Here is a 70,805-nt window from a genome sequence, read left to right as displayed (position 1 = left end):
ACGAACACGATTGAGCCACCAAGAATATCAAGGTCCTCCCAAAGTTTCCATCTCATGATCCGTACATTTCTAGACCGAAGAAACTTCTGGAAATCACCTCGATCGTAATCAAACCACCACATCATGAGTCTCAGCGGACTGAAAAGATTGGATCGGCTGGCTAAAACACGAAAACCACCAGTTCATGCTCCAATCAATTTAACCGGCCAACGACAACACGGATATCCCTCGAGCTACTGAGCTCCCGAAATCCTAATGATGTGGATACGATCCGTATAAGACACAGATCTGACAACATTAAGAAAAGATAGATCTTGCATCCAAATTAAAAGACAAACGAACTCGACCTCTAACGAGCTCGTGAAACACGAAGGGTCAAGAAGTCGCCCTCCTCCGGTAAGCGGGTCAAGTTTAATCTCCAGAAAGCTCATATAACTTGAGGAGCGGGTAGAGAATATCTCTCCCAGAAAATAACAAGCCGGATCTCCAAATAACGTGATTTCGAAGGGCAGCTCAAGGAGCCGAAAATGCATCTCACTCCATGAAAACAATGAGCCGTATATCCAAGGAACCTTCGCAGCTCGACGACCGACGAAGTTTGACGCTTCCGGAAGACCAGCAAACATCATTCCCAAAGAGTTAAAGTCAAGGAGCCAATGAAACATTACTCTCAGATCGATAATGCATTTTCGAACAAGCTCTTATCATGCCACCAGAAAGATAGCGAGCCCGATAACAAGCAGATCGAGAGAAAAATATCGGAGAGACGCAAAGAAGGCTCGAGCCTTGTTCTCCACACTCCTCAAGCAATAATCCATCCCCTTCATTATGAAAAGAGCCATCCACCATAGAAGTAGCCCGACCTCAAACGATCGAAACATGGAAAATCACGAACAACATAAGACTGAGAACATCACTTAGAGGCTCCGACCACGAAATCATTTCCTGTGAATGAAAACGATAAATCCAGAAAAACCATACTAAAGTATTCCAAGATCGCATGAGGCAGTGAGTGCGATATGATTCGCAATCGCGTACTACGAGTTCTGCACAAATAAGTCAATAATTCACAGTTTGAATACCTCGACCTCTCAGCAGCTACGCAAGGAAAACGTGATCAAACATCCAACACCATTTATTCTCCTCTAGCTCGCAGTCACCAAGACCGGAACACGCCCATGTCGGTAAACAATTATCCCCTTATCCCCAATCTACTTACACATAAATATATTGCATCATAAAATATATTGTTGCATCACTTTTACAACTTTTAAGTTCATACTGATTTACTATTTAGCGTCACAGCTTTACAAATAAACCTATACAACTGCAAAAAAATTAATCACTTTTCAGCCTTAAAGCGGATCAAACTCTCATATAACTTCATTTTCATCTTTAAACAAGCTCGAACTCCTAGCAAGTTTTACCACGAGGTCTCAAACGACCAAAGCTCTCATCAACCGTATAAAAAATAAACACCGATAAACCGTGTTCTTAGGCCACCACTGGCCCGCGAATTAAATTTCTGATCAGCTTCTATCTCGCAAAACACTCCAAGGACGAGCGATATAAATCGCTCCTTTAACTGAACCAAAGTAAAAGTTCGACTATCGACGTGTAACCAATCATTTCGCACTGACTTGATGATTCGTTGGGAATATATATTTCCAACACCTCTACACAAACGCAAAATATTTACATACTTGAGTCTACGTGAAATAAACAACGAGACTCACATCAAAAGCTCATAAATAAAAACAAATTCGATGAATGTATTCATCATACAAGTCCAATCTACCACAAGAGATCAAGGGAACTCTCCATACTTCTCAGAATCAGAAACCTTGTTGACAAGCTCGGCCGAAGTTTTCAGCTCCATCCAACTCTCATCTCTCTCGCAACGTTTTCAAACCCTTATAACCGACCCACGTGCGAAAACGAAAACGATCTCAATAATCAAACGAACTTCAAAAGACTTGACGTAGCTCATCTACTGGCTTAGATCAATTTCACATCTTGATCACGAAGGAACCAAGACGAAAAGCTCAATGTAATATTTCTTGCGCGATCTCGCTATCAAACGGAAAACGACTTTGGAAACTCTGAAAGGAAATTGACTTCGTTTTGGTTATTAGAAAGATTTTCCGTTCTCCAACCTCGTCACCTCACTTGAAGAACTGGGGGCAAATGTTGGACTATGATTTGTACCAAATCATTCCCATTATAATTATATGTTATTTATTATAGAGAAGACGTCAAAAAAGTTTGTTTCAGTCTCCTAATATCTAGGCTTCGTGAGATCACAATAATGGTTCAAAGCGAGACTTGTAGAGCACGTGTAACAGACCACCATTCATCTCCAAATCCAATAAAAGAGAAAGAGATGACTTTGGTAAGTATCCTCTTGTTTTCCGATCGAACACTTGACAAGAAACAAGGGCACTAACCTCGAGACCAAAGGAGACACGCTTCCATTCTTCCCTATTCCTATAAAAAAGAAGCTCGTATTCATGAGCTCAAGATCATGATTAACTCCACCGACGTTCCGCTAATCGATTACATTCATGTATTCCGAGACACTGAGAAGCAAGGCTTTTCACACGAAACCTGATCTTACGAGATCGTGATCAGCCAATCCGAGATCCCGAGCTCATTACTCTCACCCATAAATGATGTCCCACACGAGACCGACGAAGCCGACATCTTACTCAAGACCAATGAAACCGACATCTCTTTCGAGATGATGATAATCGAACTACGTTTAGACTTGATCCCATGACGGGTTCGTAGGGAGTTCGTTCTCGAGTTCAGTCACGATTTTCCTTCTCCCGATATCTCTACGATATTCGATCATTTCCTTTCCTAGATTTAACATTCAATCACTACAAAATACTTAGTGTAGATTTTAGGATCTACAACCACCACACGCTCCGGTGAAGCTCTATAAAGTATTTGTGTTATACATTTATTTTGATAAAAGTACTATTTTAATACAGCGTGTGTGGTACTAATAATAAAAAATCATTAAACTCTTATTTATTTCTCTTAATTTTATATTATTAAAATAAATTAAACTATCACTATACAATAGAAAAAATATTTTTTCGTATATGTTAGAATTTTTTTAAATGACTATAAGTTAATAAACTGTTAAAAATCTCACATAGAAAATTTTATTGTCAATAATTTATCTTTTATTATAAAAAAAATACAAATAGTCATATATTGTATAATAGGAAATCTTATTTAATAGATATTCAGATAACAAATATATATATATATATATATATATATATATATATATATAATGAAAATACGTGCCATATAAAATAGGTATATTTTCAATTTTTAAAAATTATGTATCAAATTTGAATCGATAAAAATAAATATTTTCCATTTTTAATTGATCAAATATTTAAAATATATTCTACATATATTTCGCTATTATTTAAAAAATATAATTATTTATTTAAAAAATATTTGATAAACTATCTCACTTCAAATAATTACGTAATCTTATTGTCTCAATAATCCCATATATATTATTTGTGAAACATTACAACTTCTTTTTGTAGCCACGTGTCATCACTAGGATGATTCTTAGAATTATTAGAGAAATATATTGGTCCATCTAATTATATAATAAGCTTTTTATTAAACTAACCATAAATTTATTATTAATCTCATTTATTATTTCCTTAAATAAAATTACGGAATTGTCTAATGTGGCTAAAGTATATATGACAATTAATGATTTTAAATAATAAAGATCTGATTAAAAAAATGTATCTTCTATCAAATTTGTTTAATTTTAAACTATTAAAATAATTTAAAAAAATCACAATAACCATATTAGAAAAATTTAGATTTTTCTGTATATGTTATATTTTGAATTTTAAAAAACAACTATAAATTACTAAAACTGTAAAAAGTCTCACATTCAAATTTTGTGATCCATGGTTTAAAATTTTTGTTATGACAAAATACAAATGATTACAAAATCATATAAATAAAAGTCTAATTTAATTAATCATTAAGATTTAAAATATATATGTATATATATCATTCTAAATTAAACTATAAACCATATTGAATAAATAAATATTTTAATTTCAAAATTTACTTTGAATAATTTTTTTTGATAAAATTTTTGAACTAACATTGATAAAAAATTTTAAATAATAAATTACTAAAATTATTAATCCTACAATGAAAATTTTGTTATCAATAATTTAAAGTTTTTTCTATTAAAGATACACATGATCAAAAAAACATATGAGTAGAAAGCATCATTTAATAGACATTAATATTAAAAATATACTATGTATGTTAATATCATTTAAATTTAATTACATATCCTATCAATTTTTTTTTTAAAATTGATTTATACGTTCGCACCAATTTAATTATATATGTAATGATTACTGAATTTTAATTATTCAATATATATTTATTATTTCATAATATGTAAGAACATATAATACATAAAATAATTTTTATATATAATGTTTATCCCGCGCAAGACGCAGATCTTAATCTAGTATAACTATTATTTATCCTACTTTAATCAAAGTACCTCTGCGAGCAAATTATTATTAGATGATGATAACATGTCTATATATCGTAAAGATAATAGATAGAGAGAGTGGTGTACGTCCAAATCCATCCACCCGTCTCTTTGCTGTCTGAAAAAGAATCCGAACCCTGACCCGGATCCGGGTCCCCTCAATATGCCTACCACTTTCTTCCTTTCCCTAGACAACAACTTTGTTTCACTTTTTCCCGGGGGAGACACAGGCGAGGCAAACTGGAAAATTGATGCAGCAGCATCTTAAAAGCTTAACGGCATCTTTCCTTTTCGAATGTTTCCTTTTTACTTGGGTTTTAAGTTATCGAGCTTTTACTATTAGGAATAGGGTTTTTAAGACGGTTTAAGAATTCTATATAATGAACTCTCTTATGGCTTTTGTAAGACACCTTTTTTGATAATTAATAAACTAGCTTTGTGTTTTATACTTCGATAGAGATTTGATTCAATTTATCTTGTTCGAGAAGCCTTGAAAGAGATTCGATTAAATTCATCATTTTCAAGTTGAAGGTCTCTAGTGATTTCCAATCGAAATCCATAGATTGAGCTGATATCTGTTCTTATCCGCCATCAAAAATGTACTCGCTTCCTCTGGACGGTGGTGAGTACCATGGTCCTCTTGATGGAACTGACCTTCCAGGCGACGCCTGTTTGGTCTTAACCACTGACCCCAAACCCCGTCTCCGGTAGACTGCTGAGCTCCACGAGAGGTTCGTTGACGCCGTCTCGCAGCTCGGCGGTCCCGATAGTGAGTACTACCTTTTCTACTGTCTTTTTTGGATCTTGTCTTGATGAAAGGTGTTCTCTTTTCTCATTTCGTGGCTTCTTCTTCTCTTGATGAAATGTTCTCTTTTTCTTGCTTTCTGTAATTAAGATCCTACTCAGCTCAAGTAGTCAAGTTTTGTCTTTTTTTTTTCTAGATACTTGTTAAATGGAAACCGTCTCTCTGTCTGTTCAATGTGTTCATAATTTACAGAAGCGACGCCCAGAACTATCATGAGAACAATGGGAGTGAAAGGTCTGACTCTCTACCACCTCAAATCACATCTTCAGGTTTGCCTTCGAACAAACTGATTCCACAGTTGTGTGGTTTCTAACTGGAATGAGATTTTGTTAGACTGGAGTTTTTTTTTTTTGTTCAACGTTGACTGGAGTTTTAGTTTAAGCTTCCCAAGTGTTATAGCAAAATTTTGGGTGCTAAGCTTCTCTCCTTTGTGTATGTAATTTGCGCAACAGAAATTTCGGCTAGGGAGGCAAGCTTGCAAAGAATCAACTACTGACAACTCCAAGGATGGTAATGTATTCACTTGAGCCTTTTTTGTTCCTCTTTTTTATTCAGTTTTGGCTATTTGGATCCTCACTTGTTAGACAATTTGTAGACATGCCTCCTGTGTGAGGCCCAAGGTACTCTTTATCGTTTCCTCACTGGTGTTGCCACAAGTACTGCTCATGGATTTAGATCCGATTGTTAAAAGAAACGCTCGAATTTAGAAATGAGAAAACGAAGAGTAACATCTAGTGTGGAGCCCTGTTTTGATGAATCTTAGCTGTGTCTCCTGACGCGCACTAATTCTGTTAACTTGATGATGATGCAGCTTCTTGTGTTGGCGAGAGTTAGCAGGACACAGGTTCATCTTCTTCATCATCATTGAGAATGGCAGCGCAAGAGCAGAACGAGTAGGTTACATTTGACTCTCTTTTTTTGTTCTTACTGATTTGGTTTTAGCGAATTACAGTTTTACAAAACCTCTTTACTTGTATGCAAACCAGGGGTTACCAAGTCACTGAAGCTCTACGCGCTCAGATGGAAGTCCAAAGAAGACTACACAAGCAATTGGAGGTTAGCTTTAGAACTTGAAGATCCAAACAAACCACCCTTGAGAATGAACCCAATGGTCATAACCTTTGTAGTATGGGCAGGTGCAACGAAGACTCCAGCTTAGGATAGAGGCACAAGGAAAGTACCTGCATTCGATTCTTGAGAAAGCTTGCAAGGCCTTTGACGAGCAAGCTGCTACTTTTGCTGGCCTTGAGGCAGCTAGGGAAGAGCTATCAGAGCTAGCCATCAGAGTCTCCAATAGCACAAGAGTCCCTTTCTTCGACGCAACAAAGATGATGATGATGCCATCTTTGTCCGAGCTTTCAGTAGCAATAGACCACAAAACCAACATTACAACCAACTGTTCAGTAGAAAGCCCTTTGACTTCCAACACCAATGGTAGCTCGATTTCTGCTGCATCGATGAAGAAGCGACACCGTGATATGGGCCTTGGGTATGAAGCAGGGTGGCCTAATAGTAGTACCATTGGTTAAAGCTTTAGATTAAGGTAGAGAGAGACTTCTTTACTTGCTTTGGAGGGGATTGTATTATTCTGATACAAAACTTGTCATGTATATATTTGATGTTGAAGCTTTAGTGATTCCTTAAACCTTTGCCTTATTTTTATTAAAAGGGGTTGAGAGCAGAAACTATAAAGAAACAAAAGAGATAGAAGTAATCATTTTAAAACATTGAAATGATGCAAGTGCCACCAAGGTTTGAGCCTTTAACTTTGCTACTATTCGTAATGCTTTTCGTCATGATTGTTTATGCTTTACTTAATCTGCTACGCCTTGTCCCTCTCATCCATAAGTAACATGACTGAGATCTTTTTTATTGTAATCTCTATCAACTTTTATTTGGTTTAACGCATACTTTTGAAATACAAAACCTGCCTAGGAAGTATGCTCTGCTGCTGTGTAAACTCGGAGAGCAACAAGAAGTATGCTGAGCTGGACGCGAAGCTTGAACGGAAAATGGTGGAGAGACGGAGGTATTATCCGGGACACCGGAGTTTAAAGTCAATGGATTCAATCATCATGATGTTTCCAAAGCTAAGAGAGGGATTAAGAAACATCAGAAACGTTTTTGAGTCCTATGGTAACGTTTTCTTTAATCTTTCAAGATTCATAAAGATTTTAACATTAGGTTTCTAAAAATTTGCAGATCAAGATAGAAACGGTACGATTGATATGGAGGAGCTGAAGAAGTGCTTAGAGGAACTAAAGCTGATGAGTTTGTCGGAGGAAGAAGTGAAAGGTCTATATGGATGGTGTGATGTTGATGGAAGCAAAGGGATACAGTTTAATGAGTTTATTGTTCTTCTTTGTCTCATTTATCTTCTAGCAAAACCTTCCGCTGAATCTAACGTGGTAGTAATTAACCAGATGGGATGATAGATAGATTGAATGTTTGAGAGTAACTAAATCTTGTTGTTGTGTTTCTTAGGAGGAATCGATAGAGTTGGGTCCGAAGTTGGTTGAATCTATATTTGATCCGATACTGGAAGTGTTCTTGTTTCTGGACAAAGATGGTAAAGGGAAGTTGAACAAGGCTGATGTTATAAAGACATTGAATAATGAAGACTATCCGCTAGAGAGATCTCCTAAACATGTCACCAACATGAGATTTGGTATGTACTAATCTCTTTTATATTGGTTAATTCAGATGAAACGGATTGATTACTAACTGGACTCTGTCTATCATCCTTTTGTTTGTGTGGTGCAGAAGAAATGGATTGGGGAAGAAAAGGGAAAGTGGGCTTTAGAGAGTTTCTATTTGCTTTCATGAGTTGGGTGGGTATTGATGACGCAGATGGTTATATGAGCAGCTAATTAAGAAACAACACTTAAACCTAAAGAGTTTCAAATCTTGTACTAATCTACGATTAAGATGATTCTACAAGCTTGTTTAAATCATCATGTACTAATCTACGATTAAGATGATTCTACAAGCTTGTTTAACTCATTATTTATGTTTAATTGTTGTGAGACATTTGCCAAAACTATAGCTGTACACATACGACAGCTTGATTATGTTATGTTAGTTCTATCATGAAGGTTGGATTTGTTCATCACACATCTGATAGAAACCAGTTCGGACTATGATTGTTGCAACTAATCTTGAGCACAAATCTTACCGGATTGGGCATGTGTGTTTGGATATTCTGTTTGGATTGGTTCTTTTAATTTTATATATTTTGGATAAAGAGAATATAGTATTTTTCGGATATGTATAAAATTTTGATCAGTTCAGTTTGTGTTTCCTTCTAAGCGTATAGATGATTAGCCTCGGAAGAGTTCTTCAGACTCAGGTACATGTAGCGATCTCCAACGTGTTTGATCAGCTTATAGCATAAAAACATTTCATCATGGTTTGGATTGTTGGAAGTTAAACCGTAATCACTAAGTACATGTAATAATAAAAAAATGAAATGGGAAATAAAAGCAATATATTTACACATACTAAAGATGAAAAATATCTAAAATAAAATTGTTTATGTCAATTCTAGTACTAAAAAGAATTTGTCACTAACATGGAAAGTGAGAAATCTAATTCAATTAATTCAATAATTGAATCAAAGAAACATTCAAGATATGTAATTGAGAATGAAAAGTGAGAAATCCAAGTCTATGCTTTTCGATTTGAGCAATCTAAGTCAATAATTGAATCAAATAAACAATCAATAAATGTAATTAAGGATGAAAAGTGAGAGTTAACCAAAAAAAGGATGAAAAGTGAGAAATCTATGCCCATGTTTTTTTTTTTTTTTTTTTTTAACTCTGATATTTGGGCAGCCACATTTCCAAATATCCCCCGTAGGGGGTCCAACGCCCCAACGGAAGGGATGTTAAATCCGCTGTGGCCGGGGCTCGAAATCGTGATAGCGGGCACCTCAGCCGAGGTTCCTTTACCACCAGACCACGAGGCCCGGTTTCTATACCCATGCTTTTGGATTTGAGCAGTTTGTTTTAGTTTTTAATCAGCGAATTTGTACTCGATGACTTTGAATTTAGTGTTTTGATTTATTGTTGCTTCTCGTATTATAAGACTTGAGCTTCACTCTTAGTTTTTGATTATTTGGATCGTTTAATTATTGGTTTGTCCATTTTGTTAGATCTTTTCAAGTTTCTCTGACCAAGATTCATGAATAATCCAAAATATATGCAACTTTTGTGCAATCCAGAACAAAGAATTGAAGAGAGATAAATAAAAATGAAAATGTCTTAAATAAATAGTTCAAATCATTATCATAACATCTAACTCAGATAATGGAAGATTTTCTTCAGAAGATTATTTTCATCAATCAATTTTAATAACTAGTGAATGCAACAAAGGTTAATGATGATTAATCATTATATTTGAAGCTTTGTTTGGTAACATGAGTTATTATTGTTAGATTTAAGTGAAGAATATGACTCACTGATAACATATATGTTACCAATCATGAATCATATTGAAACCTATAATTTTGTTATTAAGTTAGAATGAATAATGGTTTATTTAGAATCTTGTGTTGTGTTATTTGTAAAATTGCTAAATAAAAATTAATGTAAAATTGAATCATCATTTTTCATTTCACATTTTGCTTTTAAGTTGTTAGTTTTCAGTAATTAGATATTTATGCTTTTTGTCAACAAAAATTACTTAGTATGCTAACTGAATTTTAAATAACTGCATTTTATTGTTTTGATAAGATTATGTTTCTAATTATCAATCATGTTTTTAAAATTCACAAATAAATCAAGGGAAATTACCACTTTTACGGGAAAAGGGTCAATTAAACCCTGAAGTATCAAACATTGGCTAAAAAAACCACCAGGTTCTTCTCTCTCCGAATAAACCATGAAGTTTAAGTTGACCAACTCATATTAACCTTCCCAATGTCAACGTTAAATGTCGAGTAGTTACAGATTTTAGGGTTTTTTTTTTTTTTTTGGTAAAATATTAAATTTATACCCTTTTCCATTTTTGAGTGTTGCGTACAACTTATTTGAGAGAAAAGAAAAATAACCAACATAGAAACTCAAGAAAGATCAACCCTCAAGGGGGTTGGGTACAAGAGAAATAGTACTGGAGAAGCGAAGGCGAGTGGTCTGATGATGGAAAGGAGATGAGTCGGTCTCGGAGCACGCGGTCCAGAGCCTGACGGAGCCCAGCAGCCGAAGTAGACGTGGAAGTGAAAATCCTGGCATTTCTTTCCCGCCAGATCAGGTAGATGGCTGTCTGGAACATAAGCTTGATCACTGGTGCTGAGGGTGAGGAAAGCCGACGGTGGGTGATAAGAGCAGCCACAAAGTGAAGATCCAGAGGTGTAGCTGCAAGGATTTGCTCTGAGAAATGCTTCCAGATGCTGGAAGAGAAGTCGCATTCAAAGAAAAGATGGTGATGTGTCTCTATACCGGAGGAGCATAAAACACAGTCAGCAGGAACATTTAGGGTTTTCTTTAATATCATGAACAACAAGTAAAAAAAAAATTAACGTTAACGTTTTTGTGCTCATTAACGTAACAATAAACGTTGACGTTTCAGAGGTTAAATTGGCGTAGTCAACTTTTACTTGAGGGTTTCTTTGGAGAGAGAAGAACTTGGTGGGTTTTTTAGCCAATGTTTGATACTTCAGGGTTTAATTGACATTTTTCCCCCACTTTTACCACATTTCTTGTACCCCATTTCATTTATACCTTAACTAACTTTACCATTAAAATTTTAATAGGTAAAATACTATTGTACCCCTAACTAATTAAACCTAAAGCATCTTTCTTTTTCCCACAATTTTTTCAAAAGTCAAATTCCCCAAATCTCAGATTCTTCACGTTGACCAATTCCGGCGAGATCTGACGACGCTGACGAGTTTCTGGCGAGATCTGACGACGTTGACGAATTTCTGGTGAGATCTGACAGAATCTACAAGCTCAGACGAACGAGATGATCTCTCTCACGACCCTAAGAAACGCTAACAAAGGTCAGAGGATAATAGATGGTGATTTTCGTCTCTTTCTGTAATTGTAGCTTTTGTTTTTCAAAATCGATCTGTTTTTGGGAAGGAAGACTAAGTTTTTCTCATGAAGTTTTCAAATCTCAAGTTTATAAAACCTTATAAATATTTATCAGTGAAGAACGTAGTGCTTATGTATTATCGTTTTTGATATGTCTTTGTTGATCTTTCTTGTTTTGAGATTTTTTTGTGTTGAATATTTTCTATTCCTTCCTTGATCCCTATATTTCTTATAATCATGTTATGATGATTGAACCAACGACGCTCCGGTGACCATATCCAATTGCTCTGACCAAATCCGACGAGTCCAATGACGCTCTGGTGAACACCGACAAGCTCCGGTGAACACGATTGACAAACTTAGAGATAGTTTGTGTCTGTGGATTTGAATTCCGAGTTCAATTGAGTAAATTAGTTCAATTAAATCTATGTAAAACCCCAAATCTAATTGACGTGTTTGAACTTTGAAGTGCAATTTTATGAGTTAAATTACAGTGACTCTTGTTTTTGGAAGTGAGTGCTTATGCATAGGAATAATATTTGATTGGGTTGTATTCAGATTTTGAAGATCGACGAGGTTGGTGAGCTGTTTGAAGAAGCAAGAGGGACTCTGAACAAGAACGTGGTTTGAGAGATCGAAGAATTACAGATTTATAAAGCTTTATAAAAGTTGCAGAGTTGGCTTCTTAACACCATCTTCTCTCTAATCTTCTTCAGACATCTCTTAGACTAAAACAATCGTATATCTCTCCTAAGACTTGCAGAGTTGAAGAGGTTAGTTGGACATCTAAGTGAGTTTGGCTGCAATCATTTTCTTACAAAAGAGAAGAGTGTGATGTGGAGAAACCTTGATGTTCTCAGATTATGTTTGAAATGGCAACTTTTGTTGATAACAAGGAATTATCTCTAATGTTCAGATGAGAGTCTTATATAGTACTTTCAACTCATAGTCTTTCTCTTTCCATGGAATGGCATGTTATTCCTTGGCTAAGTAATTGAGACTACTCATTTTTACTACATTTTGTTTATTGTAATAGAAATCAAGCTTGGTTAGGTTGACGTTGAATGGTCTAGATTTTGTGCCAATATTCATGTGACCAAATGGGTTACATGAAGGGAAACTTATAGGGAAGAGAGAACAAGAAGGGAAATAACACATTGTATCCAGAATTCAAGTAAAGAAACATGTCGTTCAGATGTTTTCAGTGTAAATTATGAAGGTAAGTAAGGAGTCCATATCAAATGATTAAAATACAGACAAAAGATATCCCATATATATTAATTGAGGATCATTTGAAAAGTTGTAACATTAATTTTGTATTATTTAAAAAGAGACCATGCTTACGTGTCACTCAATTAAGATGTCAATTTAGCTCAGCTTAAGAATCAATTGAAAAAATGTTGGTCCAAATTCAACTACTAGGGAACATTATATTAACCCAAAATATAAGAAGCATATATTCTTTCCTAAAATAAAAGCTATGTAATTACCTAATAAGATTAACATATATGTGGCAATTAATACTATGAATAATAAAGATTTGATAACAATTTTTGCATTCTTCTTCATTTTTGTTTAATTTTATATTACTAAAAAAATTAAACAATCACTTTAATCATATAATAAAAAAATAGATTTTTTCTTATATGTTATATTTTGAATTTTTTAAAATGACTTTAAATTACAAAATTAGGAAACCTTATATGTTATATTTTAAAATTTTTAAAACGACTTTAAATTACAAAAATGTGGAAACCTTATACGTTATATTTTCTTATATGTTAGATTTTTTCTTATATGTTATATTTTGAATTTTTTAAAATGACTTTAAATTACAAAAATGTAAGTTTTCCTTAAGCATACGACTAAAATCATTAAAACGGCATGTATCAATTCGATGGTTGATCTAAAACCTTTTAAAACCATATGGAAGATAAAAGTCAAAATAATTCAATTGTGGAAACAGTATTGTTCACTTTTTTCAAGAATGTGTTTTGGTGGAAAAAATAAGATTTTTGTACCATAATTTGTTTAATGTCCAATCTGATCAACCCATGATATATTAATTATAATTTAGTTTCACAATTTTTAATAAAATTGATCCGGTCCATCTGAAAGAAATTATATAATAACAACAAAAAAAATTGTATATATATGAATAAAATTATAAAATATATAAAAAAATAATTGATAATATATACAAATAAACTCACCATGCGCAAAGGACAGGTCTTATCCTAGTACTTTATAAAGCCATAAACAAACAAATTGTTTACATACCCTTTATAAAAAGTTTATAGATTATTTATAAATAATTTATATACCCTTATAAATGGTTTATAAAATTTATGTATTGTTTTTATAAACTTTTATAAATGATATATAAACCGTTATTAATTATTTATATACTCTTATAAATCCTTATAAACTATATTACATACTCTTATAAATTGTTTTATAAGCCTTCATAAATGGTTTATAGACTCTTACAAATAATTTGTAAACCTTTTTAAAAGGTTTATAAAATTCATAAATTGTTTTTAGTAAATTTTATAAATGATTTATAAACTCTTATTAATTATTTATATATCCTTATAAACCCTTATAAACTATTTTAAAACTCTTATAAATTGTTTTTATAAGTCTTTATAAATTACTGTAGAGTCTTACAAATGATTTAAGAGACATTATAATTGGTTCCAAAACCTATAAACCTTATAAATTGAATACATAAATCATATAAATTGTTTATAAACTTTCATAACGTATTTATAAACAGTTATAAATGGTTTATAAACTTTATTAATTGTTTTATAAACCTTATAAATGGTTTAGTGATTCTTACAAATAATTTATAAACCCTTATAAATAGCTTATAAACTTTAAAAATTGTTTTATAAACTTTTATAAATGATTTATAAACTCTTATTTGCTCTTAAGCTTTCTTTTCTCTTCATTTTCTCTTCTTTCATGTGTTATTGCCCTATATCATATACTGCAAAAAGTAAATCCACAAATCCTTGTTTCCATTAGCTTTTCTTCCTTTTATATCCTTGCTGAACTAATTGTACAACACTGTCAAAATCCATGTCATGAAGATCAGGATGTGTTGGGGTCACCAAATATTTGTATTCCTCAGAGAATCCAAACACTCTATTAACCACAAGATGTAACAAAGAATAAACAATGTATTATAAGTCTCTACAAATCTCTAATTTATAAATTGATAAATCCCTATAAAACTACATTTATAATCTTTTATAAACCGCTTCACATTATTGACGAAGACACCGATTAGATAATCACTTTTCAAGCAATCACGAAGATGTGCAAAATTCATTGCTATCTAACTGCAAGACGAAATAAAAAAAAGATAATGTTTAATCATGGTCTAAAGATACCTTATCCAAGCATAATGTTCATGTATTTCGGTAACTGTCTTACAAATAACACACCACAAGACTTCTCGAGTTCACACGTTTATATGTTGTTCTATAGACATATACGATGAACTCTTGTTTAAGAAGTTCTTTTATAAAACCTTGTAAATCGTTGAGTTGTATTATCAACAATATCCTAAAATCAAGATTTATAAGGGGTTATAATTCCTTAATATGAAGTGTACTATCGGAAAATCTCTCTCTTAGCCGGAACTATTCAGATGACAAGTCCAAATCAACCGTATTCTATTTTTGGATAAACAGAAGGAAAAAAAATCCTAAAATTACTTGAAACCCAGATTTATAAAGGATTTTAAGTTCTCAAAAACTCGATGTTCACTATCGAAACTGTTTCTCTTAAATCGACATGTTCAAATGAGAAGTCTAAAGCAACAATGATATGGACTTAATAAAACGATGATATGAACGTCTAATCATGGCTTAAAGATACCTTATCCAAGCATAGTGTTCGTGTATTTCGACAACAGTCTTACAAATAATATAGGATAACACAACACAAGACTTCTTGAGTTCACACATTTATATGTTGTTCTATAGACATATACGATGAACTCTTGTTAAAAAAATGTCTTTTATAAAACCTTGAAAATCGTTGAGTTGTATTATCAACAATATCCTAAAACCCAGATTTATAAGGGGTTATAATTCCTTAATATGCAGTGTTCACTATCGAAAAATATCTCTCTTAGCCGGAACCATTCAGATGACAAGTCCAAATTAACCGTATTTTATTTTTGGATAACAGAAAGAAGAAACCCTAAAATTATTTGAAACCAAGATTTATAAAGGGTTTTAAGTTGTCAAAACTCAATATTGTTCACTATCGAAACAGTTTCTCTTAGATAGACATGTTCAAATGAGAAGTCTAAAGCAACCTTGTTTGATTTTTTGATAAGAGAAAGAACAAAATCAAAAAATTACTCGAAACAAACAAAAGGATACAGGAATTAGAGACATACGAGTTGTGAATCTTGAACAGGAATCAACATTTTGAAGGCTTTGAGTCGCGATTCTCTGTAATCCGCTTTCGTCGCCGGCTGCGTGTGAGAGAGAGAGAGAGAGACGGCGGATCTGGACGGAGACGGCGGATCTCGTCGGTAACTCCGAGAGAAGATGGATCTCAAAAAGAGAGAGGAAGAATCGATGATTGAGGAGAAGATAAGGTAAGGGTGCTATTGTCTTTTGTTCATTAGTGAAAGTGGTATTTATGAAAATGTCCCTAGATTGGTGGTAAAATTGAATAGTGGTATCAAACAAAGTGTAAAAGTAAAATTTCCCCATAAATCAATCTTTATTTGAATTTATTTTCAGTAACATATGATACCACGTATATAGTAGAAATATTTTCTTGGCAAAATGATAACTTATATTTCAACAAAAAGATCTTCGTATAAATTTATAGTCTTTATCACATAATTTTACTACAATTACATCAGTTTATAATTAATAATTCAACTTGGTTTTAATTTATACATGAAGTTACTAATCGTCCAAAAATTTATATGCGTTATAAGATGTTTTCACATTTTAGGTAAATATGACATTTCTTGTAGTTCTTGGTAGCTGCTGAATCTTTTACTGGTACATGGATGCCTTCTATCGTATTATTGGAAACTAGGGGTATAGCCCCCGCGCAAGCGCGGAGTCGGGGGCTTGTTGTATTCAATAATCTATGACATATAAACCGAACCGATATGCCGTGTGATAGTCTTTCGTATTAGTTAATAAATTTCTAAAAAGCCATAGATATCAGTAACCAGTATCCAGTCTTGTTAAATGCCAAAGGTTCTTGTCAATTTTATTGCTTTACAATTATTTATATATTGATGTTATTTGTTTAAAACTTTTTGTCACATTTTTTGACGTCATATCCTTTAAATAATTGTAATTCGTCGGCGGCATGTTTTAAATATGTATATTTCTAAGTTTTAAAATGGTTTTAACATGTTAACCCCATTCGTTTTCCTGTATGTGCTAATGTACGGTGTATATTTTTTAAGATGTCAATAATATATAGGTTTTGATTTACAATGTTGTATCTATTTTGTCCAAAGAAAAAATGTCGTATATATTTACTCATTGAAAAAGAAGCTGACTAAATTGTAGATATTTTATTAGATACAATAATTTTACATATGCAATTTATACCATTCAAATTGTTTTGGGGTACTTCTAGCAAATTTATTAGGATTTATTTTGTTGTTTATGTTCAATTTTTTCCAAAATATTAAATGTGATTCAATAATTATTAATTGTGGACTTTCATGAATGTTTTTTTATTTTTTATTTTTTAACTTGAGTTGTGAGAGAAAACAATTATAAGTAGATGGTCAAGTTCTGGTTGAAGCTTTCAAAGGATTTGAAATTCATGGATTTGGCACGTGCTGCACGAAGCTTTCCACATACAATGACCTGAGTAAGCATTTCAAAGGAACAATGTCTGAGACTTTTATGTGGAGAAGAAATAAAACAATTAGAGGATAGGGATGTGTACTCACCTCACATCCCTTAGCTCCACTCTTCATGACGAATCTGAAGACATTATAGCAAGCCATATACAATATTATTCCAAAATCAGCAAGAGAAATGACAACTACACAACAACTTTAGAGAAACTGCCACTGTCCCTATGAAGGAAATGGCTTGATAACTAAACTAATCACACTCTCTTCTAGTATGTGAACAAAATAAAGTATCAGTTGATGAATAATATTTCGCAGTAAGCATTAAAAACTATACCTGCAAACGGTGACCACCGAGGATCTTGTAACGTAGAGACTCCGCCTGGGCAATGGCACAGAGATCTCTGTTGACAACCTTCTCGCGTAAAGCTCAACACTGTCTTGAGGCCTTGAGGGAATCTGAATCTCTTATGGACAAGAGATGTTCCCTGATTGTCCTTCCCTTCTCAGTTCTCACCTATATAAGAAAGTATTGCTTGCTATTTTTGTTTGATGGCTTTGTCACTTAAAAAAATGAAGAGATGAAAACAATTGAACATCAAAATAGGAGAAAATGGTGAATCATGCTCGAGCTCTATGGCTATTTTTATAATTGTACCAATCAGATGTTGTAAATCAAAGATCAGAGAAATTCCCATGTAAACATACATTATATGTCTAAAGTTAATTTTGCAAGAAAAAGAAAATAGTTTTTATCAATACAAAATGGACTATCAAAAATGCATTACATATTCACAGCTGATTATAAAAACAAATACAGATAGATCCGAACTTAATATATTACTCCAACAAATAATACAATCAAACACATGCATATCAGGAAATTCAGAAATCGCTTCCAAGCCACACAAAGGACGCAATATCACCATCAAATGTTGACTTATGTTTTTTTATGAATTGGGCTTACATACCCAACGTCGATCCGAACCGTACAATGTCATCTTTTTATAAAAAAAAATTTCTTAAGGCACAACAACCACTTACACCAATTTTTACACAAGTTACAGCCAATTACAAATTACAAAAAAAATAACACAAATATCTACAAATTTGGGAGAATGAACATTATTTGTAAACAAATACAAAATCAAATAAACCCAACAATATAAACTATCATGCGTATACACCCACCAACCACAAAAAAATAGTAGCGCAGTTCATCACCCTATCTTAACCCTATTACAATACAAATCTTGAAGAATCAATGACAACAACAAAACACAAACTTCGCAAACACGACATCACTTTCACTGATTTAGATAACGACTCCGAGCTACACCCCTAGTAAAAGAAAAAAAAAAGAGAAGCCCACTTGATCTTGTTATTTAACGCCACGTGTACTAATATCTAATCTGTGGACCCAAACACACCGATAGGAAACTATGGGTCCTAAAAACAGCGCCGTTTAGCGGAAGTTTGCGTGCTAAAGCACAGAAAGAAAACGAAAACTGCAAAGATTCAAAAAGCTCTTAATCTGAAGCAAACAAAAACCATTTCTGACAATTGATAAAGAAGCGAGAAAAAAAAACAAAACTCCTATCTTCGTTTTATGTGATGTCTTCACGAGAGTGACTTCTCAATTCATTCACACTCTTTCCAGTTTTTTTTTCTTTCTTTTAATTTTTTTTTTTTGGTAAAATTCTTTCAATTTCTGCAAACTATTGCTGTTTCCCTAAAAAAAAACCAGTTTTTAGTTGTTCAGGATGGTTCCTACAACTTAAATCATCATTGAATTTAATGTTTTTTTCTCTGGATTTGATTCTAAATTGCAAAGAAGGATTATTTGGTTGGTAAGTGAATAAAAAAAATAGTTTGCATAATAATATATGACAAGAATCTGCATCTGTTTTGTTAGAAGATTAGGACAAACTTCCTTTAAAGCAAAACATCAGATTCTTTTATTTTTTCTGTAAAGCTTTTTGGTGATGGATCTGGTAAAGATTCCAACTTTGAAATGATTCATTTTCTTCTCTAAATGGGAATCAAATAGTTGCATTGATCTTGAATTGATTGTCTTTTTTTTTGTCTTATAATATCAGAGCTATGGTGTGAAATGATGGCAGCAGGAGAAGCAAGAGCAGTGTGGCAAAGAACAGTTAGCCGTTACTTAGTCCAAGAAGACGCTAAAAGAGCTCCCAAGTTCACCTCTTCCCACTCTTCTTCAACCAAACAGGTTCAAGAAGATTCTGTCTCTTCTCCTCCTTCTGTTGTTCATCCTCAGAACCAATCACCTTGTGCACCTTTCATGCCTCTGTTTCAGCCAAACCAGAAGGCCCAAGTGAAGACGCCAATGGAGGCTGGGGTTGATAAACATGAACTGGGAGCAAAGTCTTTCAAGCCTGAAAGCTTTCAAGAGTTAATAGAGACAAGAGAGAGTTATGGTTCTTTTGGGAAAGATGAATCCTCTGAGAAACATTTCGATCCCACCTCTCCATGGAATCCTCTCTCGAGCGAGAAAGCTGGACCCTGGTGGCGAACTACAGACAAAGATGAGTTAGCTTCCTTGGTTGCACAAAGGTGTCTACACTTTGTTGAGAATTATGATCTACCGACACCACAGAAGATGAAACGCTCTTATTATCATGGTAGTAGTCCACACGAGCACTGGCCAAGCAGCTGCAAGAAGAGAACCGAGGAGGCTTCCTCTGAGTCCGACTTGAGCAAATCAGAGCTGCTAGAAGCCCTGAGGCGTTCTCAGACAAGAGCTAGGGAAGCTGAAAACATGGCTAAAGAAGCATGCGCAGAGAAAGCGTAATCGTCAGTTATCCTTATGAGAGCATCTTTACACATAAAGTCCCTAGCTTTGTACATTTCGAGATTGAACATTACCGAGAACATTCTCAGTACATGTGGCTCTGATGATAATCCATGTCCTCATCGGAGTAACCCTAACCTCCACACCTGAGTAACCAACCATCCTCTGCTAGCTCCCTAGTCAGCACCTCATATAACACACCGTCGACTACAAACTACGGAAACTCAACACGGATACAGTTTAGACTACGATTCGGCGAAAGAGAACCATGAGGACACAATAACTCACCTTTCCTCTTCTTCTTGCTGGATGTTCAAGCCGCTGAAACCCATAGGGTTGGTTCGAAGAGCGGTAGTTACCGAATAAATAGTTGGGGGCTAGGGCTTCTGAGAAGAACCTATCTTGGTTTCTGAAAACATGGAAGCTGAAGCTACATTCCTAAATCAATGATTCATTAACCTTATTCTCATGTTGATAGTCGATTGGAAACAGATTTAGTAGACATGTTGTGATAGATCGAAAAAGTCATTTACCTTTTCATCAAGGATCCACGGCTTTAGCAACTGGAGCAGCATATGAAGTCTTTTCAGACAAGATGTACTAAATTCGACTGGAAGAAGAATCGATGAGAGAATCAGAGAAAAAGGGTTCCTCTGTTTAGATACAAAGCGGAATGCAGGAGGTGTTACGAACGTGCTCCATTATTGATTTACGGAGTAAAGATGGGAGACGTAGAGGTAGAGTAAGAGAAACTGATTCATGAAAACACAGACAGTCGCTTTGTGTTTGGATTAGTCTGAAGGGATAGAAACCCTAAACTCCATTGAAGAGTACGGTTTCGAACAGAAGAGTATACTGGGCCAATTAAATGATTTTCTTACCACGCAACTCTCTAACATGCCAGCCCAATTAAAAAAAAAAAAAAATTAAATGTGGGACCCATAATATTGTCGACGTGTCGCCTCAGGGGAGAGAAACTCTCCTATTATATAATAGATAGATAGATTCCGTCTGGAGTCTTGAGCCACCTTGGATCATAGGGCCGTACTGGTTGGGCGATGACATAGTTCGCAGGACCATTTCAATAGTGGGGATGCTGCCTTGCCACAAGGCATAAATGTAACAGAAAAAAATCATCCACATAAAAAAGAAATATGTATCATCAAGAAAACATAGTGATACTAAGATTTGAACCAATGGATAAAAATCAGTGAAGAGAGAAGTAAGTAAATAATGTTTTATTTAAATTTCTAGATGAGATTTTGCAAACAAGTTATGCATGTGGACCTGTAAAACCTATTGTAAAAAGAGAGATCTCATCAGGAAGAAAACACAAAGGGATGTATAATATACTTTTTCAGCTCTTGTTTGGCTACAAGTAGCATGCATCAGTTATCGATAATGATCTCAGTGTAGGTGATGTCTGGATACTTTTGGCGACCTCTTGACAAGATTCCAAGAAAACCCATCAAAAAATTTCACGATGTTAGCCTTGTGCACTGCCGTCACTTTATTCATGTTGTTGAAGTAAACATAGTCAAATCCATACTTTGCTATACGCAACGAACAAAACTTCATGATCACCTAACAGAGACATAGACAACAATCATGGCATAAGACCCATATCATTAAGACTTCAACTTTTAATGAAGAAAGTGGCCTTAAGACTCTCTACAACACCAGTTAAAACTTAAAACCTAGTGCTCGAGCCCAACATACTCACGTTCAGTACTCACAATAATGTCAACTTTTTCATGGCTAGTGGGAAAACCATTCAAGTTAAAGGTGTTGACTAATTCAATTGATGTCTAGAAACCTTTACCCTCTCTCTAAACCAAGAAACCCCTAAAAGCGCTGCCTTGTTCTCGCCCCTCCGGCTTCCAGTGATCTTCCCGGACTTGTAAGGTAACGACAAATAGCTTAATTTAGTAGACGTGAACATTTTGTGTTTCTATTTGTTCACTCCTTCCAAAAATACCTTTGAAATGGAGAGCAGCTTGTTTTCATAAGATGAGAGCGAAGAATGTAAACCTATTGGTAAAGAGATGTGGGAGAACCCGTTTTACTTCATTCATTGGAGAAGTGATGAATTCTGAAATCGCCAAGCACCAAAAGAAACATATTGTTGCTTGATACACCCCCACTATCCACAATCATGTATCCAAAACTCATAAAATGTCTCATAGTATAATACACTCATCTAGTGTTGATCATCTTGCTCACTCATGTGATATATTAACAAAATTTAGAGGACAATCAACAATAACAAAACTAATAAAAGACTTGAAAACACTCAAATTCTTGCATCAAAAAGCTAATTTCCTATGTAAGTGCTAAACAGATTTATGTAAATTCTAAACATTGTATGCATCAAAAAGCTAATTTTTAATGTAAAGTCTAAACAGTTCTTTTTCTAATGAAAAATATTCTTAACAGTTATTACAAGCATAGCAAGGGGATCCCGCATAGCAAGTCACCGACCGACCACTTCCAAACAAAGAAGAAGAAAAATATTAAAATAAACCGAAGAACGGCATGCATTGCTAGCATGAAAAGAAAAAACGGCAGAAAAATAGTGACTCCTCGTCATCCTCATCGAGTAGGTAGCTTTACTCTCAGTCCACTTAAATTGCAAAACTAGATCCATTTCCTTATCTGTCTCTCTCTCCCCAACAGTAAATGCTGTCGCTAATTTCTTGATCCGAGAAAAATGGCAAGTCTATCTTCGGAGGAAGACGAAGAGTGCTCTTCCGAGAGATGCGGAAGCTACAGCCCCAGCGCCGACGTTAGCTGCCAGTCGGAGAGTTCAAGCAGCTTCTTCGGAGAAACCTCTAGCCCCCGTAGGTTTTACTTCCCGGCGCCTGTCATGCTTCCGGTCATCGGCGGCAAAGACGTTGTCTGGGATGACAAGTCAGAGAAACAAGGCAGCGACTTATCTGGTAAGTAAAAAAAAAAACATAGAAGATTCAGACATTGAATGTATTATTGCTAAATTAGGATAAAGTAAATTAGGGTTTCCTTATTTGGAATTAGAAATTGAGATGATGAAGGAGAGATTTGCTAAGCTGCTTCTCGGAGAAGACATGTCGGGAGGAGGTAAAGGTGTTTGTACAGCTCTTGCAATCTCCAACGCCATTACCAATCTCTCTGGTAATAAAAGAACACCATTATTTTATGTCTTTAATGATTCTATTATTCTTATGTATGTATCATCATCATTCAACTAGTTTAATTGATTACAGCGACTGTGTTTGGTGAGCTATGGAGGCTTGAGCCTCTTGCTCCACAGAAGAAGGCAATGTGGCGTAGAGAGCTTGAGTGGTTACTCTGTGTCTGCGACTCCATCGTTGAGCTCATTCCTTCCACTCAGCAGTTCCCTGGAGGAGGCGGGACTTACGAGATCATGGAGACTCGCCCTCGTTCTGATCTCTATGCCAACCTCCCTGCTCTCAAGAAGCTCGATGCAATGTTGATTGATATGCTCGACGGTTTTTCTGACACTGAGTTCTGGTATACTGATCGTGGGATTGGTCTTGGAGATTGTGAAAAGGAGTCCTTCGACTCCCCAGCGTCCCGTGGCGGCGGCGGTGGTCGTCCTTCCTTTAGGCAGGAGGAAAAGTGGTGGCTGCCTTGCCCTAAGGTTCCCCCTAATGGTTTGTGGGAAGAGACGAGGAAGAAACTGCAGCAGTGCCGGGACTTTGCTAACCAGATACTCAAGGCTGCATTGGCTATTAACGCCGGTGTTCTCGCCGAAATGGAGATACCTGACCCTTACTTGGAGACATTGCCCAAGGTATATGAATGCAGCTTCTCTCCGTTAGCTTAGTGAGGTCTTAATTTTTAATATTTGTTAAACTTGGTGCAGAGCGGGAAGGAGTGTCTTGGAGAGATAATCCACCAGTACTTAACTGCAAACAAGTTCTCACCTGAATGTCTCCTAGACTGTATTGATCTCTCATCTGAACATCAGACTCTTGAAATCGCCAACAGGATTGAGGCTGCCGTGCACGTTTGGAGGCAGAAGAAGAAGGGTAGAAAGCATAAGAATCAGGGGAAGCTAAAGCTAACTTCATGGAGTGGCAAGGTCAAAGGACTTGTAAACGACTCTGAGAGAAATGAGTTCCTTGCGCAGAGAGCTGAGACACTCTTGCAGAGCCTGAGGATACGTTTCCCGGGTCTTCCCCAGACGACGCTGGACATGAACAAGATCCAGTACAACAGGGTAGAATAAACTACACTAGTGTAACTTTTTGCTTGTAGAATAAAATAGTTACCTGATTTTAGAGTTTTGTGTGATTTTGCAGGATGTAGGGCATGGCGTTCTTGAGAGTTACTCGAGGGTGTTGGAGAGCATGGCGTTCAACGTCACTGCCAGAATAGACGATGTGCTGTATGTAGATGATGCCATGAGAAGATCCGTCTCTGCCACAGAGTCCCCTGCCCTATTCAGCATCGGTGGACTCAACGGTCGGCCTGCTGCTCAGAAACCTTTCTCTGCGCAAAGCTCTCCATACGGTTCCCCATTTGCAACGCCTTCTCTAAGTATAGCATCGAGGAGCCCGAGGAGGGCACCGCTGCTGTATAGGAGCGGCACTAGAGAAAAGGGGGTATTGGGTGAATCAGAGAAAGCATGGTCGTACGCTGGAAATCTGAGCTCAAGAAGAGTGACGGGAGTGACACCGGAGAGAGATTGAAGATTGAAGATTGAAGATTGAAGAATGTATATCAATGGTTGTAGTCGTAACGTAGTATTTGTATGTTGTGAAGTTTATATTGTTTTGTCTGACTACGATGAGTATGGTAATATCAACAACGTTGATGACAAAAACACACTTCTTTTCCTCTCTCATTCTCGAATGACACCTCTTAGTGTCCAGAGCTCAAAAAGTCCATGACTTGAGGTAGGCCCTCATTTTCTGATAATCAATAAACCAATTAATTGTAGTTAGTTGTCATTATCCAACATACATTATATTTTAACAATATTCAGTGATGTCAAGCATTTTTTTTATTTGTTTAGCACTTGCATAGTGTTTAGTGTTACTATTTATCATTCGTAACTATATAAAATGTCTTATATTTGTAATTGTACTTTAAGCCACTCCAAACTCAGGGGCGGCTCTGAAGGCAAATCATAGAACATAAAGCTAGTTCATCATATGGAGATTGAACAAGGCTGATGAGATAAAGACATTGAATAATGAAGACTATCCGCTAGAGACAGAACATGAGATTCGGTATGTAACAACAATCTCTTGTCTATGCGTTTATTTAGATGAAATGGATTTGATTGATTACTCATTGGATTTTTTTTTTTGGTTTGCGTGGTGCAGAAGAAATGGATTGGGGAAGAAAACGGAAAGTGGGTTTTAGGGAGTTTCTATTTGCTTTCATGAGTTGGGTGGGTCTTCATGACTCAGATGGTTATATGAGCAGCTAACTAAGAAACAACACTTAAACCCAGAGAGTTCCAAAAATGTTTATCTCTAGAAATCATATTGTATTATGTACTGATCTATGATTAAGATGATTTTGTAAGCTTGTTTGACTCATTATTTAATGTTTAATTGATATGAGGATGTTTGCCAAAACTACAGCGGTGTACATAGGCAATCAGAGTTTGAGTATGTTATGTTAGTTATAGCGTGAAGGTTGGATTTTCATTTATCACTCAAAAAATTTAGAGTTTACCTTGGTTCTAGTTTGATTCATATTTTTGTAGTTCAATAAAGATACCAGCCATTTCAGATAAGTTTAGATATTTTAAATGAATACATTTTAGTAATTTTAGTTATTTCATTTTTGCAATTCATTTTTTTTTGAGTAATTGTAGATATTTTCGGATAAAGACATTTCATGTATAAATTTTACTTTAGATATTTGATTATACACTTCAGTTTGATATTTCTAATTTTAGTTAGATTCTATTTTCGTAGTTAAAAATATCCAAATCTAAACCAGACTATATTCATGGAGAGACAGAAATATGAGATGAAGCTAAACTCGTCGCACTCCAAAACAACTTTTTTTTTGGAATTTTATCATTCAAATAAGATATGATCTGAGAAGCCATGTCCGGATAAAGTCATAAAACAACCAGCATAAATAAGTTCCTATGATTTTTTTTTGCATTTCTAACTAATGAATTATCAATTGCATTATGAGCTCGAGGTATATCTGAAACTTTCAAAAATATAAGTTTTTTTTTGTAGCGCTGCTATCTCCTTTAGTCATATTGATAAGTTTGGCCATGCCTGAAGTTCCTCAATCATGATGGAGTCCTTATAATCTAATCCAAAATTCTGGTGGTAAAATGGCGTAACATACTTTTCATTTTCCAACCAAGTCCTTCTAGTTTCGAATGCAGAGAGGACTCTCGTCTTTTTTGGTTTTGTATCCATAAGTTGGATTTGTCAAACATGTTTTTCAAACTCATCTACAGCTACTATATTGCAATGTAGAAGTTCAAAAACCATCCACTACCAAATGATCTGTAAGAATTTATATCTAATGGTTGTGGCTATAAAGTTGGAGTTGCACTTGCCTCAAACCAAGTGGCTCTTTTGTATCAACTACTAACCAAATTGAAAACAAAAGCCTAAGTGTCTACAAAACGTAATTAATAAAGAGTTTTGTAAGTTTTTCCAACATTACAAAACCATGTTATTTCATTTCTCTCACGATCACTAGCTTCACTTTCTTTTCTTTTTCTTCAGTTCCTCGGTAAAAAAATTTACTCCTTAAAAATATCAACTTCCTTCCTCAGTAAGAGTTTTTCAGACTCATGTACATGTAGTGACCTCCAACGCGTTTACTCATCTTGTACCATGAAAACATCTTGCCATGGTTTGGAATGTTGGAAGCAAAACCACAATCACCAAGTCCATATCATAATGAAAATGAAAGAGAGTCAAAACAATATATTTAAACACACTAGACATGAAAATATCTAAATGAAAATTGTTTATATCAACTATACTACTAAAATGATTTGTTACTAAGATGGAAAGTGAGAAATCTAAATCAATAGTGATATAAACAAGCGAAAGAATCATATTCAAAGAATGTAATTAAAAATAATTTGTCACTAACATAGAAAAAGTGAGCAGTCTAAGTCAAAATGGAATCAAAGAAATATTCAAGAACTGTAAATGAGAATGGAAAGTGAGAAATCCAAGTCCATGTTTTTGGATTTGAGTATTTTGTTTTAGTTAACCACTTTGTTTCACGTTATATTCAATGACTTTAAATTTGGTGTTTTGATGTATTGTTACTTCTCGTAACATAAAATTTGAGTTTCACTTTTGAGTCATGACTATTTGGATCGTTTAATGATTGGTGTGTCTATCTTGTTTTCTCATTTCAGGTTCTTGAACCTAGATTCATACATAATCCAAAATATGTGGAAATTTTGTGTAACCCAGACGATACATTTGTTAGCTTAAGTGTCGGAGAACTATGATTTTATGCAAGTCCTGGAGATCGGTTTCTTCATACAATACGACAAAGAAGGCACAAGTGTCATGTGCTTCGAGGAGAATTTGCTCTTCACTATATAAAAACTACGGTCATAAGAAGACCATAAAGCAATAATGAGAGATTTGACTACTTAGAAGGCAGCCCCGGTGAAGGAGGGGATATGATTAGAATAGAAGACTATACATTTGTTGGTGGGGATTTTAAGGCTGCTTTAAACATACTTCAAATGCAACCAATAGGAGTATCGTTATATGTGTTTCAAGAGTATTGGAGTATCAAAAAGGTAAATAAGTTTGAAAGAAATTTTGTATTTCATAGATTTTATTGTTTTGTTTTATAGTGTTTGTTTCGTCGTAGGGAGACATCTATCGCGGACCCACGAGCAACAATACTAAGTACTATGGTTTTCACGCAGTTCTTATTGTGGATGCATTTGTGATAAATGGAGATTTGGTTTTCTGGTGCAAGTCTAGCAGCGGTAAACATATCCATGATGGAGGTTATATCATGGTGTATTTCCATTATGAGAATGATAGCAGCTAACCAACATTTAGTATTAGAGACCGAGAGCGAGGAAACAAAAAGAACCAACACACCGCATTAGCAACTTTGTGTATCCCAAGATAAAGGCCAAGTCAAGGAAGAGAAAGAGATCAAACAATTGATAATATTTCATTATATTGTGTTGGAATTTGGATGATATTATGTGATTTTTCTGTTTGTTATTTGAATTCCAAAACTGCAATGTCAGTATATGAACTTTAGCAAAGTCTTTTGGTTTTTCGGGTTTTCTATGGACATTGGGAGTTTATGGAAAGATATTATTGGTTAAGGAGTGATTAGTTTACTTAATGGAATTTTTGTTTACACCAACACGATGTCGTTATTTATTCGTAGAGATAGATTAGAACATTATCACATGGTTCGGTCTTTAGCATCTAGAAAAGAAGCATTAACGCAATTTGTCAATTTGGATACTTTCTGTATGGAATTCCCCAAGGGTTGTGATGATTAAATGATTGCCCCTCTGGCCAAAATGAATATAATAAGAATTAAAGTGGCGACCTAAACAAGTCTTTGTATCTGGTTAAGACATGTCATTGTTGAGTACTAGGATTACTAGTGTATCTACTCAACATTTCTATATCATAAGCTATAATTGGCATAGTGCTCATCATGGTATTCATTTAACGATTTTCTTTTGTAAATATCCGAATTGTGTTATTGCTTGTCATGTATAAGGCAAGTTTCACACTCACATCCATGGGAGTACTTATTGGGGAATAATCTCACAATTGAACTTCTTAAGAACCTTCTCAGAGTAATAAGATTGTATCAAATATAGTTCTTACTTGCATGTATGATTCAAATTTTAAGAATCACATTCACCTCCCACATGTTTTTCATTGCAAAACTTGATGACAATAATGCTTTGTCTTTTTTTTTTACAATAATGCTTTGTTAATCTCAACTTGTCTAAGGTCAGTGTCAAAAATTAATATGACATCAACATAGAAGCATATGATTATTCATTTACTGGACTCATCAATTTTCTATATATACACTTATCATATTATTTTAACTAAACCACTTGATAAGATAATGTCATCAAATAGTCGATGTTACTTATAAAATGTTTTTTAGCTCATACAAATAAACAATTATACTTTATATTTATTACAAGACACAACAAAACATTTAAGTGGCTTCATATAAACTTCATTTTGAGCCATCGATCCATATCCATGGATCATGGTCCATAGCACTGTCCATGAACAATATGTTTTCCACTCGTTATGGCTCAGCCTTAACCACAAAGCACTTGCATCCATTTAGGATCAACATCCTGCATGATGCAAGTCACAATATTCTGGTGACATTACGTTTGCACTCTTTCAGTAACATTACATTTGGAGTCTTCGGGTAACATTACGTTCACACTCTTTCCATAACGTAATATTCACACCTTTTCGGTGATGATTATGTACACACCCTTTTGTTGATGGTACATTCGCACCCTTTTGGTGACAACACGTTCGCATATCTTTGGTCATGATCCATTCACACCTCTTCAGTCAAGAGGCATTTGAACCCATTCGGTCACGACACGTTCGCACCCTTTTGGTCATGATCTGTTCGGGCCTTTTCGGCCACGATCTGTTCGCACCTCTTCGGCCATGACCTGTTCATACCTCTTTGGTCAAGATCCATTCGCACTTTTTCTTTCACGACACATTCACACCCTTTTGTTCACGACATGTTTGCACTCCTTGGGTAACGACCCATTCACAACCTTTGAGTGACGACCCGTTCGCACCTCTTGGGTGATGAACCGTTCACACCCCTAAGGTGATGTCGTGTTTGATCATGATTAACAATATTATTTAAATGAAACTAACATACTTTTAGGATATAGCCATAATGAATAATCGTCATTTCTCATTTAAATTTTTTCTTTGTTTCATCTTCTTTTCCATCTTCGAAAGTTTACTCGCTCAAGCATTTCCAACTTTTGAAACTTTAATGTTATTTCTCGCACAAATACATAAGTCATAATTCACGATGAAATATTTTTTAAGATTGTTGGTTATTGGGTTGGTAATCCGAATAGGTGTGAACTATAAATTTGGATAATGATTTAATCGCGCACAAGGTCACTTTCTTTAATAAGTATTTGATCCTATTTCAAGCATTTGATTACACGAAATCATTTGTTGGATAAGACAATCGAAGTCTCATTCTTATTCTAGACTAAGATACAAGAATAATAAAAGAGTGTTTATATGTTTTTCTCAAAGATTTTAATGATCTTTAAACAATGAAACTCTCTTTATATCTAACAATTAGTTTCTGATTTTTTTTGTTCAAGTTATGATTTACCAATGTCCACAACTTCTTATATAGAGTACTAAAGGTTACATTGATTAGCACCAACATTTACAATGGTTAACACCAACAGTTGCAATAGTTAGCCAAGAATTACAATTATTAACACCAATAATTGTATTGATTAACCAAGAGTCACAATCGTTCATTACCAAATAATTTAATCACTAACAATTGTAATGGTTTATCATCGCAACGGTTTATTAATAATGGTTATTATCACAAACCGTTACAGTTGTTCATTTAAACAATAAGAATGCTTCACATAAATTGTTACAAACAATGATTCACTTAAATATTCAATATCGACTAATGTTCATATGGATCGTAACCAGTGAGCTTATTGGAGCTTCAGATTTCTCATGAATAAAATAATATCCAAACAAGAAAATCATTTAGATTAAAGATTAATAGATCTGATCTTATCTCATTTGCGGAAGAAAGCAACCAACATGTGTAACATAATTGGTCAACTATATATTGTTTTATTTTCTTAAGCATTGTTAGTGATTTTAGTGTATAGGGTGGTCATTAACTATGGCATTTCTAGCTCACGCTAGTAATCATCGTGTGTTGAAAAGAAAGAAGTCCCACAAAAATTAAATATACAAAAACTAGTAAGAGTATCAAAAATAGCAGATTTCACATGGACCAAAAACTAAAAAGAAGTAGTCAACTAAAAATCCCACGTGAACAGCGGCGCACCACGGGCAAGGTCTAGACAAGGGGCGCCCTCTACCCAATCATCTACGGCCACGTCATAGTTCCTGACACAAGTCAAATAGACAAAAATATCCAAACTTGCGCATCGCAATTACAACTGAACCATTCTGTCTTAGGTTCTTCGTCTTCCCTCTCATTCTGAAACATTTTCGAAAGAGAGAGATTAGAGAAGAAGAATGTGTGGAATATTCGCGTATCTGAATTTCCACGCGAACAAAGAGAGACGTTACATTCTGGACGTTCTGTTCAATGGCCTCCGTCGTCTCGAGTACCGCGGCTACGATTCCGCAGGCATCGCCATCGATTCTTCTTTGCTCTCTCAAAACTGCCCTACCTCTTCTCCTCCGCTCGTGTTTCGTCAGGCTGGCAACATCGAATCACTTGTCAATTCCGTCAACGAAGGTTTCACTCTTCTCTCTCTCTCTATGGATCTTCGATTTACATTTCAAATCGTCCTTGTGATGATGTGATCTGTGGCTTTCCTTCCTTGTGATTACAGAGATTGCGAATACAGAATTAAACTTGGAGGAGGTTTTCTATTTTCACGCTGGGATTGCACACACGAGGTGGGCTACTCATGGTGAGCCAGCTCCCAGGAACAGTCATCCTCAGTCTTCTGGTCCTGGTGATGATTTTCTGGTTGTTCACAATGGAGTTATCACTAACTATGAGGTCTCTTCTCCTTCTTCTTCTTTTACTCCTTTTGTTATGCTTTTTGATTCTTATTGTTCTTTGCGTCAGGTACTGAAAGAGACGTTAGTCAGGCATGGATTTACTTTTGAATCTGATACAGACACTGAAGTCATTCCCAAGCTTGCTAAATTTGTTTTTGACAAAGCCAATGAGGAAGGTATTATATCCATTTGCTCTGACTACCTTATGAGTTGCAGGATGTTTAGTAGTAGATCCATTGCTTGTGAGATGATTGCGACTAGCTTTGTTTCGATTTATCCTAAGAATTCACGGGTACATCTATTTACTTGTGACGTGTAGGTGAGCAGACCGTAAGTTTCTGTGAAGTTGTCTTTGAAGTGATGAGACACCTCGAGGGTGCTTATGCTCTTATTTTCAAAAGCTGGCGTTATCCTAACGAGTTAGTTGCCTGCAAGCGTGGAAGTCCCTTGCTTTTAGGCGTTAAAGTAAGTAACTCTCATCTAGCATGGATTAGGAGTTTTTATATCGCTCCTGGTTATGGATATTTTAAGATTCTACATGAATCACGATGCTAGCTTTATCTTTTTCACTCACAGAATCGAAAACGTCTTCAGTTTGTAAGAAACTGCAGTATACCTTATTTTTTGCATCATTTCGTAGGAGCTAGACCAAGATATGAGCAACACTCATGTTTTCAAGGATGCCCACTTTCTTTCCAAGAATGACCATCCTAAGGAATTCTTCTTATCAAGTGACCCGCACGCTCTTGTTGAGCATACAAAGAAAGTTTTGGTGATTGAAGATGAAGAAGTTGTTCATCTCAAGGTATAACTCATTATTGTTATTCTCAGTGTGTATTCTTTCCTTGCTAATGAATAACGAATCTGATTGACTGATCATCACTAATAAATATTATGACACATGTTATTAATATTGGTCCCAGTTTGGAGTTTTTGTCTTTCAGTAGATAGGAAGTAGTTACCTTTTATTATGGAAGCTATTTAGATATGTGCTGACCACTTTGCACTTTTATCAACAGGATGGAGGCGTTGACATACTTAAGTTTGAAAGGCGTAGTGGTTCATCTAGACCTGCTTCAGTGGAACGTGCATTATCTGTTTTAGAGATGGAGGTTGAGCAAATAAACAAGGGCAAGTATGATCATTACATGCAAAAAGAAATCCACGAGCAGCCGGAATCTCTAACTACTACAATGAGAGGCAGGCTTATACGCGGTGGTTCAAGCAAACCGAAAACAGTCCTCCTAGGTGGGTTGAAGGATCACCTCAAGACCATAAGACGCAGCCGTCGTATAGTTTTCATCGGGTGTGGGACAAGTTACAACGCCGCTCTTGCATCAAGACCTATCTTGGAAGAACTTTCTGGTAACTATAATCATGTGTTGTCTTGATTTTAATTGGCTTTGCTAACTGAAAGTCTTTCCATAGGTATACCAGTCAGCATGGAGATTGCTAGTGATCTCTGGGACCGGCAAGGTCCCATATACAGAGAGGACACGGCGGTGTTTGTGAGTCAGTCTGGTGAAACAGCAGATACATTACTGGCCTTGGATTATGCTCGCGAAAACGGTGCCTTGTGTGTCGGGATAACTAACACAGTTGGGAGCTCCATAGCTAGAAAAACAGACTGTGGTGTCCATATTAACGCAGGAGCTGAGATCGGTGTGGCAAGTACAAAGGTAACTTTCGTGAATATCTGAATATATATATATATATATATCTTTCAAGATTTGAAGCTTAAAACAAGTTATGTTTTCCCTCCAGGCATACACAAGTCAGATCGTGGTGATGGTAATGCTAGCTCTAGCGATTGGAAGTGACACAATCTCCAGCCAAACTAGACGGGAAGCTATAATTGATGGGCTGCTTGATTTACCGAGTAAGTTTGAGTCGAGTTATCACAGGTGCTTCTTCTTAAGACTGATTGTTTTTAAGCAATTTGGTTTCTTCATGTTTGAATCCAGATAAGATTAGGGAAGTACTAAAGCTAGACGAGGAAATGAAGGATCTTGCACAACTGTTGATAGAGGAGCAGTCACTGCTTGTGTTTGGAAGAGGATACAACTACGCAACAGCATTAGAAGGAGCACTGAAAGTAAAAGAAGTATCACTTATGCACAGCGAAGGAATACTTGCAGGAGAAATGAAACACGGGCCTTTAGCTTTAGTTGATGAGAATCTACCTATCGCTGTGATCGCCACTCGCGATGCTTGTTTCAGCAAACAACAATCTGTGATTCAGCAACTACACGCACGCAAAGGGAGATTGATAGTGATGTGCTCAAAAGGCGATGCTGCGTCTGTGAGCTCGAGTGGATCTTGTAGAGCAATAGAGGTTCCTCAAGTGGAAGATTGTTTACAGCCTGTTGTTAATATAGTGCCATTACAGGTAAAATTCTAATCTCTTCTTACACCACCAATCTGATCTAATATATATATATATCTTCTCTTCTGTTAATAATTTATGTTTGTTTTGGGGAGCAGTTATTGGCGTATCATCTGACTGTTCTGAGAGGACACAATGTTGACCAGCCGAGGAATTTAGCGAAGAGTGTGACAACTCAGTAGAGAGCCAAAAGGGAAGAGTATGACTAGTTTTTGTATAGTTTTTCGAATGCATTTGGATTTTCGTGTTAGTCTCGTTAAACCCATCGTAATTTTGTTATCACACAAATGGAAACTTAACCGAACCAAAATTTATGTAAGCTTTTTTGTTTGTGGGGGAAATAGCGCCTAGCCGTGTACACAGGGAAACTTGTATCGTATGGTCTTAAATAATCTTATCAAATAATGGTCCGGTTCAATCGTAGAATTTAACCGGTCTGGTAGTCTGGATAAATTAACGACGGCAACTCTTTTCATCCAAAACACTAACAGCCGACTCCAGCAAATAAACCAGTCTGGTCTGGTCCATTGAGGATTGGTTTCAATAAAGCTGAAATTTATGGTATTACAAAATAATAATGATCTGGTTCAATCTAACCGGTCTGGTCTAGTCTAGTGCTATATAAATTAAAACGCCTGCAACTAATCGACCACTTACATGAAAGAAAAAACCCTAGCCGACTCCACCACCAAAGTTCCCAGCGAGCGACGAAGATGCCTTCCAAAGTGTTCGGCGGTGACATTCCTGAGAACAAAGGCCCCGTTGAGCTCGAGGTCGACGACGAATACCGTCGTAAGTTGGAATTCAACAGAGAGCGCGAGGATAGAAGGCGATACGCCAAAGCGGTGGCGGAAGGTGAAATCGTCGAGGACGAAGACGAATCCAAAGAATCCGAAGACGTTTCTGACCCAGAGGAGGAGATCGGAGTTGATGAAGTCTCCACGTGGATCAAATCTTTAAATAAGTTAAAGGAACATGACCCTGGGTTTCTAGCTACAGGACAGATCGATGATGCTGAGAAGAAGGATCGTAAGAAGAAGAAGAAGAAGAAGAAGGACGAGAAGAAGACGAAAATGAAGGTGATGCACATCAAAGATGTTCAGGCGCAGCATTTGCTCGAGCATGGTCCAGATGCTGATGAGGAAGATGAAGGGAGGCGTAGCATGGTTCAGAGTTACGGCGAGCAGCAGGAGGAGCTGAGACGAGCTGTGTCTGATGCTCTGGAGGCTGGAGGGGAGGAGAGCGATGATGATGATGATGAGGATCTCTTGAAAGTCAAGGAAGGAGATGATGATTCTGAAGATGAGGAAGAAGATGAGGAACTTAAGGAGATGGCTGATGAGTACTTCGGTAAAGAGTCTGAGCTTGGTGAGGGCGACAAGTTCTTGAGAGATTACTTGCTCAAACAGATGTGGAAGGATAAAGATGGAAAAGGCAAAACCCAAGTGATTGATGAAGCAGAGCTTAAGCAGATCTCAGATGACGAGGAATTGGTTATTGAGCAGGAGGAGTTTGAGACCAAATATCGTCATGAGGAGAAGAATGCAGCAGGGGGGATTGTTATGGGTCAGTCTAGGATCGTTGAAGATTCCGTGAGGAAGAAGGATAACCCGAGGAAAAAACAGAGGGAGAACAAGGTCGATAGGAAGAAAATTGCTGAGATTGAGAGGCAAGAAGAGCTTAAGCGGCTCAAGAATGTCAAGAAGAAGGAGATTGAGGAGAAGATGAAGAAGGTTCTTTCTATTGCTGGTTTTAAGGAAGGGGAAGAGTTTCCTTTAGATGCACGAGGCCTGGAAGATGAGTTTGACCCCGACGAGTATGATAAGATGATGAAAGCTGCTTTTGATGACAACTACTACGGTGCCGAGGACTCAGAGTTGCATAGTGGTGATGATGATGATGATGATGAGAAGCCTGACTTTGACAAGGAAGATGAACTTCTTGGACTCCCAAAGAATTGGGATGTCATTCAAAGTGGGGATGGGTTTACTGCCACCAGAGAAAAGGTTTTGAAGCAAAAGGACGATGATGAAGAACCTGAAGAGGAAGAAGAAGAAGAAGTGGATGAGGAAGAAGAGAGAGAGGGTAAGAGGAAGAGAAAGAGAAAAGCATCTCTTGTGAAAAGAGCCCAGGAAGCTTTGATGGAGGAGTACTACAAGCTAGACTATGAGGACACAATTGGAGATTTGAAGACAAGGTTTAAGTTTGCTAAAGTACAACCAAACAGCTATGGGCTGGAGAAGGAAGAGATACTCTTCTTGGACGACACTGAGCTGAACCAGTGCGTACCATTGAAGAAGATGGCTCCGTACATGGAAAAGGACTGGGAGGTGAACAAGTACAAACTCAAGGAGCAGAAACACAAGTTCAGTGAGTTGCTGGAGAGGATTGATGATCCTGATGAGAAGAGGAGCAAGAAGAAGAGCAAGAAGAGGGATCGTGAAGAGAAGCGAGATGCTGTTGTTAAGGAGAAGAAGCCAGCAGCACCGATAGCAGATGAGGAAGGCGAGGCTGAGACAAGCAAACTGTCGAGGAAGGCGAAGAGAAGAAGACGTGAAGCTGAGAAGAAGCTTCCTCCCAACAGAATGGTTGCTTATGGGAAGACAAATTGAACAAAAGAATTAAGTAAGAGAATAATGGTCCTTTTACTCTCTTGAATCGATTTTGATGTTTGGTTTCCTAGTTTTGATTTCGTAATATTTTGTTGTTCCTGGTTTTATTACACAACTCTTTGATTTGTTTCTTTTGGTTGTGTCCCTTTGGTATGTTATAAATCGTCTGAAACTCAGTTGAAATATTGAATTGCTTACCCGGATTCCTAGTAATCTGGGCTATGCACGGATTTATTGCATACGAGTTCCTATAATCTTTGAAGAAATTATAGAGTTGCATATATTGTGGTTTTGTTGCTGCGTAAATATTTTCTTTTATGAGTTCTCTTCTTTTAGTCCCACACTATCCAAGCAACATACGGGTCCGTGGAGACTGGCATTGACCGAAAGAGTTTCGAGGCCAAGTCCGTGCATATTAATTCCATGATCCCTTTGAAGCTCAAAGGCTTTCTTTTTGAAGATTCTGATATTGAACCTTACCTCTGGTTTGGGTAATATCCTAGAAAGAGAGAGCTCATAAACCATGTATCACCTTCGAGTGGTTTGTTCCAAAAACGAAGGTCTTTCATGGGAAGAATGCTACCAACGCATGTAACTCATTGTCGGATATTTGCTCAGTTTGTTGTTGTTGGTGTGGTTTAGATATGAGTAGATAGTACTGCAATCATAACTACTAAATTTTCAACCATGAGCAAACAAGCAAGCACATAATGAAGGATTTGTTTTCTTCAGTTTAGCTGCTTTTATTTAGTAAAGATGTAGTTTCAGTGAAGCTCGAACGTTAAATAGAAGTCGTTCATGAAGCTGTGTTCGAGTACAAGTCTTCTGCAAGAGTTAGTTTGGCTAAGAATTCAGTACGCTCTGTGTCCTCCCGGTTTAATTGCATTATTTGGTTGGGTCTGAACCGGTATAAAAATTCTCGGCTTTATGAAATTAAAACCAAACCGTGTTTCTGATATATAATTGAATCGTGATTGACGATTGGTTAAGCAGAATGGAATCAAAAGAATGGAGCTCCGGCGTGTGGACGCACCTTACGGCCGTCCGGCGACAATCGCCGCTGGTTCAGTGCATCACCAACTTCGTCTCAATGGACCTCGTGGCCAACACGCTTTTATCCGCCGGCGCATCGCCGGCGATGGTTCATTCGGTCGCTGAGGTTGCCGATTTCACACCTCATATTCACGCTCTCTTCGTCAACGTCGGCACGCTTACACCTGACTGGCTTCCCTCCATGAAAGCCGCCGCCGAACTCGCTGCTCAGCTCGGAAAGCCCTGGGTTCTCGATCCCGCCGCGGTGAGTTGCTCCGGTTTCCGGTTGAAGGCGTGCTTGGAGCTCGTTGAGCTTAAACCTAGCGTGATCAAAGGAAACGGTTCTGAGATCATTGCTCTCTCGGGCTCTGCTTCGCAGGGTCAGACTAAGGTATCTTTTAAAGGTTCAAGAATCTCGTAAAGAGAGGTTTTGATGATTGAATCATTGTAGGGTGCGGATAGCTCTCATGAATCTACAGAGGCCATAGAAGCTGCAAAGTCATTAGCTTTGTCTAGTGGTGCTGTTGTTGCGGTTTCAGGAGCTGTTGATATCGTTACGGATGGGAAACGGGTTATTGGTGTCCACAACGGGACAAAGATGATGCAAAGGATCACTGCAACTGGATGTTCACTAGCTGGCCTGGTTGCTGCCTTTCTCGCTGTCGATCCGTTACAGCCACTGGAAGCTACTGTTTCCGCTATGTCTGTCTTTGGCATCGCAGGTGAGTTGGGTGAAGAGTTGGCGAACGGTCCAGCTTCTTTGAAAATGCATTTGATTGATTCTCTTTACGGTTTAGATGAGACCACTGTGCTTAGCCGTGTGAGAATCACCAGGTTGGGTTGATGTACAACAAGACTTTGTGTTTTGCTTTCAATCAATACGTGTTACACATAACAAAAAGAACATTCACGCATAAACTCATGTATACATTTTAAATCTCTTAGTACTTTAGATGGACAATGATCCTTAGTAAAGACTCTGCACCATCCACTTGATGCTGACCGGAAGGAATCAAAGGCCTGACCTCTGCAAAGCCACAAGCGTTCTTGAACCTACCTGTTCCTCCAGTCACTGACAGATGCGACATGGCGCTTCCAATCCTGTAAATACCATAGAAGTTGAGGTTGTCGTTGTACTCTCCACCTTCAAGCATAGCCGTGAAAGCCATCATCTGTGTGCTTCCATCTCCGGAACTTGCAACGTAAACTCCTTGAGCCTTACCAAGTGGCTGCGAGCCCAAGTCAGGACCAGATGTGAGTATGTCATCGATGACCGTGATGGTGCCAAACCCGAGACTCAAACCATCAGGACCCAGCTGAGTCTGTATCCCGTTCAGGTTCTGACCAGAGTAAGCTGTACCAGACAAGCCTGTCCCGAGAGGTACACCGTTGATACCGTTAACAGTTGGAAGGGCGCCGTTTGCATTGGGTATGGCTATGCCGTTTTCGGGAGGAGTGAAACCAATCTGCTTAGCAAAAGGAACTTGACCGTTGTAAATGTTGCCGAGCAAACCTGTGATGGGTCTCGCCGTGGGGCTGCTTCCTCCAAGTACATCGTGCATGTAGAGCTCGAAAATGGGGTCTTCAGGTGGAGGTTCAAGCGCTGCTGCGAAAACAGCAAGTGTGAGCAAGAAGATTGCTGTTAATGGAGAGGAGAATGGTGATTGCTTGATCATCATCATGGAGAAGAGAAAGCTGTCTCTCTGTTTTTCTTTGTGTTGCTGGAAGAAGATTTTAAACTGATTAAAGATTTGTTTGATGAATATGTGAGATGTGTGTGCAATGGCGTGTTTAAATAGAGAGGTGGTGATTGTGAAGTTGTTGCGTTTTTATGAGTTAGTGTAGTTGTTATATTTACGTCTTTATAATAGTTTTGTTATCTTTGGGCCAAAAAAAAGTTTCTGAAAATCCCAAACAAGACGTAATTATATTATTACATTGCGAGCTCCCTCTTTAGTTTAGTGGGTACCAAATTCTGTCAGTTTAAATTAGTTGTAGCTTAATTTTGTTGGTTTAGGTTTGAATGAGTCGTGGTTCAGTGCCAGAAAATGAGAAAAAAAAGCAAAACATTACCAAAGTCCAATTATATACTATAGTTTGTTTGAATATAAAAATGAAAATTTGAGATTGAGAAGGATATAAAAAAAAAAAAACAATTTAAAGAGAGTGTTGCGAGCGAATAATAATAATAATATCTTCTCCAAACATATGCAATCTTGTGAAACCCTAAATACCCAAATGTCATTCGCCGACGAATTTGAATCTAGTAAGCAATCTTTCTTCTCGATTCCCCTTTCATTATTCAATTAGTTTGTGAAATTAGATTCTCCCTGTTACGTTAGCAATGCGATTTTCGATAACTTTGGGAGAATTGGAATGATTGATTTCTTGTTCTTGAGTTGGTTCGAAAGTGATGATAAGCTAAAATGGCATTACCGTCGGTTAATCGAGTGATGTGCATATTGAATTTAACTGAAATTGTAATTTTTTTGAAGAATCAGTTATGTTGTAGATGGATCATGATTTTGACGCAATTGAAAGTTGTGTATGATGAGAGTGTTAACTAAGCAACTGGTTCTTAATGATATATATGTCTATGTAGATCTCGTGTCGTTGGCTCATGTATTGCAGAAGAAATATGCACTCCTCCGTGATTTGGATAAAAGTTTGCAAGGTAACATAACAACCCAATCAATCATTTCATTTTGTATCTTTTACATGCTTCTTAAAGATTTGAAAATCATGCTCTGCAAGGTGACTTTAATCTTTGTAGAAAATCAAAGACAGAACGAGCAACGGTGTGAAAAGGAGATAGAGGATATAAGAAGAGGCAGAACCGGAAATGTTACACCCAATGCACACTTCTCAGAGGAAGCAATTGATGAACAGAAGCACAGTGTCAGGATTGCTGATGAGAAGCTCGCTTTGGCTATGCAGGCTTATGATCTGGTAATATTCTTCTCAAATCCCTCTCATCCCTTGTCTTCTTAAGATGATAGTACTTCACTGTTATGGTGTCTGTCTGAGCTCGGAATTTGTGTAGCTTAAGTTTGCAGTTAGATTATTCAATAAAGTCAATTATTTTTCAGATGATGTATTGCTTCAGGTGGATATGCATGTTCAGCAACTTGACCAGTACATGAAAAAATCCAATGAGCAGATGCGCCGAGGTCTTTTTTTCTTTTTTTTTTTATTCTTATGTTTAATTTTAGTTTTTAAGCTTGAGCCTCTGTCTTATCTTATTGGGTAATTAATATAAGATGTGCTTTCTATCAGAGAAGGAAAATGCTTCTGCATCAAACCTTGAGAACAGCGGGGAAGCCGGGAAGGCAGGTGAAGGTAGAAGAGGAGGACGAAAGAAGTAGGTTATTTAATCTTATTACATTGCCTAAACCTTAGCAAAAGGAGCTTAGGTCTAATGAAACCATCCATTTAATGTTGTGGCAGGACAAGGCTAGCAACTGCAGCGTCAACAGCAGCAGTAGCATCAGCATCAACAGGTATGACTTCTACTGGTATGGATTTGGATCTGCCTGTGGATCCCAACGAACCAACTTACTGCATCTGCAACCAAGTTAGCTACGGCGAGATGATTGCATGCGATAACAATGAGGTAAAAAGTTGCTTTAAACTAATAATGCATCTCATTTTTATATTGTGAGACGACTGATGAATAAAAACTTCATTTACAGTGTAAGATTGAGTGGTTCCATTTTGGTTGCGTGGGTCTGAAAGATCAACCCAAAGGGAAATGGTACTGTCCGGATTGTGCTACAGTCAAGAAGAGCAGGAAAGGCCGATGATTCTGAATCTAAAAAGCTCGTGTGTTTCGTTTAAAACGGTCTATAGTAGTTGTATATCCACTGACCATTGAATAATGACTATGGGTTGCACATGCTCTATATATAAGACCTTCCATTCCCAATAAACACAAGATAAATAGAGTACTAGTTAAGACCAAGTACGTTTTTGGTTTTCTCGTTTTAGTTTATGTTTAAAACTCTGTTTTTTTGTTTTTACACATACCTGACGGAAATGAACTTAAAGAATTTCTTAATTCACTGATTCAGCGGATTCGATCTCGAGATAAAAATACAAGCTATTATCACTTAAACTTAAGGCTATTCTCCATCTTTGTTAAATCTGATTCGACAGAAAGGTCTAGACACGCCCTGCAAATGGAATAGTCAAAGCACAATTCCTATAAGGATTGTTAAAAACATTTTTCTGCAGAAAAACTCGATATTCCCATCTTTAGTAGTTACAAGGTCGGATAAATGTAAAAAGGTACCAAACACCTTTCTACATTTAGCATTGGTTCAGCCTTGACTTATGCCACCATATATGATTATCTCGACCAGAGACAACTCATACAATAAGCATTAATCGGCCGTTTCAGTGGATTCGATCTCGAGATAAAAAAACAAGCTATTACCACCTAACTTAAGGCTATTCTCCATCATTTTTAAATCTGGTTCGACAGAAAGGTCTAGACACGCCCTGCAAATGGAATAGTCGAAGCACAATTCCTTTAAGGCTTGTTTAAAACATTTTTCTGCAGAAAAACTCTATATGTCCATCTTTAGTAGTTACATGGTTGGATAAATGTAAAAAGGTAGCGAACACCTATTTAGATTTAGCATTGGTTCAGCCTTGACTTAGACCACCATATATGATTATCTCCACCAGAGACATAGCTCATACAATAAGCATTAATCGACCGATTCAGCGGATTCGATCTCGAGATAAAAAAAAGCTATTACCACTTAAACTTACGGCTATTCTCCATCTTTGTTAAATCTGATTCGACAGAAAGGTCTAGACACGCCCTGCAAATGGAATAGTCCAAGCACAATTCCTATAAGGATTGTTAAAAACATTTTTTTGCAGAAAAACTCGATATTCCCATCTTTAGTAGTTACAAGGTCGGATAAATGTACAAAGGTACCAAACACCTTTCTACATTTAGCATTGGTTCAGCCTTGACTTATGCCACCATATATGATTATCTCGACCAGAGACAACTCATACAATAAGCATTAATCGGCCGTTTCAGTGGATTCGATCTCGAGATAAAAAAACAAGCTATTACCACCTAACTTAAGGCTATTCTCCATCTTTGTTAAATCTGATTTGACAGAAAGGTCTAGACACGCCCTGCAATTGAATAGTCAAAGCACAATTCCTTTAAGGTTTGTTAAAAACATTTTTCTGCAGAAAAACTCGATATTCCCATCTTTAGTAGTTACAAGGTCGGATAAATGTAAAAAGGTACCAAACACCTTTCTACATTTAGCATTGGTTCAGCCTTGACTTATGCCACCATATATGATTATCTCGACCAGAGACAACTCATACAATAAGCATTAATCGGCCGTTTCAGTGGATTCGATCTCGAGATAAAAAAACAAGCTATTACCACCTAACTTAAGGCTATTCTCCATCATTTTTAAATCTGGTTCGACAGAAAGGTCTAGACACGCCCTGCAAATGGAATAGTCGAAGCACAATTCCTTTAAGGCTTGTTTAAAACATTTTTCTGGAGAAAAACTCTATATGTCCATCTTTAGTAGTTACATGGTTGGATAAATGTAAAAAGGTAGCGAACACCTATTTAGATTTAGCATTGGTTCAGCCTTGACTTAGACCACCATATATGATTATCTCCACCAGAGACATAGCTCATACAATAAGCATTAATCGACCGATTCAGCGGATTCCATCTCGAGATAAAAAAAAGCTATTACCACTTAAACTTACGGCTATTCTCCATCTTTGTTAAATCTGATTCGACAGAAAGGTCTAGACACGCCCTACAAATGGAATAGTCGAAGCACAATTCCTATAAGGTTTGTTAAAAACATTTTTTTGCAGAAAAACTCAATATTCCCATCTTTAGTAGTTACAAGGTCGGATAAATATAAAAATGTACCAAACACCTTTCTACATTTAGCATTGGTTCAGCCTTGACTTAGGCCACCATATATGATTATCTCGACCAGAGACATAACTCATACAATAAGCATTAATCGACAAATTCAGCGGATTCGATCTCGAGATAAAAAAACAAGCTATTACCACATAAACTTAAGGCTATGCTCAATCTTTTTTAAATCTGATTCCACAGAAAGGTCTAGACACGCCCTGCAAATGGAATAGTCGAAGCACAATTCCTTTAAGGCTTGTTAAAAACATTTTTCTGCAGAAAAACTCGATATGCTTATTTTTAGTCGTTATATGGTCGGATAAATGTAAAAAGGTACCGAACACCTTTCTACATTTAGCATTGGTTCAGCCTTGACTTAGGCCACCATATATGATTATCTCAATCAAAGACATAACTCATACAATAAGCATTAATCGACCGTTTCAGCGGATTCTATCTCGAGATAAAAAAACAAGCTATTACCAAATAAACTTAAAGCTATGCTCCATCTTTTTTAAATCTGGTTCGACAGAAAGGCCTAGACACGCCCTGCAAATGGAATAGTCGAAGCACAATTCCTTTAAGGCTTGTTAAAAACATTTTTCTGCAGAAAAACTCGATATGTCCATCTTTAGTCGTTACATGGTCGGATAAATGTAAAAAGGTACCGAACACCTTTCTACATTTAGCATTGGTTCAGCCTAGACTTAGGCCACCATATATGATTATCTCGACCAGAGACAAAACTCATACAATAATCATTCATCGACCGATGGAGCGGATTCGATTTCGAGTTAAAAAAACAAGCCAATACCACATAAACTTAAGGCTATGCCCCATCTTTTTTAAATCTGGTTCAACAGAAAGGTCTAGACACGCCCTGCAAATGGAATATTCGAAGCACAATTCCTTTAAGGCTTGTTAAAAACATTTTTCGGCAGAAAAACTCGATAAGCTTATTTTAGTCGTTATTTGGTCGGATAAATGTAAAAAGATACTGAACACCTATTTAGATTTAGCATTGGTTCAGCCTTGACTTAGGCCACCATATATGATTATCTCGACCAGAGACAAAGCTCATACAATAAGCATTAGTTGACCGATTCAGCGGATTCGATCTCGAGATAAAAAAACAAGCTATTACCACTTAAACTTAAGGCTATTCTCCATCTTTGTTAAATCTGATTTGACAGAAAGGTCTAGACACGCCCTGCAATTGAATAGTCAAAGCACAATTCCTTTAAGGTTTGTTAAAAACATTTTTCTGCAGAAAAACTCGATATTCCCATCTTTAGTAGTTACAAGGTCGGATAAATGTAAAAAGGTACAAAACACCTTTCTACATTTAGCATTGGTTCAGCCTTGACTTAGGCCACCATATATGATTATCTCGACCAGAGACATAACTCATACAATAAGCATTAATCGGCCGTTTCAGCGGATTCGATCTCGAGATAAAAAAACAAGCTATTACCACCTAAACTTAAGGCTATTCTCCATCATTTTTAAATCTAGTTCGACAGAAAGGCCTAGACTCGCCCTGCAAATGGAATAGTCGAAGCACAATTCCTTTAAGCCTTGTTAAAAACATTTTTCGACAGAAAAACTCGATATGCCAATTTTTAGTAGTTTACATGGTCGGATAAATGTAAAAATGTACCAAACACCTTTTTAGATTTAGAATTGGTTCAGCCTTGACTTAGGCCACCATATATGATTATCTCGACCAGAGACATAACTCATACAATAAGCATTAATCGACCAATGCAGCGGATTCGATCTCGAGATAAAAAAACAAGCCAATACCACATAAACTTAAGGTTATGCTCCATCATTTTTAAATCTGGTTCGGCAGAAAGGTCTAGACATGCCTTGCAAATGGAATAGTCAAAGCAAAATTCTTTTAAGGCTTGTTAAAAACATTTTTCGGCAGAAAAACTCGATATGCCCATCTTTAGTAGTTACATGGTCGGATAAATGTAAAAAGGTACTGAACACCTTTCTACATTTAGCATTGGTTCAGCCTTGACTTAGGCCACCATATATGATTATCTCGATCAGAGACATAGCTCATACAATAAGCATTAATCGACCGATTCAGCGGATTCGATCTCGAGATAAAAAAACAAGCTATTACCACTTAAACTTAAGGCTATTCTCCATCTTTGTTAAATCTGATTCGACAGAAAGGTCTAGACACACCCTGCAAATGAAATGGTCGAAGAACAATTCCTTTAAGGTTTGTTAAAAACATTTTTCTGCAGAAAAACTTGATATGCCCATCTTTAGTAGTTACACGGTCGGATAAATATAAAAAAGTACCGAACACCTTTCTACATTTAGCATTGGTTCAGCCTTGACTTAGGCCACCATATATGATTATCTCGACCAGAGACATAACTCATACAATAAGCATTCTTCGACCGATGGAGCGGATTCGATTTCGAGATAAAAAAAACAAGCCAATACCACATAAACTTAAGGCTATGCCCCATCTTTTTTAAATCTGGTTCGGCAGAAAGGTCTAGACATGCCTTGCAAATGGAATAGTCAAAGCAAAATTCCTTTAAGGCTTGTTAAAAACTTTTTTCGACAGAAAAACTCGATATGCCCATCTTTAGTAGTTACATGGTCGGATAAATGTAAAAAGGTACTGAACACCTTTCTACATTTAGCATTGGTTCAGCCTTGACTTATGACACCATATATGATTATCTCGCCCAGAGACAAAACTCATACAATAATCATTCATCGACCGATGGAGCGGATTCGATTTCGAGATAAAAAAACAAGCCAATACCACATAAACTTAAGGCTATGCCCCATCTTTTTTAAATCTGGTTCGACAGAAAGGTCTAGACACGCCCTGCAAATGGAATAGTCAAAGCACAATTCCTTTAAGGCTTGTTAAAAACATTTTTCGGCAGAAAAACTCGATATGCTTATTTTTAGTCGTTATTTGGTCGGATAAATGTAAAAAGATACCGAACACCTATTTAGATTTAGCATTGGTTCAGCCTTGACTTAGGCAACCATATATGATTATCTCGACCAGAGACAAAGCTCATACAATAAGCATTAATTGACCGATTCAGCGGATTCCATCTCGAGATAAAAAAACAAGCTATTACCACTTAAACTTAAGGCTATTCTCCATCTTTGTTAAATCTTAGTCGACAGAAAGGTCTAGACACGCCCTGCAAATGGAATAGTCAAAGCACAATTCCTTTAAGGTTTGTTAAAAACATTTTTCTGCAGAAAAACTCGATATTCCCATCTTTAGTAGTTACATAGTCGGATAAATGTAAAAAGGTACCGAACACCTTTCTACATTTAGCATTGGTTCAGCCTTGACTTAGGCCACCATATATGATTATCTCGACCAGAGACATAACTCATACAATAAGCATTAATCGACCGATTCAGCAGATTCGATCTCGAGATAAAAAACAAGCCAATACCACATAAACTTAAGGCTATGCCCCATTTTTTTTAAATCTGGTTCGACAGAAAGGTCTAGACACGCCCTGCAAATGGAATAGTCGAAGCACAATTCCTTTAAGGCTTGTTAAAAACATTTTTCGGCAGAAAAACTAGATAAGCTTATTTTTAGTAGTTACACGGTCGGATAAATGTAAAAAGATACTGAACACCTTTCTACATTTAGCATTGGTTCAGCCTTGACTTAGGCCACCATATATGATTATCTCGACCAGAGACAAAGCTCATACAATAAGCATTAATTGACCGATTCAGCGGATTCGATCTCGAGATAAAAAACAAGCTATTACCACTTAAAGTTAAGGCTATTCTCCATCTTTGTTAAATCTGATTCGACAGAAAGGTCTAGACATGCCCTGAAAATTGAATAGTCAAAGCACAATTCCTTTAAGGTTTGTTAAAAACATTTTTCTGCAGAAAAACTCGATATTCCCATCTTTAGTAGTTACAAGGTCGGATAAATGTAAAAAGGTACAAAAAACCTTTCTACATTTAGCATTGGTTCAGCCTTGACTTAGGCCACCATGTATGATTATCTCGACCAGATACATAACTCATACAATAAGCATTAATCGGCCGTTTCAGCGGATTCGATCTCGAGATAAAAAAACAAGCTATTACCACCTAAACATAAGGCTATTCTCCATCATTTTTAAATCTAGTTCGACAGAAAGGTCTAGACACGCCCTGCAAATGGAATAGTCGAAGCACAATTCCTTTAAGGCTTGTTAAAAACATTTTTCGATAGAAAAACTCGATATGCCAATTTTTAGTAGTTACATGGTCGGATAAATGTAAAAAGGTACCAAACACCTTTTTAGATTTAGCATTGGTTCAGCCTTGACTTAGGCCACCATATATGATTATCTCGACCAGAGACATAACTCATACAATAAGCATTAATCGACCGTTGCAGCGGATTCGATCTCGAGATAAAAAAAAACAAGCCAATACCACGTAAACTTAAGGTTATGCTCCATCTTTTTTAAATCTGGTTCGGCAGAAAGGTCTAGACATGCCTTGCAAATGGAATAGTCAAAGCAAAATTCCTTTAAGGCTTGTTAAAAACATTTTTCGGCAGAAAAACACGATATGCCCATCTTTAGTAGTTACATAGTCGGATAAATGTAAAAAGGTACTGAACACCTTTCTACATTTAGCATTGGTTCAGCCTTGACTTAGGCCACCATATATGATTATCTCGACCAGAGACATAGCTCATACAATAAGCATTAATCGACCGATTCAGCGGATTCGATCTCGAGATAAAAAAACAAGCTATTACCACTTAAACTTAAGGCTATTCTCCATCTTTGTTAAATCTGATTCGACAGAAAGGTCTAGACACACCCTGCAAATGAAATGGTCGAAGAACAATTCCTTTAAGGTTTGTTAAAAACATTTTTCTGCAGAAAAACTTGATATGCCCATCTTTAGTAGTTACACGGTCGGATAAATGTAAAAAAGTACCGAACACCTTTCTACATTTAGCATTGGTTAAGCCTTGACTTAGGCCACCATATATGATTATCTCGACCAGAGACATAACTCATACAATAAGCATTCTTCGACCGATGGAGCGGATTCGATTTCGAGATAAAAAAAACAAGCCAATACCACATAAACTTAAGGCTATGCCCCATCTTTTTTAAATCTGGTTCGACAGAAAGGTCTAGACACGCCCTGCAAATGGAATAGTCAAAGCACAATTCCTTTAAGGCTTGTTAAAAACATTTTTTGGCAGAATATGATTATCTCGAACACGTATTAAGATTTAGCATTGGTTCAGCCTTGACTTAGGCCACCATATATGATTATCTCGACCAGACGTAGCTCATACAATAAGCATTAATTGACCGATTCAGCGGATTCGATCTCGAGATAAAAAAACAAGCTATTACCACTTAAACTTAAGGCTATTCTCCATCTTTGTTAAATCTGATTCGACAGAAAGGTCTAGACACGCCCTGCAAATGGAATAGTGAAAGCACAATTCCTTTAAGGTTTGTTAAAAATATTTTTCTGCAGAAAAACTTGATATTCCCATCTTTAGTAGTTACAAGGTCGGATAAATGTAAAAAGGTACCAAACACCTTTCTACATTTAGCATTGGTTCAGCCTTGACTTAGGCCACCATATATGATTATCTCGACCAGAGACATAACTCATACAATAAGCATTAATCGGCCGTTTCAGCGGATTCGATCTCGAGATAAAAAAACAAGCTATTACCACCTAAACTTAAGGCTATTCTCATTCATTTTTAAATCTGGTTCGACAGAAAGGTCTAGACACGCCCTGCAAATGGAATAGTCGATGCACAATTCCTTTAAGGCTTGTTAAAAACATTTTCTGCAGAAAAACTCTATATGTCCATCTTTAGTAGTTACATGGTCGGATAAATGTAAAAAGGTACCAAACACCTTTTTAGATTTAGCATTGGTTCAGCCTTGACTTAGGCCACCATATATGATTATCTCGACCAGAGACATAACTCATACAATAAGCATTAATCGACCGTTGCAGCGGATTCGATCTCGAAATAAAAAAACAAGCCAATACCACGTAAACTTAAGGTTATGCTCCATCTTTTTTAAATCTGGTTCGGCAGAAAGGTCTAGACATGCCTTGCAAATGGAATAGTCAAAGCAAAATTCCTTTAAGGCTTGTTAAAAACATTTTTCGGCAGAAAAATGCGATATGCCCATCTTTAGTAGTTACATGGTCGGATAAATGTAAAAAGGTACTGAACACCTTTCTACATTTAGCATTGGTTCAGCCTTGACTTAGGCCACCATATATGATTATCTCGACAAGAGACATAGCTCATACAATAAGCATTAATCGACCGATTCAGCGGATTCGATCTCGAGATAAAAAAACAAGCTATTACCACTTAAACTTAAGGCTATTCTCCATCTTTGTTAAATCTGGTTCGACAGAAAGGTCTAGACACGCCCTGCAAATGGAATAGTGAAGCACAATTCCTTTAAGGTTTGTTAAAAAATTTTTCTGCAGAAAAACTCGATATTCCCATCTTTAGTAGTTACAAGGTCGGATAAATGTAAAAAGGTACCAAACACCTTTCTACATTTAGCATTGGTTCAGCCTTGACTTAGGCCACCATATATGATTATCTCGACCAGAGACATAACTCATACAATAAGCATTAATCGGCCGTTTCAGCGGATTCGATCTCGAGATAAAAAAACAAGCTATTACCACCTAAACTTAAGGCTATTCTCCATCATTTTTAAATCTGGTTCGACAGAAAGGTCTAGACACGCCCTGCAAATGGAATAGTCGATGCACAATTCCTTTAAGGCTTGTTAAAAACATTTTCTGCAGAAAAACTCTATATGTCCATCTTTAGTAGTTACATGGTCGGATAAATGTAAAAAGGTACCGACCACCTTTTTAGATTTAGCATTGGTTCAGCCTTGACTTAGGCCACCATATATGATTATCTCGACGAGAGACATAGCTCAAACAATAAGCATTAATCGACCGATTCAGCGGATTCGATCTCGAGATAAAAAAAAACAAGCCAATACCACGTAAACTTAAGGTTATGCTCCATCTTTTTTAAATCTGGTTCGGAAGAAAGGTCTAGACATGCCTTGCAAATGGAATAGTCAAAGCAAAATTCCTTTAAGGCTTGTTAAAAACATTTTTCGGCAGAAAAACACGATATGCCCATCTTTAGTAGTTACATGGTCGGATAAATGTAAAAAGGTACTGAACACCTTTCTACATTTAGCATTTGTTCAGCCTTGACTTAGGCCACCATATATGATTATCTCGACCAGAGACATAGCTCATACAATAAGCATTAATCGACCGATTCAGCGGATTCGATCTCGAGATAAAAAAACAAGCTATTACCACTTAAACTTAAGGCTATTCTCCATCTTTGTTAAATCTGATTCGACAGAAAGGTCTAGACACACCCTGCAAATGAAATGGTCGAAGAACAATTCCTTTAAGGTTTGTTAAAAACATTTTTCTGCAGAAAAACTTGATATGCCCATCTTTAGTAGTTACACGGTCGGATAAATGTAAAAAAGTACCGAACACCTTTCTACATTTAGCATTGGTTAAGCCTTGACTTAGGCCACCATATATGATTATCTCGACTAGAGACATAACTCATACAATAAGCATTCTTCGACCGATGGAGCGGATTCGATTTCGAGATAAAAAAAACAAGCCAATACCACATAAACTTAAAGCTATGCCCCATCTTTTTTAAATCTGGTTCGACAGAAAGGTCTAGACACGCCCTGCAAATGGAATAGTCAAAGCACAATTCCTTTAAGGCTTGTTAAAAACATTTTTCGGCAGAATATGATTATCTCGAACACGTATTAAGATTTAGCATTGGTTCAGCCTTGACTTAGGCCACCATATATGATTATCTCGACCAGACGTAGCTCATACAATAAGCATTAATTGACCGATTCAGCGGATTCGATCTCGAGATAAAAAAACAAGCTATTACCACTTAAACTTAAGGCTATTCTCCATCTTTGTTAAATCTGATTCGACAGAAAGGTCTAGACACGCCCTGCAAATGGAATAGTGAAAGCACAATTCCTTTAAGGTTTGTTAAAAATATTTTTCTGCAGAAAAACTTGATATTCCCATCTTTAGTAGTTACAAGGTCGGATAAATGTAAAAAGGTACCAAACACCTTTCTACATTTAGCATTGGTTCAGCCTTGACTTAGGCCACCATATATGATTATCTCGACCAGAGACATAACTCATACAATAAGCATTAATCGGCCGTTTCAGCGGATTCGATCTCGAGATAAAAAAACAAGCTATTACCACCTAAAGTTAAGGCTATTCTCATTCATTTTTAAATCTGGTTCGACTGAAAGGTCTAGACACGCCCTGCAAATGGAATAGTCGATGCACAATTCCTTTAAGGCTTGTTAAAAACATTTTCTGCAGAAAAACTCTATATGTCCATCTTTAATAGTTACATGGTCGGATAAATGTAAAAAGGTACCAAACACCTTTTTAGATTTAGCATTGGTTCAGCCTTGACTTAGGCCACCATATATGATTATCTCGACCAGAGACATAACTCATACAATAAACATTAATCGACCGTTGCAGCGGATTCGATCTCGAAATAAAAAAACAAGCCAATACCACGTAAACTTAAGGTTATGCTCCATCTTTTTTAAATCTGGTTCGGCAGAAAGGTCTAGACATGCCTTGCAAATGGAATAGTCAAAGCAAAATTCCTTTAAGGCTTGTTAAAAACATTTTTCGGCAGAAAAATGCGATATGCCCATCTTTAGTAGTTACATGGTCGGATAAATGTAAAAAGGTACTGAACACCTTTCTACATTTAGCATTGGTTCAGCCTTGACTTAGGCCACCATATATGATTATCTCGACCAGAGACATAGCTCATACAATAAGCATTAATCGACCGATTCAGCGGATTCGATCTCGAGATAAAAAAACAAGCTATTACCACTTAAACTTAAGGCTATTCTCCATCTTTGTTAAATCTGGTTCGACAGAAAGGTCTAGACACGCCCTGCAAATGGAATAGTGAAAGCACAATTCCTTTAAGGTTTGTTAAAAATATTTTTCTGCAGAAAAACTCGATATTCCCATCTTTAGTAGTTACAAGGTCGGATAAATGTAAAAAGGTACCAAACACCTTTCTACATTTAGCATTGGTTCAGCCTTGACATAGGCCACCATATATGATTATCTCGACCAGAGACATAACTCATACAATAAGCATTAATCGGCCGTTTCAGCGGATTCGATCTCGAGATAAAAAAACAAGCTATTACCACCTAAACTTAAGGCTATTCTCCATCATTTTTAAATCTGGTTCGACAGAAAGGTCTAGACACGCCCTGCAAATGGAATAGTCGATGCACAATTCCTTTAAGGCTTGTTAAAAACATTTTCTGCAGAAAAACTCTATATGTCCATCTTTAGTAGTTACATGGTCGGATAAATGTAAAAAGGTACCGACCACCTTTTTAGATTTAGCATTGGTTCAGCCTTGACTTAGGCCAACATATATGATTATCTCGACGAGAGACATAGCTCAAACAATAAGCATTAATCGACCGATTCAGCGGATTCGATCTCGAGATAAAAAAAAAGCTATTACCACTTATACTTACGGCTATTCTCCATCTTTGTTAAATCTGATTCGACAGAAAGGTCTAGACACGCCCTGCAAATGGAATAGTCGAAGCACAATTCCTTTAAGGTTTGTTTAAAACATTTTTATGCAGAAAAACTCGATATGCCCATCTTTAGTAGTTACATAGTCGGATAAATGTAAAAAGGTACCGAACACCTTTCTAAATTTAGCATTGGTTCAGCCTTGACTTAGGCCACCATATATGATTATCTCGACCAGAGACATAACTCATACAATAAGCATTCATCGACCGATAGAGCGGATTCGATTTCGAGATAAAAAAACAAGCCAATACCACATAAACTTAAGCCTATGCCCCATCTTTTTTAAATCTGGTTCGACAGAAAGGTCTAGAAATTCCCTGCAAATGGAATAGTCGAAGCACATTTCCTTTAAGGCTTGTTAAAAACATTTTTCTGCAGAAAAACTCGATATGCCCATCTTTAGTAGTTACATGGTCGGATAAATGTAAAAAGGTACCGAACAACTTTCTACACTTAGCATTGGTTCAGCCTTGACTTAGGCCACCATATATGATTATCTCGACCAGATACATAACTCATACAATAAGCATTCATCAACCGATGGAGCGGATTCGATTTCAAGATAAAAAAAACAAGCCAATACCACATAAACTTTAGGTTATGCTCCATCTTTTTTAAATCTGGTTCGACAGAAAGGTCTAGACACGCCCTGCAAATGGAATAGTCGAAGTACAATTCCTTTAAGGCTTGTTAAAAACATTTTTTGGCAGAAAAAATCAATATGCCCATCTTTAGTAGTTACATGGTCGGATAAATGTAAAAAGATAGTGAAAGTTATGTCTTGACTTAAGCCACCATATATGATTACCCGAAAGCAATACCGGTAAATGTTGCGGGACACCTTTGGTAGTTTGAGCTGTCCAGATTATCCCAACCGCTTTCTTAGGATTGAGCTGTCCAGATTATCCCAACCGCTTTCTTAGGATTGAGCTGTGTAAAAATAATGCGGACAGGTTTAGCACTAGACCAAAAAGGTACCGAACACCTTTTTAGATTTAGCATTGGTTCAGCCTTGACTTTGGCCACCATATATGATTATCTCGACCAGAGACATAACTCATACAATAAGCATTCATCGACCGATGCAGTGGATTCGATCTCGAGATAAAAAAACAAGCCAATACCACATAAACTTAAGGCTATGCCTCATCATTTTTAAATCTGGTTCGACAGAAATGTCTAGAAACGCCCTGCAAATGGAATAGTCAAGCACAATTCCTTTAAGGCTTGTTAAAAACATTTTTCGGCAGAAAAACTCGATATGCCCATTTTTAGTAATTATATGGTCGGATAAATGTAAAAAGGTACCGAACACCTTTTTAGATTTAGCATTGGTTCAGCCTTGACTTTGGCCACCATATATGATTATCTCGACCAGAGAGATAACTCATACAATAAGCATTCATCAACCAATGTAGCGGATTCGATCTCGAGATTAAAAAACAACCCAATACCACATAAACTTAAGGCTATGCCCCCATCTTTTTTAAATCTGGTTCGACAAAAATGTCTAGACACGCCCTGCAAATGGAATAGTCGAAGCACAATTCCTTTAAGGCTTGTTAAAAATATTTTTCTGCAGAAAAACTCGATATGTCCATCTTTAGTCGTTACATGGTCGGATAAATGTAAAATGGTACCGAACACCTTTCTACATTTAGCGTTGGTTCAGCCTTGACTTAGGCCACCATATATGATTATCTCGACTAGAGACATAGCTCATACAATAAGCATTAATCGACCGATTCAGCAGTTTCGATCTCGAGATAAAAAACAAGCTATTACCACTTAAACTTAAGGCTATTCTCCATCTTTGTTAAATCTGATTCGACAGAAAGGTCTAGACACGCCTTGCAAATGGAATAGTCGAAGCACAATTCCTGTACGTTTTGTTAAAAACATTTTTCTGCAGAAAAACTCGATATGCCCATCTTTAGTAGTTACATGGTCGGATAAATGTAAAAAGGTACCGAACACCTTTCAACATTTAGCATTGGTTCAGCCTTGGCTTAGGCCACCATATATGATTATCTCGACCAGAGAAAAAACTCATACAATAAGCATTCATCGACCGATGGAGCGGATTCGATTTCGAGATAAAAAAAACAAGCCAATACCACATAAACATAAGGCTATGCCCCATCTTTTTTAAATCTGGTTCGACAGAAAGGTCTAGACACGCCCTGCAAATGGAATAGTCGAAGCACAATTCCTTTAAGGCTTGTTAAAAACATTTTATGATTATCTCGAACACGTATTTAGATTTAGCATTGGTTCAGCCTTGACTTAGGCCACCATATATGATTATCTCAACCAGACGTAGCTCATACAATAAGCATTAATTGACCGATTCAGCGGATTCGATCTCGAGATAAAAAAACAAGCTATTACCACTTAAACTTAAGGCTATTCTCCATCTTTGTTAAATCTGATTCGACAGAAAGGTCTAGACACGCCCTGCAAATGGAATAGTCAAAGCATAATTCCTTTAAGGTTTGTTAAAAATATTTTTCTGCAGAAAAACTCGATATTCCCATCTTTAGTAGTTACAAGGTCGGATAAATGTAAAAAGGTACCAAACACCTTTCTACATTTAGCATTGGTTCAGCCTTGACTTAGGCCACCATATATGATTATCTCGACCAGAGACATAACTCATACAATAAGCATTAATCGGCCGTTTCAGCGGATTCGATCTCGAGATAAAAAAACAAGCTATTACCACCTAAACTTAAGGCTATTCTCCATCATTTTTAAATCTGGTTCGACAGAAAGGTCTAGACACGCCCTGCAAATGGAATAGTCGAAGCACAATTCCTTTAAGGCTTGTTAAAAACATTTTCTGCAGAAAAACTCTATATGTCCATCTTTAGTAGTTACATGGTCGGATAATTGTAAAAAGGTACCGACCACCTTTTTAAATTTAGCATTGGTTCAGCCTTGACTTAGGCCACCATATATGATTATCTCGACGAGAGACATAGCTCATACAATAAGCATTAATCGACCGATTCAGCGGATTCGATCTCGAGATAAAAAAAAGCTATTACCACTTAAACTTACGGCTATTCTCCATATTTGTTAAATCTGATTCGACAGAAAGGTCTAGACACGCCCTGCAAATGGAATAGTCGAAGCACAATTCCTTTAAGGTTTGTTAAAAACATTTTTCTGCAGAAAAACTTGATATGCCCATCTTTAGTAGTTACATAGTCGGATAAATGTAAAAAGGTACCGAACACCTTTCTACATTTAGCATTGGTTCAGCCTTGACTTAGGCCACCATATATGATTATCTCGACCAGAGACATAACTCATATAATAAGCATTAATCGACCAATTCAGCGGAATCGATCTCGAGATAAAAAAACATGCTATTACCACATAAACTTAAGGCTATGCTCAATCTTTTTTAAATCTGATTTGACATAAAGGTCTAGACACGCCTTGCAAATGGAATAGTCGAAGCACAATTCCTTTAAGGCTTGTTAAAACAGTTTTCGGTAGAAAAACTTGATATGCCCATCTTTAGTAGTTACATAGTCGGATAAATGTAAAAAGGTACTGAACACCTTTCTACATTTAGCATTGGTTCAGCCTTGACTTAGGCCACCATATATGATTATCTCGACCAGAGACATAGCTCATACAATAAGTATTAATCGACCGATTCTGCGGATTCAATCTCGAGATAAAAAAACAAGCTATTACCACTTAAACTTAAGGCTATTCTCCATCTTTGTTAAATCTGATTCGACAGAAAGGTCTAGACATGCCCTGCAAATGGAATAGTCGAAGAACAATTCCTTTAAGGTTTGTTAAAAACATTTTTCTGCAGAAAAACTCTATATGCCCATCTTTAGTAGTTACATGGTCGGATAAATGTAAAAAAGTACCGAACACCTTTCTACATTTAGCATTGGTTCAGCCTTGCCTTAGGCCACCATATATGATTATCTCGACCAGAGACATAACTCATACAATAAGCATTCATCGACCGATGGAGCGGATTCGATTTCGAGATAAAAAAGACAAGCCAATACCACATAAACTTAAGGCCATGCCCCATCTTTTTTAAATCTGGTTCAACAGAAAGGTCTAGACACGCCCTGCAAATGGAATAGTCGAACCACAATTCCTCTAAGGCTTGTTAAAAACATTTTTCGGTAGAAAAACTCGATATGCTTATTTTTAGTCGTTATATGGTCGGATAAATGTGAAAAGGTACCGAACACCTATTTAGATTTAGTATTGGTTCAGCCTTGACTTAGGCCACCATATATGATTATCTCGACCAGAGACATAGCTCATACAATAAGCATTAATCGACCGATTCAGCGGATTCTATCTCGAGATTAAAAAAACAAGCTATTACCACTTAAACTTACGGCTATTCTCCATCTTTTTTAAATCTGATTCGACAGAAAGGTCTAGACACGCCCTGCAAATGGAATAGTCGAAGCACAATTCCTTTAAGGTTTGGTAAAAACATTTTTCTGCAGAAAAACTCGATATGCCCATCTTTAGTAGTTACATGGTCGGATAAATGTAAAAAGGTACCGAACACCTTTCTACATTTAGCCTTGGTTCAGCCTTGACTTAGGCCACCATATATGATTATCTCGACTAGAGACATAGCTCATACAATAAGCATTAATCGACCGATTCAGCAGTTTCGATCTCGAGATAAAAAACAAGCTATTACCACTTAAACTTAAGGCTATTCTCCATCTTTGTTAAATCTGATTCGACAGAAAGGTCTAGACACGCCCTGCAAATGGAATAGTCGAAGCACAATTCCTTTAAGGCTTGTTGAAAACATTTTTCTGCAGAAAAACTCGATATATTCATCTTTAGTAGTTACATGGTCGGATAAATGTAAAAAGGTACCGAACACCTTTCTACATTTAGCATTAGTTCAGCCTTGACTTAGGCCACCATATATGATTATTTCGACCAGAGACATAGCTCATACAATAAGCATTAATCGACCGATTCAGCGGTTTCGATCTCGAGATAAAAAAAACAAGCTATTACCCCTTAAACTTAAGGCTATTCTCCATCTTTGTTAAATCTGATTCGACAGAAAGGTCTAGACACACCCTGCAAATGGAATAGTCGAAGCACAATTCCCTTAAGGTTTGTTAAAAACATTATTCTGTAGAAAAAACTCGATATGCCCATCTTTAGTAGTTACATGGTCGGATAAATGTAAAAAGGTACCGAACACCTTTCTACATTTAGCATTGGTTCAGCCTTGACTTAGGCCACCATATATGATTATCTCGACCAGAGACATAACTCATACAGTAAGCATTCATCGATCGATGGAGCAGATTCGATTTCGAGATAAACAAACAAACCAATACCACATAAACTTAAGGCTATGCCCCATCGTTTTGAATCTGGTTCGACAGAAAGGTCTAGAAACTCCCTGCAAATGGAATAGTCGAAGCACAATTCCTTTAAGGCTTGTTAAAAATATTTTTCTGCAGAAAAAAACTCGATATGCCCATGTTTAGTAGTTACATGGTTGGATAAATGAAAAAAGGTACCAAACACCTCTCTGCGTTTAGCATTGGTTCAGCCTTGACTTAGGCCACCATATATGATTATCTCAATCAGAGACATAACTCATACAATAAGCATTCATCGACCGATGCAGCGGATTCGAACTCGAGATAAAAAAAAAAGCCAATACCACATAAACTTAAGGTTATGCTCCTTTTTTTTTAAATCTGGTTCGACAGAAAAGTCTAGACACGCCCTGCAAATGGAATAGTCGAAGCACAATTCCTTTAAGGCTTGTTAAAAACATTTTTCGGCAGAAAAACTCGATATGCCCATCTTTAGTAGTTACATGTTCGGATAAATGTAAAAAGGTACTGAACACCTTTCTACATTTAGCATTTGTTCAGCCTTGACTTAGGCCACCATATATGATTATCTCGACCAGAGACATAACTCATACAATAAGCATTAATCGACCGATTCATCGGATTCGATCTCGAGATAAAACAACAAGCTATTACCACATAAACTTTAGGCTATGCTCCATCTTTTTTAAATCTGGTTCGATAGAAAGGTCTAGACACGCCCTGCAGATGGAATAGTCGAAGCACAGTTCCTTTAAGGCTTGTTAAAAACATTTTTCTGCAGAAAAACTCGATATGCCCATCTTTAATAGTTACATGGTCGGATAAATGTAAAAAGGTACCGAACACCTTTTTAGATTTAGCATTGGTTCAGCCTTCACTTAGGCCACCATATATGATTATATCGACCAGACACATAACTCATTGATAATAGGGTTTTTGCCTATTGCAAATGTTGTAGTATAGTGGGGTGAATGTCGAACCAGTCCTAGTGATGTGAATCAGGTAGAATACAAGTCATTTCTTAAGCTAAGCAGATTCAATAGTGGTGAGTGTGTGACAAGTAACAATAGCAAACATAGCAATACAACAAGGTTTTAATCAATTTAGACAAGTGAATCCATGGGTATTGGGAATTGACTTCAAGTAACTAAGATCCAATCTAGGTAACAAGCTTTCAATCAAAGTAATCTCTTAAGTCTAAACACAATTTTAGACAAGTCCTATGTCTAGGTAAATGTCCATTTGCTTAGAAATCATTAAACATCAAATGTCTTTGGCTTAATTCAATCAAGCAATCTTTAAGTTCAAGTTTAATAACTATCTAGCAATTTTAACATCAAGTGTCCTTGGCTAATCTCACTAGAGCTTAGTTGAGTTGATTCAAACACTTCATCTAATCATGTCTGATGAGAAGTGTTTAGAAATCAGGTTTAGAGTGATCAAGACTAAACAAGCATTAAAAATACTCAACAAGCAAGTTCATACAAGGATCTAATACAATAACACCATAGATCTTCACTAAGTTACTCTAATCTTCCTAACCCATGAATTCTTAAGGAAACTACTCACTAATCTCCATGAAAACACTTAATCTCATAATAGATTGAAGCATATTCAAGTAGATACAACCGAAAATAAAGATAAACAAGGATTAAACAAGCAAAACGAAATTAAAACTCAAGAACAGATGATGAACAATGAAGAACAGCTCAAGAACAATAAGAACAATGATATTTCAAAGAGAGAGAGTTTTGACAAGTTAAATTATTACAAAAGTTGGATAATGATGTTTCTTGGACACTCCTTTAATAAAAAGAAAGCAGATATTATACAGAAAAGTAGGAAAACTCGTGCAAAGTAAAGGTAGAAGAAAGTGGCAAGTTGGGACATCCCATTAACTTTCCAGTGGTCCCCAGCATGGGTTGATACACTCAATTTCCAGTGTCTCCACAAATTTTGAGCTTCAGAAGAGATCTTTAAGGCCTTCATCCGTGTTCATCTTTCACTCTTTGGACTCAAAATCCCTCCAATGGTCCTCTAACTCATCCATGGTGCTCTCCAACACCTGATATGTACAAATGCAATGATATGCAACCTAAATGTGCCTAAATGATGCTCTAAATGACCAAACCATGCAAGAATAAGAAGTTAAAAACATGTAAATTCACAAGATATCAACTCCCCCACACTAGTCCTTTACTTGTCCTCAAGTAAACTTTCAAGTCCTAAGAAGGAAGAAGTTTGAAAAAGGGAGCTCATAGCCAAAAGACACACATCCTAGCTCTTCTACAACATTCCAAATGATCATAGCAAACAATCATTGGTCATTCTTTTATCAGTCTAGCTTCTCAATGCCTATCAAACTCTTTTTATTTCTTTATACAAAGTGCAATGCTCATCAATCAACAAGTAACTTCAACCAATTCTCACATTCATTCACACACACACACACAAGGTGGATTCTCACAAATGGGCACATGATCTCAATCACTTGGCTTGGTAGATTAATGGTCTTTTATGAATGAAAAGAAAGGTTCAAATACAATCTTTTTAATGGTGGTAATCACTCAAGAACAAGGAGCATGATCATTATGCAAAATTTATCTAAGACTAGGAGTAATTCATGCATACATAGCTCATTCTCATCATTCTACTCTTCTTCCTAAGTGATTACAAATTCTACCCATCTTTTATATTTCAAAACCCAAGTATATACACTTCACTCACATTTCTCACCAAGTGAACTCTCTCTTTTTTTTTTTTTTACATGATCAACCAACTAAGAACTTGACACTCTTTTTCTTTCCCCATTATGATCTTTCGTTCATTTTTTTTTTTTTACTTTGGGGAATTCTAATTGACACACTTAAGAGTTTTTCTTCTTTTATTTTCTTGGTTCCTATTGGTTTTCTTTTCTTATTGACACTATTTGATCTTTTTCTCTTCTCTCAAACCCAAGATATAACAACTTAAAAACACACAAACTCACTCACCATCCTAGATGCTAGTTCAAATGAGGATCTTATGCTAGCAATAGATGAGAACAAACATATGTCGCTCCCAATACTCTCAAGATTTTGCACATGACAAGCTATCAATAAGAGACCTCACTCAACAAATCAATATTGGTTTCAAAGAATGGCAAGGGTTCAAGGGTAGGGGAGTGCCATTTGGGTTAATCAAAGGATAATACATGGAATAAGATAACCCAAATGTGTATGAAATCCATGATCAAGTATGCAAGTGCCCATATGCAAGAGAGATTAAATTCATTATGCCCAAGTTCAGTTTGTAATTGGTTTCAAGAACAATGTCAATATCATATGAGCAACATGTTTCAAAAAGAGTTTTCAAGGCTCAAGAGATGCTTGTAGATATGTTCTTTTCATGGCAATTTCAATCATGGCTCCCTATGCATAATTCAAAACACACAACCCCTTTTTAAATTTTTTTTTTTTTATTATTTAGAAATCACAAGAAAATCCAAAATGCAAATCATTAAAATCCACACAAATGCAAAGTGCTAGATATGTCAAATGCAAATCATCCAAATAAAAACAAGCAAAATGATCAGTTTTTATAGTACCCCCACCACACTCGAATCACACAGTCTCTTGTGTGACTTTGAATTTGGAGTGGTTTACATGATAAGTAAAATTAAAATTACTAGAGATGTGGAGAGATTTTAAACCGGATTAGAGCACTTACCTTGTGACTGTAGCGACATGAGCATGTCACTATGGATATGTCGCTACGGTCCTTAGCCAAATATTGCATTCTCTTCGTTTGGTTGTAGCAACATGAGGATGTCGCTATGCACGTCGCTAAGGTTGTACGTAAAGGGTTATAGCGACATGTGTGGGTCGCTATGCGCTTGTCGCTATGCTATCTTCCTTGTAGCGACCCAATCATGTCGCTATGAGCATGTCTCCACAGCACTTGTGTTTCTTTCCTAGCCTCTTTTGAAACCTTTCCTTTTCCTGAGCACCTTCCAAACTGAAATCACACACAATTCACACAAACAAACACACAAACAAGGATAGTTCACACAATTTATTAAAAACATTCACACATATATACAAAGGATACTCTTGGGATTTCCTCCCAAGTGAGCTTGTTTTAAGTCTCTAGCTTGACTTTGCCTCCTTTAGGTTAGACTGTGGTTGGATCGGAAAGTGGAACTGAAGTTCCCAGGTCTTCCGATTTGGTTCCCAAGTAAAGCTTAGCCCTTTGTCCATTGATGGTGAACTCTCTTCCATCAGAACTCCACAAAACTATTGCTCCATAAGGTTTAACCTCTTTAACCTTGAAAGGACCAGACCACCTTGACTTGAGCTTGCCTGGAAACAACTTCAGTCTGGAGTTGTAGAGAAGAACTTGATCTCCTTCTTTAAAGTCTCTTTTCAGGATATGTTTGTCATGGAGAGCCTTTGTTTTCTCTTTGTAGATCTTTGAACTTTCAAAAGCTTCAAGTCTTATCTCATCAAGTTCGTTCAGCTGGATCAATCTCTTCTCCTTGGCACTCTTGATGTCAAAGTTCAGCAACTTGACTGCCCATAGTGCCTTGTACTCAAGCTCAACTGGTAGATGGCAAGACTTTCCATAGAGAAGGTTGAAAGGTGTAGTTCCCAAAGGTGTCTTGTAAGCTGTCCTATAAGCCCACAATGCATCATCAAGCTTGATGGACCAATCTTTCCTTGTAACCCCCACAATCTTCTCCAGAATGGACTTGATCTCCCTGTTGGAAATCTCAACTTGACCACTTGTTTGGGGGTGGTAAGGAGTTGCAACCTTGTGCTTCACACCATTCTTCTTAAGGAGGTTTGCAAACAGTTTGTTGATGAAGTGAGACCCTCCATCACTGATCACAACTCTTGGAATCCCAAACCTTGGAAAGATTATGCTCTTGAACATTTTTAGAACCACCTTTGCATCATTGGTTGGACTTGCAATTGCTTCAACCCACTTAGAGACATAATCTACAGCCACCAGTATGTACTTGTTGCTATAAGATGAAGGAAAAGGCCCCATGAAGTCAATACCCCAGACATCAAACACTTCAACTTCTAGGATGGGGTTTTGAGGCATTTCATTCCTCTTGGTGATGTTTCCTCTTCTTTGACAAGAGTCACACCTTGAGACAAAGTCTTGGGTGTCTTTAAACATGTGAGGCCACCAAAATCCAGCTTGTAGCACCTTTGCAACTGTCTTAAATGTAGCAAAGTGGCCTCCATAGGATGATCCATGACAATGTGTAAGGATCCCATCAATTTCTTCTTCAGCCACTGCCCTTCTATAGAGTTGATCTCTACAAAGTATGTAGAGGTAAGGCTCATCCCAATAATATCTCTTCACATCCTTATAGAACTTCTTCTTGGCATAACCTTCAAGGTTCAATGGCTCTTTTCCACTAGCTAAGTAGTTGACTATATCAGCATACCAAGGACCCTTCTCATCAGCTGCCTTCACCTCTTCAAGTTTCTTTCCTGTCTCACAAACAGCTACCACTGCATGAATAGCCATCATTTGCTCTTCTGGAAGTCTGTCATCAATAGGGATTCCACACTCCACCTTCAACCTGGACAGGTGATCAGCTACTCCATTCTCAACTCCAGGCCTGTCCTTGATCTCAAGATCAAACTCTTGTAGCAGCAGAATCCACCTCAACAGTCTTGGTTTTGCATCTTTCTTGGCTAAGAGGTGTCTCAATGCAGCATGATCAGTGTAGACAGTCACCTTTGACCCAACCAAGTAGCTTCTGAACTTCTCAAATGCAAAGACAATGGCCAATAGCTCCTTCTCAGTTGTAGAGTATTTAGCTTGAGCTTCATCAAGGGTTCTACTTGCATAGTAGATCACATGTGACTTCTTGTCTCTCTTCTGGCCTAGGACTGCTCCTACAGCAAAGTCACTTGCATCACACATGATCTCAAAGGGGAGATCCCAATCTGGCGGTTGAACTATGGGTGCACTGATGAGTGCATTCTTCAGGTTTTTGAAAGCTTCCATACATTCCCCATCGAAGTGAAATGCAGCTTCTTTGCATAACAGCCTGGTCAATGGTCTAGCTATCTTAGAGAAATCCATGATGAATCTTCTATAGAAACCGGCATGACCCAGAAAGCTTCTTATATCCTTCACTGTTCTTGGTGGAGCTAGACCAACCATGACATCTATCTTGGCTTTGTCCACTTCAATTCCTTTCTCAGAAACTTTGTGTCCAAGAACAATCCCTTCCTTGACCATGAAGTGACACTTCTCCCAATTGAGCACCAGGTTAGTGTCCTCACATCTCTGTAATACCCTGCAAAGATTTGACAAACAAGTAGCAAACGAAGAACCGTATACAGAAAAATCATCCATAAACACCTCCATTACATCCTCAATAAGATCAGAGAAAATTGACATCATTGCTCTTTGGAATGTTGCTGGTGCATTGCACAGTCCAAATGGCATCCTTCGATATGCAAAGGTACCATAAGGACAAGTGAATGTCGTTTTCTCTTGGTCATTTGGGTGTATAGGGATTTGGAAAAATCCAGAGTATCCATCAAGGAAACAATAATAAGGATGGTTAGCTAGCCTCTCTAACATCTGATCAATGAATGGTAAAGGGAAATGATCCTTTCTAGAGGCTGCATTCAGTTTTCGATAGTCAATGCACATCCTATGTCCAGTTATTGTTCTTGTTGGTATTAACTCATCATTTTCGTTCTTAACAACTGTTATGCCACCTTTTTTAGGAACTACATGCACAGGTGAAACCCAATTGCTATCAGAGATAGGATAGATCACACCAGCATCTAACAATTTGATTATCTCTTTTTTAACAACATCTTTCAAATTAGGATTTAATCTTCTTTGGTGTTCAATTGAAGTTTTAGATTCATCCTCTAGATGTATCCTATGCATGCACAAAGATGGTGAGATTCCTTTAATGTCATCAAGTGAGTATCCTAGTGCTTTTCTATACTTTTTAAGTTCATTTAAAAGCATAGACAATTCATTCTCAGTCAGCTCACTACTCACAATGACAGGATATGTCTCATTAGGTCCAAGGAAAGCATACCTTACACCATGGGGAAGAGGTTTAAGCTCCACTTTTGGTGCCTTGAGCTCACTCCAATCAGCTTCATGGAGGTTCTCTTGAATGTCTGCTGAGGCAGCATGTTGAGTCATTTGTGGCAACTCCATGAACTCATCTTCTCCATCCTCCTCAAGGTGAACATCTAGCCTTCTTACTAGCTCATCACTCTCCTTGTTTTCAATCATTTGGGTCTCTCTTTCAATGGTCAGGGCATGTTGAAGAGAGTCCTCAATCGCTAACTCCTCAAGGAAATCATCAGCCAAGGCATCCATCTCATCAATGTAGAATATTTCTCCTTGAGTTGTGGGCTTCTTCATCATCTCCTTGATATCAAAATGGAGAATGTGATCTTTTCCAAGGTGGAGATCAATTGTGCCATCTCTCACATTCACCATTGCTCCAGCAGTTGCCAAGAAAGGTCTTCCAAAGATCAAAGGATCTCTAGGCTCTTCATCCATCTCAAGCACTACAAAGTCAGTAGGCACTTCACAATTTCCTATCTTGACAGGAAGATCTTCTAGGATGCCAATGGGGAGCTTGACAGATCGATCAGCTAGCACCAAAGAGATCTTGCACTTTTTATATTGTGTAAACCCAAGCTTCTTGGCAATGGATAGTGGCATGAGGCTGACACTTGCTCCCAAATCACATAGACATTTCTCAAATGTCAAAGGTCCAATGGCGCATGGCAGGGTGAAACTACCAGGGTCTTCTAGCTTCCTTGGGACAGTCAGTCTCTGAATAATGGCACTGCACTCATGAGTAAGAATCACCATCCCTTCCATCTCTTTCTTCTTTTGTTCTACAGCATCTTTCAAGAACTTGCTGTATTGTGGAACCAGCATAAATGCATCAATTATGGGCATGGTGAGCTGAACTTCACTCATTTGCTTGTCAAACAAGGCTTTGTACTTCTCTAGGAGTTGCTTCTTGAATCTTCCAGGAAAGGGAAGCTTTGGCTCATAGGGAGGAGGAGTGAACAATTTCTCCTTTGTTGATGTAGCAGCCTCATTTTTGTTCTCAACTTTCTCCTCTCCAATCTTTCTCTTGCCCTTAGCTTCAACTATCTTCTCCAAGATTTCCTCATTAGTCTTCTCATCCACAATCACCACATCATCATCTACATTGATGACCACCTCCCCACCTTGTTTCTCATTATCCTTAATGAGAACTTTAGGAGGCAACTCTCTTCCACTCCTTAGGGTGATTGCCTTCATTGTCTCCTTTGGGTTTTGTTCAGGCTTTCCAGGTAGGGAACCTTGTTGGCGACTTGAGCTGGCTGTCATAGAGACAAACTGGTTCTCCAAGGCTTTGAACTTGTTGTTTAGATCATGGTAATTCCCATCAATCTTGTTGTGGAGATTTTTCAGCTCATACCCTAATTGTTTCTCACTTCTTGCTTGTCCCTCCAATAATTGTTTCAGCATAGCTTCAGTACTACTCTCTTGTGGAGGTTGTGTTGATGATCCAGCTTGGTCTTGTGCAGGTTGACTTGGTTTTGGTGAGAATCCAGGAGGGAAGTTCTGTTTGGGTTGGTAACCACCTTGGTTGTTGTTGTAGAATGGCTTAGGCTGATTGTTGTAGAATGGTCTTGGCTGGTAGTTGTTGAATGGCTTCTGTTGGTTGTTGTAGAAGGGTTTCTGTTGGTAGTTGTTCTGGTATTGATAGTCAGGCTCCTTCTTGTACCATGTACCCTGAGCATTGACATAGTACATATCTTCTTGGCATTCTACTCCATCAACTTCAGCAACCATATGTAACTCCTCTTTCTTGGTCTTTTCTGATAGTAGCATGTCAATCTTGTCTTGAAGTGCTTTCAGCTCTCTCTTTGTGGTCATATCTTCTCCTCCACCACCTCTGTCTCTTCTATCATATTCATCATTGTAGACAGAGTCACTCTGTGCCATGTTCTCCAAGAGTTCTAAAGCATCTTCGACAGTCCTCCCCAAGAAGTTTCCATTGCTTGCAGTGTCAAGCTGGCTTTTGAATTTAGGCAAGACTCCTCTGTAGAAAGTGCTTAGCAAGCTCTCATTGTTGAAGCCATGGTGGGGACATTGAGACAAGTAGCTTCTGAATCTCTCCCATGCCTCTGAAAATCCTTCAAGTCCTCTTTGTTGAAAACCAGAGATCTGATTTCTAAGGTTGGCAGTCCTTGTAGCAGAGAAGAACTTGTTGAGGAAGGCCTTCTTGCATTCATCCCAAGTGGTGATAGTATCACTTGAGATGTTTTTCTCCCAAGTGTGAGCCTTGTCTCCCAAAGAGAAGGGAAACAATCTGAGCTTGAAAGCATCCTCTGAAACTCCATTTGTTTTTGACAAGCCACAGTACTTATCAAATCTGTCAAGGTGATCTAGTGGGTCTTCCAAGGCAAGTCCATGGTACTTGTTGTTTTCAATCATGTTGATGAGGCTGGACTTGATCTCGAAATTGTTGTTGGCAACTGGCGGTGCCCTAATGCCCAACCTATTCCCATTTATGTTAGGTTGATCATATGTACCGATGGCCCTAGCTTGGCGTTGTGGTTGTCTAGGTCGAAGGTTGGCAGCTCCTTGACCATTGCCCTCTTCAGCTTGAGGTTGTTCTGGAACTGGTTCCATCATAGGTTCTGATCTTTGTATCTGAGCCTCTTGCTCTTCTTGTCTTAACCTTCTCCTGTTCTCTCTTTCAAGTGTTTTGATATCTGTCAAGGGAGTAAGATGTGTAGTGCCTCTACTTCTTAGGTTCATGCACCTGCGATCACAAGTAGATGAAGAAGTAGAATTAGTAACTTTAAAACAAAGTAAAACTCAGTCTCAAGCAAAGACTCAAACTCAATGTCACAATCAGACTAGGATCGGCAACGGCGCCAATTTGATAATAGGGTTTTTGCCTATTGCAAATGTTGTAGTATAGTGGGGTGAATGTCGAACCAGTCCTAGTGATGTGAATCAGTGAGAATACAAGTCATTTCTTAAGCTAAGCAGATTCAATAGTGGTGAGTGTGTGACAAGTAACAATAGCAAACAGAGCAATACAACAAGGTTTTAATCAATTTAGACAAGTGAATCCATGGGTATTGGGAATTGACTTCAAGTAACTAAGATCCAATCTAGGTGACAAGCTTTCAATCAAAGTAATCTCTTAAGTCTAAACACAATTTTAGACAAGTCCTATGTCTAGGTAAATGTCCATTTGCTTAGAAATCATTAAACATCAAATGTCTTTGGCTTAATTCAATCAAGCAATCTTTAAGTTCAAGTTTAATAACTATCTAGCAATTTTAACATCAAGTGTCCTTGGCTAATCTCACTAGAGCTTAGTTGAGTTGATTCAAACACTTCATCTAATCATGTCTGATGAGAAGTGTTTAGAAATCAGGTTTAGAGTGATCAAGACTAAACAAGCATTAAAAATACTCAACAAGCAAGTTCATACAAGGATCTAATACAATAACACCATAGATCTTCACTAAGTTACTCTAATCTCCCTAACCCATGAATTCTTAAGGAAACTACTCACTAATCTCCATGAAAACACTTAATCTCATAATAGATTGAAGCATATTCAAGTAGATACAACCGAAAATAAAGATAAACAAGGATTAAACAAGCAAAACGAAATTAAAACTCAAGAACAGATGATGAACAATGAAGAACAGCTCAAGAACAATAAGAACAATGATATTTCAAAGAGAGAGAGTTTTGACAAGTTAAATTATTACAAAAGTTGGATAATGATGTTTCTTGGACACTCCTTTAATAAAAAGAAAGCAGATATTATACAGAAAAGTAGGAAAACTCGTGCAAAGAAAAGGTAGAAGAAAGTGGCAAGTTGGGACATCCCATTAACTTTCTAGTGGTCCCCGGCAAGGGTTGATACACTCAATTTCCAGTGTCTCCACAAATTTTGAGCTTCAGAAGAGATCTTTAAAGCCTTCATCCGTGTTCATCTTTCACTCTTTGGACTCAAAATCCCTCCAATGGTCCTCTAACTCATCCATGGTGCTCTCCAACACCTGATATGTACAAATGCAATGATATGCAACCTAAATGTGCCTAAATGATGCTCTAAATGACCAAACCATGCAAGAATAAGAAGTTAAAAACATGTAAATTCACAAGATATCACTCATACAATAAGCATTCATCGACCGATGGAGCGGATCCGATTTCGAGATAAAAAAACAAGCCAATACCACATAAACTTAAGGCAATGCCCCATCTTTTTTAAATCTGGTTCAACAGAAAGGTCTTGAAACTCCCTGCAAATGGAATAGTCGAAGCACAATTCCTTTAAGGCTTGTTAAAAATATTTTTCTGCAGAAAAACTCGATATGCCCATCTTTAGTAGTTACATGGTCGGATAAATGTAAAAAGGTTCCAAACACCTTTCTACATTTAGCTTTGGGTCAGCCTTGACTTAGGCCACCATATATGATTATCTCGACCAGAGACATCACTCATACAATAAGCATTCATCGACCGATGGAGAGGATTCGATTTCGAGATAAAAAAACAAGCCTATACCACATAAAATTAAGGCTATGCCCCATCTTTTTTAAATCTGGTTCGACAGAAAGGTCTAGAAATTTCCTTCAAATAGAATAGTCGAAGCAGAATTCCTTTAAGGCTTGTTAAAAACATTTTTCTGCAGAAAAACTCGATATGCCCATCTTTAGTAGTTACATGGTCGGATAAATGTAAAAAGGTACCAAACACCTTTCTACATTTAGCATTGGTTCAGCCTTGACTTAGGCCACCATATATGATTATCTTGGCCAGAGACATAACTCATACAATAAGCATTCATCGACCGATGTAGCGG

The 70,805-nt window shown here is 37.0% G+C and overlaps 7 protein-coding genes, 1 long non-coding RNA gene, 1 other non-coding gene and 1 pseudogene across 15 annotated transcripts; 8 read left to right on the top strand and 2 right to left on the bottom strand.

Moving 5' to 3' along the window:
• Positions 1–5,164: 5,164 nt before the first annotated feature.
• On the top strand, positions 5,165–7,017 carry LOC106407169 (annotated as a pseudogene).
• LOC106407170 (probable calcium-binding protein CML22) lies at positions 6,993–8,462 on the top strand. 3 transcript variants are annotated; one of them, XM_013847973.3, is made up of 5 exons: positions 6,993–7,124; positions 7,308–7,508; positions 7,575–7,780; positions 7,857–8,040; positions 8,136–8,462. In XM_013847973.3, the coding sequence occupies exons 2-5, from the start codon at positions 7,313–7,315 to the stop codon at positions 8,240–8,242; spliced, it is 693 nt and encodes a 230-aa protein (XP_013703427.1). In that variant the 5' UTR covers positions 6,993–7,124; positions 7,308–7,312; the 3' UTR covers positions 8,243–8,462. The 3 variants fall into 3 exon arrangements, with proteins under 3 accessions (XP_013703427.1, XP_048618415.1, XP_048618414.1); XM_048762458.1 differs by lacking the exon at positions 6,993–7,124 and adding an exon at positions 7,163–7,220 and having other exon boundaries at positions 7,575–7,777; XM_048762457.1 differs by lacking the exon at positions 6,993–7,124 and adding an exon at positions 7,163–7,220.
• Positions 8,463–16,768: 8,306 nt separating this feature from the next.
• On the bottom strand, positions 16,769–22,706 carry LOC125589857. Of its 4 annotated transcripts, none has more exons than XR_007326054.1 (3): positions 20,619–20,858; positions 17,367–20,523; positions 16,769–17,280 (listed from the first exon to the last, which is right to left on the bottom strand). It is a non-coding gene; the product is annotated as an uncharacterized LOC125589857 (long non-coding RNA). The 4 variants fall into 4 exon arrangements; XR_007326052.1 differs by lacking the exon at positions 16,769–17,280 and having other exon boundaries at positions 19,126–20,299; positions 20,374–20,523; positions 20,619–21,950; XR_007326051.1 differs by lacking the exon at positions 16,769–17,280 and having other exon boundaries at positions 19,126–20,523; positions 20,619–22,706.
• Position 22,707: 1 nt separating this feature from the next.
• On the top strand, positions 22,708–24,913 carry LOC106410728 (rop guanine nucleotide exchange factor 1-like). The gene is made up of 5 exons (XM_048762456.1): positions 22,708–23,024; positions 23,119–23,235; positions 23,328–23,878; positions 23,951–24,307; positions 24,390–24,913. The coding sequence occupies exons 1-5, from the start codon at positions 22,796–22,798 to the stop codon at positions 24,777–24,779; spliced, it is 1,644 nt and encodes a 547-aa protein (XP_048618413.1). The 5' UTR covers positions 22,708–22,795; the 3' UTR covers positions 24,780–24,913.
• A 6,346-nt stretch (positions 24,914–31,259) lies between these two features.
• LOC106410171 (glutamine--fructose-6-phosphate aminotransferase [isomerizing] 1-like) lies at positions 31,260–34,574 on the top strand. The gene is made up of 10 exons (XM_048762455.1): positions 31,260–31,575; positions 31,673–31,845; positions 31,915–32,023; positions 32,167–32,312; positions 32,488–32,652; positions 32,867–33,212; positions 33,276–33,526; positions 33,612–33,726; positions 33,812–34,236; positions 34,332–34,574. The coding sequence occupies exons 1-10, from the start codon at positions 31,350–31,352 to the stop codon at positions 34,413–34,415; spliced, it is 2,040 nt and encodes a 679-aa protein (XP_048618412.1). The 5' UTR covers positions 31,260–31,349; the 3' UTR covers positions 34,416–34,574.
• Positions 34,575–34,876: 302 nt separating this feature from the next.
• LOC106410167 (protein KRI1 homolog) lies at positions 34,877–37,099 on the top strand. Its single transcript, XM_013850655.3, has one exon. The coding sequence runs from the start codon at positions 34,947–34,949 to the stop codon at positions 36,843–36,845; it is 1,899 nt and encodes a 632-aa protein (XP_013706109.1). The 5' UTR covers positions 34,877–34,946; the 3' UTR covers positions 36,846–37,099.
• Positions 37,100–37,815: 716 nt separating this feature from the next.
• On the top strand, positions 37,816–38,838 carry LOC106407204 (hydroxyethylthiazole kinase). Its single transcript, XM_013848028.3, has 2 exons — positions 37,816–38,268; positions 38,329–38,838. The coding sequence occupies exons 1-2, from the start codon at positions 37,840–37,842 to the stop codon at positions 38,719–38,721; spliced, it is 822 nt and encodes a 273-aa protein (XP_013703482.1). The 5' UTR covers positions 37,816–37,839; the 3' UTR covers positions 38,722–38,838.
• Positions 38,819–39,559, bottom strand: LOC106410170 (dirigent protein 16-like). Its single transcript, XM_013850657.3, has one exon. It carries the CDS (start codon positions 39,557–39,559, stop codon positions 38,819–38,821), a length of 741 nt encoding a protein of 246 aa, XP_013706111.1.
• Positions 39,560–39,984: 425 nt separating this feature from the next.
• On the top strand, positions 39,985–41,838 carry LOC106407219 (PHD finger protein ING1). 2 transcript variants are annotated; one of them, XM_013848040.3, is made up of 7 exons: positions 39,985–40,143; positions 40,480–40,551; positions 40,651–40,826; positions 40,984–41,047; positions 41,154–41,238; positions 41,325–41,490; positions 41,570–41,838. In XM_013848040.3, the coding sequence occupies exons 1-7, from the start codon at positions 40,086–40,088 to the stop codon at positions 41,678–41,680; spliced, it is 732 nt and encodes a 243-aa protein (XP_013703494.2). In that variant the 5' UTR covers positions 39,985–40,085; the 3' UTR covers positions 41,681–41,838. The 2 variants fall into 2 exon arrangements, with proteins under 2 accessions (XP_013703494.2, XP_022561376.2); XM_022705655.2 differs by having other exon boundaries at positions 40,023–40,143; positions 40,632–40,826.
• Positions 41,839–68,039: 26,201 nt separating this feature from the next.
• On the top strand, positions 68,040–68,146 carry LOC125590856. The gene has a single exon (XR_007326858.1). It is a non-coding gene; the product is annotated as a small nucleolar RNA R71 (small nucleolar RNA).
• The last annotated feature ends 2,659 nt before the right edge of the window (positions 68,147–70,805 follow it).

Source organism: Brassica napus, chromosome C7 (genome assembly GCF_020379485.1).
Source record: "Brassica napus cultivar Da-Ae chromosome C7, Da-Ae, whole genome shotgun sequence".
NCBI lineage: Eukaryota > Viridiplantae > Streptophyta > Magnoliopsida > Brassicales > Brassicaceae > Brassica > Brassica napus.
Note: the sequence above shows the minus strand (reverse complement) of the source record. Positions and strands in the feature narration are given on the sequence as shown.

Bases quoted from the DNA above. Each gene is read 5' to 3' on its own strand.
- LOC106407170 (XM_048762457.1), top strand. From the start codon at position 7,178: ATGCTTTACTTAATCTGCTACGCCTTGTCCCTCTCATCCATAA. The intron at 7,221-7,307 runs GTAACATGACTG...AAACCTGCCTAG, and splicing joins CTTGTCCCTCTCATCCATAA to GAAGTATGCTCTGCTGCTGT. The intron at 7,509-7,574 runs GTAACGTTTTCT...AAAAATTTGCAG, and splicing joins AAACGTTTTTGAGTCCTATG to ATCAAGATAGAAACGGTACG.
- LOC106410728 (XM_048762456.1), top strand. From the start codon at position 22,796: ATGGCAAGTCTATCTTCGGAGGAAGACGAAGAGTGCTCTTCCGAGAGA. The intron at 23,025-23,118 runs GTAAGTAAAAAA...ATTTGGAATTAG, and splicing joins ACAAGGCAGCGACTTATCTG to AAATTGAGATGATGAAGGAG. The intron at 23,879-23,950 runs GTATATGAATGC...AACTTGGTGCAG, and splicing joins ACTTGGAGACATTGCCCAAG to AGCGGGAAGGAGTGTCTTGG.
- LOC106410171 (XM_048762455.1), top strand. From the start codon at position 31,350: ATGTGTGGAATATTCGCGTATCTGAATTTCCACGCGAACAAAGAGAGA. The intron at 32,653-32,866 runs GTATAACTCATT...TTTTATCAACAG, and splicing joins AAGAAGTTGTTCATCTCAAG to GATGGAGGCGTTGACATACT. The intron at 33,213-33,275 runs GTAACTATAATC...GTCTTTCCATAG, and splicing joins TATCTTGGAAGAACTTTCTG to GTATACCAGTCAGCATGGAG.
- LOC106410167 (XM_013850655.3), top strand. From the start codon at position 34,947: ATGCCTTCCAAAGTGTTCGGCGGTGACATTCCTGAGAACAAAGGCCCC.
- LOC106407204 (XM_013848028.3), top strand. From the start codon at position 37,840: ATGGAATCAAAAGAATGGAGCTCCGGCGTGTGGACGCACCTTACGGCC. The intron at 38,269-38,328 runs GTATCTTTTAAA...GAATCATTGTAG, and splicing joins CTTCGCAGGGTCAGACTAAG to GGTGCGGATAGCTCTCATGA.
- LOC106410170 (XM_013850657.3), bottom strand. From the start codon at position 39,559: ATGATGATGATCAAGCAATCACCATTCTCCTCTCCATTAACAGCAATC.
- LOC106407219 (XM_013848040.3), top strand. From the start codon at position 40,086: ATGCAATCTTGTGAAACCCTAAATACCCAAATGTCATTCGCCGACGAA. The intron at 40,827-40,983 runs GTAATATTCTTC...GTATTGCTTCAG, and splicing joins CTATGCAGGCTTATGATCTG to GTGGATATGCATGTTCAGCA. The intron at 41,048-41,153 runs GTCTTTTTTTCT...GCTTTCTATCAG, and splicing joins CAATGAGCAGATGCGCCGAG to AGAAGGAAAATGCTTCTGCA.